Source organism: Telopea speciosissima, chromosome 11 (assembly GCF_018873765.1).
Source record: "Telopea speciosissima isolate NSW1024214 ecotype Mountain lineage chromosome 11, Tspe_v1, whole genome shotgun sequence".
Lineage (NCBI taxonomy): Eukaryota > Viridiplantae > Streptophyta > Magnoliopsida > Proteales > Proteaceae > Telopea > Telopea speciosissima.
The window spans coordinates 14,667,053-14,739,141 of NC_057926.1; the positions used below are offsets into that span (position 1 = coordinate 14,667,053).

General features: G+C 39.0%; 2 protein-coding genes and 1 pseudogene across 2 annotated transcripts; all 3 read left to right on the forward strand.

Annotated features, from left to right (window-relative positions):
- Window positions 1-29,002: 29,002 nt before the first annotated feature.
- Window positions 29,003-48,473, forward strand: LOC122644660 (N-alpha-acetyltransferase 50). The gene is made up of 3 exons (XM_043838050.1): window positions 29,003-29,205; window positions 44,628-44,750; window positions 47,981-48,473. The coding sequence occupies exons 1-3, from the start codon at window positions 29,052-29,054 to the stop codon at window positions 48,196-48,198; spliced, it is 495 nt and encodes a 164-aa protein (XP_043693985.1). The 5' UTR covers window positions 29,003-29,051; the 3' UTR covers window positions 48,199-48,473.
- Window positions 48,474-54,862: 6,389 nt separating this feature from the next.
- LOC122644802 (glycerophosphodiester phosphodiesterase GDPD2-like) lies at window positions 54,863-56,125 on the forward strand. Its single transcript, XM_043838187.1, has 2 exons — window positions 54,863-55,301; window positions 55,406-56,125. Exons 1-2 carry the CDS (start codon window positions 54,876-54,878, stop codon window positions 56,123-56,125), a joined length of 1,146 nt encoding a protein of 381 aa, XP_043694122.1. The 5' UTR covers window positions 54,863-54,875.
- A 13,809-nt stretch (window positions 56,126-69,934) lies between these two features.
- Window positions 69,935-70,801, forward strand: LOC122644803 (annotated as a pseudogene).
- The last annotated feature ends 1,288 nt before the right edge of the window (window positions 70,802-72,089 follow it).

A 72,089-nucleotide genomic window follows, 5' to 3' on the forward strand; every position in this document is an offset into this window, starting at 1 on the left:
GTACTGCCGAACCCCATTCCATAGTACATGTCCATATAAGAGTGTGCATCTGATCGGGTCCCGCAAAACTCGATAAAACACTTTGTTCAAATAATCATATATAATCTATTATTTTATGTAAAATAGATTTTTGCAAAACCATTTCCAAAACGGCACTGGATCCAGATTCCGATCCGACCATACACAAATAGTCTCAATCTTGGTGTTCCCCAATCGGGTAGTGGTGACCATGTTGAGTAACTCCTTCACTCACAAGTGTTCTCGCATTCCCAGAACATCGGCTTTGACTCGCTTGAGTCTCAGTCATTGATGAACCAAAGAATGCGATCACACTTTGCAGTGACAGGGTTCCCTTAAACAAAGGGTGTCGGTGACACATGTTTATCCCTTCCTATGGTAGTAATACATGAGGGAATCGACAAAGTAGATTCTTCGCCAATACACACATCAAACATGTGAGTACTCGCATTCGTACCCTGACATCATATGTCTAGGCATACCCAATGCGACGACCATATGACAAGGGTGCCTAGCCCAAACCCTAGTCATGACTACCATTTTAAGTAAAACTTACGGACACAATGCTCAAAAAGTTTATATCGTATATGATTATATTAAACTAAAATGTATAAAAGTTCAATACAAAGTAGAACCGGGTTAAACCGGACCGAACCGGGTTTGATGGACACACAAGTCCAACAATCTCCCACTTGTACATCAAAGTCAATTCCTCATACATTTTAAACTCATGCCCTCTATGTGTTTCTCAAACACTCCAAGAGACAAACCCTTTGTCATGGCATCAGACACATTTTCAGTTGTGTCCACTTTGGAGATACTCACATCGCCCTGTTGGATAATCTCTCTGATGAGATGATACTTCCGCTGCACGTGCTTGTTCCTCTGATGAGCCCTAGGCTCCTTAGTTTGTGCAATGGCCCCTCTGTTGTCACATAACAGGGGAATAGAGCCCTTGACAAGATCAGGGACAACCTGCAAATCTAGTAGGAATTTCCTCAGCCAAACACCTTCTTTTGCTGCATCGCAAGCTGTAAGGTATTCTACTTCGGTAGTGGAATCGGCTGTAGACTTTTGTTTTACACTCCGCCACACAATGGCACCTCCACCCATTAGATATACCATCCCGAACGTGGATTTCTGTCATCCTTGTAAGTTTGGAATCTGAGTCTGTGTATCCCGAGACTGAGAACTGATCAGATAAAAAAACCAAAAAATATTCCTTAGTCCTCAAGTACTTAAGGATATTCTTGACAGCACTCCAATGCTCCCGTCCAGGGTTAAATTGGTAACGACTTACCATACCTACTGCATAGCAAATGTCCGGCCTCGTACACAACATAGCGTAAATAAGACTCCCTTCTGCTGAGGCATAGGGAATCCTCTTCATCTCTTCAATGTCTGTGAGGCTGAGGACATTGAGATCTGGAAAGACTGACTCCATGTCGGAAAGGAACACTTCCCCGTTTAGAGTTCTCCATGCTAAATCTGGGCAGGACTTTGTCTATATAGGTAGCCTGTGACAAGCCTAGCATCCTTTTCTGGCGATCTCTCACGAGTTTGATCCCAAGGATATAACTAGCTTTACCAAGGGCTTTCATCGAAAACATTGTGGATAACCACTGTTTTACTAATGAAAGAAATCCTACATCATTACCAATCAGCAATATGTCATCTACGTATAAAACAAGAGAACATACTGCCCTCTCACTGATCTTCTTGTAAACGCATGGTTCATCCATGTTTTGATCAAAACCAAACGATTTGATTGATTGACCAAACTTGATGTTCCAGCTCCTCAAAGCCTGCTTCAGTCCATAAATGCACCTCTGCAATTTGTATACTTTTCTTTCTTCCTCCAAGGAAGAGAACCCCTCTAGCTGTTCCATGTAGATTTCCTCTTGAAGAAACCCATTCAGAAATGCAGTTTGTACATCCATCTGTTAGATCTCATAATCAAAGTGTGCAACGATAGCCAATAAAATCCTGATGGATTTCATCATCGCCACTGGTGAAAAGGTTTCCTCATAGTCTATACCCTCTTTTTGGGTATACCCACCAGTCTCGCTTTGAATCTTTCGACCTTTCCATCTGCGTCTTTCTTCCTCTTGAAGATCCACTAACATCCAATTGGCTTAACGTCAAGTGGTGGGTCGACTAGAGTCCAGACCTTGTTGCAATGCATCGAATCGATTTCAGAGCGCATTGCCTCCAGCCATCTAGTGGCATCAACATCCTTAAGAGCCTCAGAGTATATCATAGGATCATCATCCGATACCATGTGGAACTCTTCCATTGTTTCCTCTTCAGTTAGAAAAGTAAGCCTGGTGGGTGGTCTAATAGTCCTCTCACTGCGTCGAGGTTCTTCAGGTGTTGGTATTTTAGCGGGTATACCAATTGGTCTCACTTCTGGAAGTGAAGTTTCTGAGCTATCCAATAGCTCTTTAATGACTATTGGTTCGGACCTCTTGGTCAACTTTTCTTCCTCCAGAAATGAGACGTGTTTACTTACAATGATCTTTTGGTCAACCGGGTCAGAGAAATAATAGCTTATCGTTCCTTTTGGGTAGCCTAAGAAATAGCATCTTGAAGTCCTGGATTCTAACTTGTCTGTCTGTTGCTTTCGCACATGTGCTAGGCAACCCCATACCCTAAGGTGTTGAATACTGGGCTTTTGCCCTTTCCACAACTCAAAGGGTGTCTTGGCTACAGACTTGGATGGAATCCTATTCAAGATATAAATCGCCTTTTCTAAAGCGTACCCCCAGAAAGAGAGAGGCAGTTCACTATAAGTGAGTACCGTCCGGACCATATCCAATAGGGTCCAATTGCGTCGTTTGAATACACCATTTTGTTGTGGTGTGCCTGGATTAGTTAGCTGACTAACTATTCCTTGCGATATGAAGTATTCTTTAAATTCATCTGATATATACTCCCCCTCTACGATCTGATCGTAAGGACTTGACGCGTTTATTCCATTTCAGTTGGAAAATGCAGTCGGATGTTTGGGGTAGCATAAGTGATCAAGGGGTGGTAACTCATCTCACGGGAGGAAACTTTGCGCAGAGTTCCATTACTATTAATGGGTGGCTCCGTGATTTTTTATGGGCACAGGCATCCCAGGTAATTCAGTCTTATGGTTCTTCATTATCTGCATATGGCCTTTTTTTCCTAGATGCTCATTTTGTCTTTAGACCTTGGCGTGGAATTCGTTGAATTTATCAAAGGCTTCCGATTTCCTACGCATCAAGTATATATAGTCATATCTAAAGTAATCATCGGTGAATGTTATAAAATCCTCATACCCATACCTTGCTTGTTTGTTTATGGGTCCACACACGTCAGTATGTATCAACTCTAACAGATCTGTGGCTGTAGTACCTTTATTGCCAAAGGGTTTCTTGGTCATTTTACCCTGAAGGCATGACTCACAAGTGGGAATGGTTCTACCCTCAGACACTCTAAGGGCCCATCCGTCACCAATCTACTGATTTGGTCCAAATTAATGTGACCTAATCTTAGATGCCACAAAAGAATTATTAAAACGAATAATTAATTTAGAATTAAAGGAGAAACTATACCCGTCCAAAACAAGTTTTGAAACTGAAATAATCTTCCTCTTAAAAGAGGGTACATAATAGCAATCCTTTAAAACTAAACAAGCAGAACTAAAATTCAAAGTAAAAGTCCCCACAGCCATTGCCATGGTCTTAGCTCCAGTGCCCATCCGAAGACCCACCTCATTTCTTTCCAAGTTCCTTGTCTCCTTGAACCCCTGCAAATCATTGCAAATGTGAACAGTGGAACCACTATCCACCAACCAAGAATTAGTCGGTTCAAAAGATAAATTAGACTCATAAAGAACGTGAACGTCACATGTACCTTCTTTAGCAGCCTTTGTTTCATCTGCCTTCTTGTCTTTCAAAGTTGCCAGGCATGCACGACAGCTCCTTTTCCAGTGACCCTCCTTCTTGCAATAGAAGCACTTGCCTTTGGCTTTGTTGCCAGACTTCCCACCCTTGGGTTTCAAGGTCTTACCCTTCCTTACTTCCCTTTTTCTTCTTCTTCCCATTTGAAGAAGGCTTCACATCAGCTGCATTGACCTCAGCCTTGTCCTTTTTCAGGGAAGCTTCCGCCTCTACCAATGCGTTAGCAAGCTTGGTGAGCTCCATCTCCTTATTTGACATCTTGTAGGACATCTTAAAGGGTGCATAGGCAGAAGTGAGTGACGCCATGATCACATTGGTCTTGTATCGCAGGCTGAAATCAGTCCCCATAGATTCCAGTTTTTCAAACAGATTGATCATTTTCATTACATGATCCATCACTAAGGTCCCTTGGGACATCTTGGAGTTATGGATTTGACTCACCACATCAGAATAGGCGTGTGTCAACTGTCTGTTGAACAATTCAGCAAGCTTATCCATTTTACCCCCAGCTGTGTGTATATCCTTGACCGAGTCCAGAACTGACTTTTCCAACGATCCTAGGATATAAAGTGATGCCTTGGAATCCCTCATGAGGAAATCCTTCATCTCTTCATTTGCCTCAAAATCATTTGGGTCGGGTTGAGGAGGAACTTGTTTATCTAGAACCATGTATAGTCCTTCAACAGTCAGGAGCAACTTAATGCTCCGGTACCAATCAACATAGTTTGTATCATTAAGTTTGTATTCGTTAATGAGTGTTAACAAGTTGGAATTAAAGGCAGCCATTGAATAATAATCTACACATGTACAAGTAAAAACACATGCATATTAACAACCATTGAAAGAAAAATTGAGCACACACATATCAGTGGTTTTTCATGATTTGGGTCTCCCGCATGACCCAAAAGATGAATTGGATACCTACAACCCTTGCATGCATAACTTACCTAGTCGGGAGTCATTATACACACCGTGGTAGTGTGGACTAAGCTGTCCGCCTCATGGGCTTCCAATATTTGCGGTCACCTGGGTGTCATGTCTAGATCCTGTCGGTTGACATACACTCAAGTCATGTATTTACCTATTGCATTAGTTCCATCAAATACCAGTTCTGTGGTAGAAGTTACACTAAGAGTTTCACCTGATGCCATCTCTAAATCAACTGGATCACTTGAAGCTGTTAAGATATTTGCAGAACCCTCGCTCTGATACCAATTATTGGACTGAGGTGGCCACTAAGAGGAGGAGGGTGAACCATTGGTGACCGAAACATTGAACTCAACCCATTCGTTCTTCAACTCACTCGCTGGCGTTATTGGCTCTTAAGCACAAGACACATTCACACATTCACATACACACCTCCAACCACATGCACTCACACAACCAAGTGGCCAGGTCCACCATGTGTACACAACCAAACACACATATACAACTATCACCAGTCGTGGCTACTAAGAGGGGGAGGATGAATCAGTGGTGACCAAAACATTGAACTCAACCCGTTTGTTCTTCAACTCACTCGTAGGCATCACTAGCTCTCAAGCACAAGACACACAATCACACATTCACATACACACCACTGGCTCTCAAGCACAAGACACACAATCATACATTAACATACACACCTCCAACCACATGCACTCACACAACCATGTGGCTAGGTCTACCATGTGTACACAACCAAACACACATATACAACTATCACTAGCCGGGGCTATCACTAGTCACACATTACATAACCCAACCTCCACAAACCATCTGCATAGCACACATCCACAGTATTCACAAAGCAAAGCTACTCACAACACAAGAGGATGCGTGGTTCGGCAGTGTGCCTACATCCACGGTGCAAATGATCATTGAGCTACAACCCAAATCTAGCCTCCATACAATACACGGTGCAATGTTTAGTGGCACCCACCACAAGGACCTACAACCTTTAGTATATGCAGCTATAACTGCAAAGAAGCCCCACCCCCAATTTAGGTAGCACCCACTACCAAGGAGTTCCAACCCCTACTACCAAGCACCCATTCTGTAGCCAAATGAATACAAACAATTTGGACTATTACAGTGTCCCGAATTAAAGCTCCGACAAGGGTAGGATTTTCATCTAACCCATTGCTTATGCTCTAGTACATATGAATGAGAATACAAACAAAATGGTTACCTCAAACCAATGTTTTCTCCCTTTGTGCGGCTCACATTCATCGATGCTTCTTTGCCACCAACACCAAGTCATCAATTGGGTTTTCTTGAAGCTTTACACAAACCCTAGGTATGTTCTCTTCTTCTCTATCTCTTCTCTCAACCCAAACCCTTGATGAAGCTTGATGCTCTGGAAGAATCCTTCCACTGGTGCTTGAGCAATAATCGGTTTGAAGGTAATCTTCTAGGGTTCTCCTTGGAGGTTCTCTCTCTTTTCCTCTCCTTTCCTTGGGTTTTTCCTTTACAAATCTCAAAATGGCCAAGTGTCCCTTTTATAGGCAACCATGACTTAACCCCAAGAAGTCACGTGTTCGCGCATTAGCATTTAAATGGCACGTGTCAATGTTAACAAAGTGTTGCTTGCCATTACTTCATTGTCTAGAATCTTCATTTAAATGTCGATGCCCTTAGACATATCTTTTCCATTTGAAGCACTTCATTTGCCATCGAAAATGGTCAATTCGTTGTCCAAACTGGCAAGTTGCACACTTCTACGAAAACGATCATAACTCTCTCGTCTGTTCTCCGATTGACTTGATTATTTTTCCATTACCCTCTTGTCTGTACTCCGATTGACTTGATTCCTTTTTCCACATGAAAGATGCTCAATGCGCTACAACTTTCATGTTTACACCTTCAACTCAGGTTCAGTGCACAAGTTCCAAAACTGAGCTTGAATCTGATGCATATGCAGAAACAGCTTCCTGAATCACAAGCGCCATGATTGATGATTAAGCCATAACTTCCAACTCCGACATCGGATTGATATGATTCTTAAACTGTTTGAAAGGTAACTCAGAGATCTACATTTCTCATGTTTTGAGCTTCCACAAATTCTCAATGAAGGACATCTCAAAAGTCAAAACACTCACAACTTCCCTTGTAGTCTGCAGCTTTTCACATTTCCCTTGCAACTTGTGTTCTTCTTCACATTGGCCTCTCTTGCTCTTCTACTTTTGCACTGTCTTCCTTCTCATGTATGTGTGTTGACCTACAGACTGTGTTGACAACGATGACAACACCAACAGCTCTACATGCAACAGGCACAACATTGGGGGTATGCGAATACATACTCTTTCAAGCACGGTGGCAAAGAAATGAAGCTTCTTCTCGCCAAGGACCTCCTAGAGATTCAGCTCTAAAAGGTAGCGGGATCTTTCCTCCTCCAACTAGTTGACTCAGTTGGCATCTTTGGTCCTTATCAAAACTCTACGTAGCTGAGTTCTTTTCAGAGGAGGAGAACTGATGCAGTAGCGCTAATGTGGCTGGACCGATTCGACCGGCTTTGGCAATCCAAACCAAGGCAGAACTGACCCAACCTGAGTTTTTGGACCAACAAGGGTTTGTAGAGTTAATTAGTTATATGGGGATATTCTTGTAATTACCTTTTATTTTGGTAGGAGTTAGCTAGTAGGATGGTAGTAATAGATTGGGTCCAACTTACTTTTTAATTCTAATTACTTACTATTGTGGGAGTTTGTTTTCTTTTATATATGTAAGCAACCATTACGGAAGATGAATAGAAGAAGAGTTTGTTTACTGTGGGTGTAGTGTGCCTACTGGCCGTGACTCTCTCTCTCTCTCTCTCTCTCTCTCTCATTCAATTCAGTCCTTTACCTCCTTCGGTGATTCCTCTCCTATGTTCTTTCTTCTTCTGTTTCTCTTGTTCTTTCACTGTTATCTTTATTCTTCTATTCTCTATTTCTCCTTTGTTGTTATTGCTGCTACTTGTTCCCTGCAATTGGCTGTATATCTGAGATGGGAAGAGATCACTAAAACTCACTCAAATCATTGCAGATCAGACTGATATTCTGGCGTTTGAATCACCACATTAGGGCCCCAAACCCTAGTTTTTCTACTCCAAAATCCATCCCTTTCATGAGATATATAATTTTATCTATACCACGATAGGGATCATCCTTCTATCATGGGTTGATTTCTTCTCGTTTTATTTTTCTTAGTTGGTTTAGGCTTCTATGTTTACTTAGTTTATTATTTTCCTAGTTAGAGTAGATTATTGAATTCCTACTAATAGGAAACTATCTTTGTAATCGGCTTTGCTATAAATAGAATTGATAGATTGGGAGGCTGGCTTTCGGTTGTTAGACTCTCTAGCAACCTCCCCACTTGACTTTCTTCTTCTTCCTCATTGCTGGTTCTATTCTCTGATATTTTTTCATGGTATCAGAGCAATACAACTAGTAATTTCTCTTTTTCAAATCTCTCTACAACTAAATCTGTTCTCTCCTCTACAGCCAGAACCTGTCAACTGATGGTTCAAGTGATTAGGGACTGGAATTATGGGACCTCAGGATTAGGAACTTAATTCCAAAATTTCAGCATGGTTGGAAAGGTATTGAGTGGGTTATTGCTTCTTGAACATAGCTGGGTTTCCACTAGATGTTCTTTATCGTGAAGGAAAGACTTGTGTTGTTTTTTTAAACCCATATGTTTGATATTAAGATGTTACCCTTCTTCTTATTTTATTTCATTCTTTACCTATCTAATCTTTAGTTCCAGACTTACCCCCCACTTATATGTTCATTTGACTCCACAACTGGTTCCTCTTCTTTTGGTAGTCTTGAGTTCAAGATAATCACAAAATCTACACTGCCCCTTTGTAATTGGATCTTTATAGTTTGGGTGGGCCCATAAACGGTCCAAACCAGGGTTTTCGACCGCCGGATTGCATCAGATCCCCACCCCCGAACTTGCTTTCCCCTCTACTTCATTTCAACATTTGCAGCGTGACTTAAAGTTTAACTTAACCTGTTTCCTTTTATTTATTCTCTGATGCTAGTGACCATGATAACAGAATAAGCTCTTTTAGCTTCTTCATTTTACTATAAAAATGCGGTGGGTGCAGGTGCCTAGATGTCCCCTCGAAGAGGAAGAAATTCTCAGCCTCCACAAAGGACTGGAGTTTGCCTTGTATTTGTGCATGAGGAGACTAGAAAGTGTTGCCCAATTGTAAAGGCCTAGTGGAGGATCTCACATAAAGAAAACCACACTCGTGGGACTGGGTTTCTGCTTCTATCTTCCAAAATATTGAACTCTGTTGAGCTTTATGAGACTATTAAACTCTCTTATAGCTAGATAAAGAAATGTGGTACCTCAAAATGTATCCTCTTATGATGCATCTGTTTCTGAATCTTTTTGAAGACCCAACAATCCTTTGTGGACTTAAGACACTATTGTCCCTCTCTAGCTTCTTAATGAAATCCTAGACCATATAGCCTCTCTTTAGTTTCTCAAAATAATCCCAAAGATCCACCCATCATGTCAATATCATATCATATCCTTGCTTTGCAGGTGATTTATGCAAATGTTTGATGGTTCCTCCATTTACAAGTATGCTCAAGTGACTGGAATCTGGCTGATCCAGTGCTATACATATTCATGAACTTAGCATATCTCTGGTTGAACAAATGGATTATAATGATGTGAAAATGCTGGCTTCTCTGTATTGTAGCCTGCGTTAAATCTGCACAGGCATGAAAGCGCATTCTTGCATGTGAAGAGAATTGTGCCTTTGCTATTTTTCATCTAAAAAGCTGCTTTGCCAGTCTTGTACTCCCTGTTAAGAAGATGGTGAAAGTGCTTGTTAGCTAGACAGGATCAACCATGACCGCTATAATCTGTAATTTTAGGCGGTTCGAAGGTATTATGTTCTCTGAAGCTTGCACTCTGGAGTTTTCTGCTACTTGGAAGGGTGAATGTGGAGATGCATATAGTCCAGTTTATAGACAAGCCCTTAAATTAGCCACTTGTGTTGTTTCCTCATCTATGGGAGCTTTAAGCCCATCTTGTATAGCAAGTTTGCTTTACAGCTAATAGGCTTAAGATGATCCTTACTACATCTTTTTCCAGGTAAAAACTGAGTAAAAGGAAAATTCTCAAGAAAGACCCAAGCATTTTGTATTAATTTTACTTTTAAATTTTCCTTTTACATGCTTTTAATGATCCCAAGTTACAAGACCCTAAGAAAGGTTGCTTTTGTTGTCATATAACAAAGACTATGGGGCTGAAAGTTGCCACAAAAGAGAATTGCGCATTGTTTTTTTTTTTGATAAAAAAAAGTGCATTAAGAAATAAAAATAAAGTTCCCATTTTTTTTTATGGGAGCAGAAAATATATATAATTAAATTAAAGATAACAAAGAGCCCACTTGATAACCTTAAGAGAAACTGTTCTTGGTATTTTTCCGTTCTGAGAAATTGAAAAACACCTAAAAATCGTTTGATAACAAAGTGTTTTTTCTGATTGTTGTTTAAAACATAAATCAAAATTTATGTTCCCTGGAAGACATTTGACAGAACATGTCGTTTCTTGGCTGAAAATTGGAAAAGTGTGCCTGATAAAAACTCTTATATTCGTTCATTATGTTCTATTGTAAAATTGGAAAAGTGTGTCAAACATATCCTTTTGTTAATTTTTATTTTATAAAAAAAAAAGGGTTTTGTTTGTTTCCAAGAACAGGTTTATCAAGCGGATCAAAAATAATTTCTCAGCATAGAAAATGAAAAAATTGTTTTGCTGTTTCTCAGCACAAAACCAGAACAGAAACACCCGTAAGGATATCAAGCGGGCACAAAGTTTGTACAATATTGTTTGAGAGCGAAAGTTGCTCATACTTGATAGAAACATAAGACATAACAACATTAAGGAAGGTGAGAACCACAACATCTGTTGTATGAACAAGATGAACTGAATTTGAAGAACTATTGGCTTACAGTTCCCATTATTCATACAAATACTTTGCATCCCAACAAAAGTGCTTTTTATTCCTTTGCTGGAGTCTTCGTGCCTCGGTCTCTATTGCATTCCCTGCAAGACCGTTGTTTATAGATGCACCAATAAACTCTTGGTTGGCAATTACCACATCGCCCCATCCCCCCCCCCCCCTTAGTTATTAAAATGGTTTTGGTAACAACACAGATCTTCTATGGTGCGCTGCCCTATCCTGCCTGTGTTGCATAGACACAGGGCCGCGTGCAATGATCGTCTTACCCCCGTTCGAGTAGGGGTAAGGTGGTCAATGCACATCGCCTTGTGTCTGTGCAGCACGGTAGGACTGGCAGCCCGCGTCGTAGAAGATCTGGATCCTTTTGGTAATCGAATCAAGGTTGGTATAAAATGAAAGACTCAAAGGGCTTAATGAGGGCTGATATCTTTAATGGGAGAAGTAGGGCAAAATTGATGAAAATCATGTGAGAGATGAAAGTCGGCCTTCCATTGAGAAATGAGTTTGAGAATGGAGTTTGGATTGGTAACAGTTTGTTGAAAAATGACCTTATTTCTAGTAACTCAAATGAAATAGGCCGTGATGGCAGCAGAACATAAAATGTGTCTTTTTATCGAGGGGTTAAATAGTAGAGCAATTCCAGAGACAACGAACTAAATCCCAAGGATTCTGGCCAATGAGGAATTCTATGCAAATACCAAGAGATCCAGCTGCCCAGATACGTTTTGAAAAATCACATGAAAGAAATAGATTCCAAATTGATTCTTGTTTGAGTAAACAGAGTGCACAACGCACAACAATCATCAATATGGCAAAAATTTATAAGTCGATCTTTTGTAGGTAGATCTCTGGCTAAGATTTTTCATAGAAATAATTTGAATTTTGGGTGGAGTGGGAGCGCTTCCATATTGCCATTCAAATAGGTTTATCATCATTGTTAAGAGGAGCAAATGAAAGACTTTAAGAAAACTGCCACAGATTTGGTGGTAAGAAGACCAGATTTACTTAGAGGACAAAAAATCTGATCATAAAAAGAACTGTTTGAGAGTGGGATGGATATGATGGCCTTTGTCAATTCTGAAGAAAACAGACTGTGCATTAGACTTAATATTGTTCATTTGTTTCAAACCCAGGAACGAGATGGGGGAAAATTATCTCCTCTAGTTCCCTGCCTGATTCAGTTCCCCAGTTCCTCTAATAGGGGGTGGTAGATCCCACCTGGGGAGAGTGTTCTGGTAGGGGTAGGGTGGTCATTCCAACCCCCCTTATTAGAAGAATTGGGGAACTAGGCCGGGTAGGGAACTGGAGGAGATAAAGATCCGCGAGATGGGTGGAGTAGAAGTATCCAAGAGAGAGCCTTTCCTAAAGTATGTAGCGCGTAAGATTTGCGCCTACAATGGCTTTATTATGATTTAATGATTTATAAATGTCCAATCCACCCGCCCATTCAAGCCTGCAAATTGTGGACCATGCAATAGAATTGAACCTTGGTTTTTTGTGGTCATGGGTGCCTTTCTAGAATGATGAATCGATAGAATCTATGGTGGAGCAAATTGATTTTGGAAAGAGGAAGCAAGACATTTTGAAAGGTGGGAATAGAGTTGAGGACTGATTGGATCTGCACCCATCTAGCCTGCTTTTGTTAAAAAGTTGCTTTTCCAATCGGATAATTTACTTTTCACACGCATGACCGAGGAACTGAGGGTTTGTTTCTTCGGCCTAAGAGTAAACAACAGTATACCCAACTATTTCGAGGTATGACTCATCTCTTGGACCCCAAGTAGGGATTGAATGAATTTTTTTTTATCTATTGGTCTATTGGGACTAAAGAAGATCTCACTTTTGGACAGATTAATCTGTTGGCCTATTAGATCCTCAAAAAGGTTCGGGATCACAAGGAGACTCTGGACATCTTCCATAGTTACTTCTGCAAAAAAGGAATATATCATCTGCAAATAGGAAGCAAGTGATTTTTGGAGCAATGTGAGCCATTTTAATGCCTAAAAAAGGATTCAAATCCCTATAGGTGTTGAGTAATCAAGAAAGACATTCCATTGTGATGATGAAGAGATAAGGGCTGAGTGGGCAACATTGCCTAATGCCTCTAGCTGGTTCAAAGGATTCAAACTTCTACAACCAATTTAATAGAAAAGGAACAAGCAAAGAGTTTACAAAGCATATCACACCAATTCTGGTCGAATCCTAGAAACTCAAAAATTGCTCATATGAGCCGAAAAAATGGTTTCGACATTTCAATTTAAGCGCAAGGTAACCAGTTTTCCCTTTCTTCTTTTTGCGGAGGTAGTGGAAGATCTGAGCAATAATGATGTTGTTAGAAATCTGACGACCTTTGACAAAAGCATATTGGAAAGTGAAAATGAAATGGGAAAGATGAGGTTTTTAATGATTTGCAAGGATTTTTATGAGAATTTTATAAGAAACATGGCATAAGCTTATTGGCCTGAAATCCTCCAATAAACAAGCAAAGTCTTTTTGAGGGATCAAGGTTAGTAGAGTATGATTGATCCCAAAGGGCAAGGAAGTATTTTGGAAGAAATCTTGAACAAAGTGAACAACATGTGACAAAATCAAACGATCTTTTATCTTCGCCCTTCAGCTGATGGCACAGGACTCGACCAAAGAGGGGCAAACTGTAGACACTGAATTTTGTCACCCCCAGCACTGACAAAAATCGGATGCAGATGACTGGCAATGCCCTTGAAAACCCAACTTTTCAAATAACGCAAACATCCCCATTCACCGTGTAAGGCGTAAAGCGTACGCGTGGCAGCCCCGCAGAAAGAGGCATAGCCCAACATGCCCTGTGTAGCCTCGCAAGGCAGCACCGCGGCCGCAGCCCCTCCAGGAGCCCTGCCACGCGGCGCCGTGGCTTGCATGGCCCTGCCATGCAACCCATCGTGCGACATCACGGCCTGCGCGGCCCTACCGTGCGGCGTCGCATGAGCGTTGCGGCCCTACCATGTGGCCTCGCAGGCACCCAGATTCCATTTTTCCTTGTTTCCTTGTTTCGAGGCCCTGCCCCAGTCCGATTTCGAGCCTTTGAGCCTCGTTCCCCTGTCCGAAGTCCAAGCTATCTGATTCCAGCTTCTCCAACCCCTTTCACCCAAATTTAGGAAACCTCCTGTGGTGTAACCACTTTGCCTAACATTTAAGTCCCATGTTTCCAAAACCTTGGAATGTCGTTATTTTGTCCGAGATTCTAAGATTCGACACTTGCAAGTTATTACTCTGTCCGACGAAGGGACAAAGCCAGTCTTTTGCCTCCACCTGAGCTAGGGGACGCTGTTCGTCTTGCATAATTGCATTTATTTAAAGCGTACAAGTATACATTTCCTCTGTTAACTTTTAATTCCAGCACAATGTAGTCCTTTCAAATATTCTAGTGATAGAGTACAGTAGTTAGTGTAATATACTTTAATTTAATTAAATAGCTTGTGCATCATTATTTAGCCATACATGTGGGTGTAGGATATTCATAAAGAGAGAATATTCAAAAACCAGCATCTAGTAGAAAGATCGGTTTACCCGGGCGAGGTGGGTGCCTAACACCTTCCCACTCTTGTAACCTGACCACTTACCCCGAATCTCTTACCAAACCAACCGAAGTCTCGTAGCCCTTCTAAGGCTATACCAATGGGTCCTAGGCCCTAATCCTAGGTGGCGACTCCATTTCATAATTATTGTATGACCCTCATCCCCCTGATAATCATGACCTTTTGAAAAGAAGCATTCCTTCTCTCTCCAACCGAGGAGCACCAACCAACCCCTTTGTGCAGCTAAAACGCCTGCCAAGAAAAGAGGAAGAAAAATAAAACGGATCCTCACAATGACATAAACTATCTCATCTTTAGTCATCCTTAGACCTTAAACTGAGCCCTATAGTGCTGTAGATTTGCTTCTTTTATCCTTTCATCACCTTCATATATACTTTGCAAGTTGTCTCATATCTCCTTAGATGTTGCACAACCTACAACCTTTGCAAACTCATTTGTAGATAAGGAACTACAGAGAGCAATCAATGCCTTGGCATCATTTTCCCACTTTTTCATTTTAGACTCAACCACAATGTTTGTGGTAGGTGGAGTATAGCTATTTTTCACTGCTAGCCACACACCAAAACCAAGAGACTTTAGATATGCTTCCATCTTGATTTTTCAGAAGTTGTAACTAGTACCATCAGTGTACGAAATCCTACTGCCATGTCCATTGTGACTGTCATGAGAAGCCATACTTGCAATTTCTATGTCAAACACCAGAAGTCGTAAAGCTTAATTCCCTAGGGAACCTATGGCTCTAATACCACTTGATGTTTCCAAGCTGACATCGAGAGGGGGTGAATCAGTGCTCAATAAAATTTTTCCCAAAACTATCTTAGCAAACCACACTCAACTGTTCCTGTACATCTGTCACCAATAAAAACCACTGGTCAGAGCACTCTGTAATTATCGGCTACAGTTCGTATGCTCCCTCACCTTCAACCAAAAGAGGTAAGGTCTACCAAGGGATGCATACCCATCCTGCAAAACAAATTCACACTTTTATCCACTGGCTCTCAATACATAATACACGTTACGTGGTTTGGTAGTGTGCCTACATCTATGGAGTAATACCCTACCCAGGGTTTTGTATTTACTCAATTCGGACTGCAAATTCAACTGCAATTACAATCCAGATGATGCAACACCTACTTCCACCTAAGCATCCATTCAGGCTAGGGCAACTATCCCTCTTCCAGTCAAGCACCCACTTAACTAGTTACAATATATATGAATAAAAAATAAAATAAATGCAAGTTCCACCCCCTTACAACATATGCCATAGATTGATCAATAATATTCAATATATGCAAAAATACAAAGACTTGCAAGTTTTAAAGTTACCCCTTTTACAATCACTCTAAGTAGCTTCACAAATATCTCCAGGCATTATTAGAATCTTCAACTAACCTCAAGACATAAGAGACTTGAATCTTCCAACTACACTGGCATAATAATCTCCTTCTTGTCTTCACTTGGTCATTGAAAAGCTTTAAAACACCATCAATGCTCAACAACCAAAACTCATGAGCTCTTCTTCTTCAATGCACCACCACACATATTCTCACTTCAATGAGCCTTCAACAATGTTCATAATAGATGGAGTTATTTCAATGCATTTTTGGCAAGGGTTCACCTATTTTTCCTTCTTTCTCACAAACCAGAGCTCTTCCTCACCATTCTGTTGTTTCATTATTCTTCTCATTTTTTCTGATAATTTTGATAGGTTATGGAACTCAAATAAAGATTGGATGGCTGAGATATAGAGCTTCAAAGATTGGCCAATCAAAAAATTCTAAAAGGAATCTTTGTGCAAGTGTATTGAGCATTGGCGATGCACAGAAACTAGGGACATGAGGGGTGCACATGATCTCATCAATTAGAGTCCATTAGATGCACATCAAGTAGTGTGACACCATAAAGAGCATCGGATCAAAGTCAAGAGGGACAACTGACCGTGTCAGTCGTCAGATGACATTTCGAGCTCTGGTTGGTTTGTACAAGATTGTGCGAAACTGTCAATCTGGTCGGCCTGAGAGGGAGATGATGCAATCTGTTGGATTTGAATCAGGATCTAGCGACATAACAAAGTTACTTTCCAACAACAAACCAAACAATTGATTTTGGAATCTAAAGAAACCCTCGGTACACAGGCTAAGCATGGAGGCACCAACCACTTATTGAAACCTAATCAGATTCCATGTTTTGGAATCTTTAGATTTTCATGCCCCTTTCAAATTTTGGTCATTAACTCCTTAAGTCAGACAAGTCCCATGGACCTGACTTCAAAAGCTCTTTTTTGAACTCCAATGATATTCCATGTTCAGGAATCTTCACTTTTTCAAAAAACTTTCATAAATTCGTTGGTTGAAGGCTAAAAGATTTAACTTTTATTACTTATAACCAAGTCTCTGGCTTCATCTATTTATGCCCCCATAGACCAAACTATTGAAGAATTGCAATTAAAAGACATGTGCAGGAAATCACTCACAGAATGCTTGTTGAGAAAATGGGGTAAAAAAATGGCTAAGTATTGGGTTCTTTTTTTGCAACACTTTGGAAAAGTGTCACATAAAACAAACCAAACCTTGCTATGCCATATCACACCAAACACATTTGCAACCATGCCACTTGGCAGCCACCTCATCTATGCCATGAGGCATAGTGGGGTTCATAGATGGTGGGGCCGACTTCTATTTTCTCTGTCCACTTTCTCTCTCCTCTAATCAATAAAAGAAAGCTTCAAAAGACATTTCCAATACAATACCATCATCTTAATAAAAACTGCCACTTGCATATTCGATGCACCAAATTATCATACTATCCCTGAGTGATGTAACAGGACTAAAATGCCCTTGAACACTTTCAGAACCTTTCAAAACACGTATGAACTTGTTTGCACTTGGTTGCCAATAATGCAACACATTACCACTTTGCCAATGGACCAAGAAACATCAAAAAATTCAAGAGGTGAACAAGTGAGTTGTGAGTGGGTGAGAGCTAGTAGGTGAAATATTGGGTTTTTGATATTCTCGTCAAGGGTTTGGGAATTTGAGAGAGAGGTTGTACAAGAGGTATCCGGTTTTGGATAAAGGATTGGGTTTGAGTTCAAATCCAAAGTATTGTTAACTGTACTATTATTCTCTCTGTTCTCTCATAGTGAAGAAGACCCAATTTTGCCTACAAATGTAGGCATAGCCGAACCACGTAAATACGTAAGTCTATAAATTTGTTTTTACCATTTTGTGCGTTATCACTTTGTGCACACATGGGCACCACATAGTTAGGTTGCATTTGGTAATGCTTTTGTTTCTTGTTTTTGGTGTTTTTCTGTACTATTGGCACAAAAAAAATAATAAAATGGAATATTGCATTTGGGTTCACTGGTCAATTTTTATTTGTCAGTGAAACAAACAGGCAAAAAAAACACCAAAAACATAATTTTACGAAACAAGGAACCTTGTTTTTTCAGTTTTAAAATGTTTCAACTAAAGCAAAAGAGGGAGGAAAAAAAAAAGACTTGTGCCCGATGATTTTGAAGGCACCCTAACTCCAGCGATCAAAATACTTGTGACATCTGCTTCTCTAACGAGGAGACCTATGAGGGTCTTCTCCAACGAAACCCTTAGATCTGCTGGTTCCTTGCAACATCGTCTTCTCTAACAGGTGACCGTAATCACTTGTTGAGAGGCTATTTTTTGTGACCCATCATTCTTCTTCTTCTTCTGTTAAATTTATTGCTTGCAATTTACGCCTTGTATTCTGATTTTTACAGAAACCCTAAAAATCCAAGACATTGAGAGGCTTTTCCCCAATGATTGAAGGTTGACTCACAAATTCTGACCTCTTACACATCGATCCAAGCTCCATAGGTTAAACCCCTTTCTGCTACCTCAAATTCGTCTAAAAAAATCCACTTTTGTTTGAAACTCTCAGATTTAAGCTTTCCTAGTGCTCTTTCAATCAGCGAAATCACTTCTTATTTATATTTTTTATCAAGAAAAAAATGACTCCGTTAGAACATAGGTTCTCCTTAGTCTGTGGCTGGCCCGAGATCCGAGTATCTCCTTCCACGCTTCCTCTTTTTGGGTTTTGTGGTTCTCTTTATGCTTTGAGAGACGATGATTGTCACTGTATACATGCATAGATCCATTATATCTGTTTATTTATTTGTGGATTTGATATGTCTTGCTTTGCATAATTCAGAATGTTCATATTTGTGTGGATACATGCATATATCCTATTTATATTTGTGTGGAAGACTTCTGTTTAGTGGCTCATTGGGATGTAGTTGTGGATTCTCTCTTTCTCTCTCTTTTTCAGTCTGGAGCTTATCATGGACATCTCATTCTGGTGGTGACTTTATCCACCAATGGGATGGTCGAGCTAACTAAGAAGGGGAAGGGCGGGGGATGTATGACCTTATGTCTGTGTGGAATGTCTATTCCCTTGTAGCTTCTTGTTGTACTGTTCTTGCATTTATCCAATTGGTGGGATGGCCTTATTAAAGTTCCTATTTGTTTTTAAAGAGAGCTGGTCAATGAATACATAGATCCATTGTATGGCATACTTTTGAGTAAAAAATTGATGAGTTTGTGAGTGTGTGTAGGGGCAATAAGGGGTGGGTGAGTGAGTGAGTTTGTGAGACAATATAGGGGCAGCAAGGGGTAGGTGAGTGTGTGAGTTTGTGAGTGTGTGTAGGGGCAGCAAGGGGTGGGTGAATGAGTGAGTGAGTTTGTGAGACTGTGTAGGGGCAGCAAGGGGTGGGTGAGTGTGTGAGTTTGTGAGACTATGTAGGGGCAACAAGGGGTGGGTGAGTGTGTGAGTTTGTGAGTGTATGTGTGTGTAGGGGCAACGTGTGGGTGAGTGAGTGAGTTTGTGAGATTGTGTAGGGGTAGCAAGGGGTAGGGGTGAGTGTGAGTTTGTGAGTGTATGTAGGGGTGTGCTTTTCTAATCCCTTTATCTACTATGCAAATTTTTTTCATTCAATTTCATGTCTTCTTGCTTAATATAACTTAATCTGTTGGGATTTTTATGCATTTCTAGGTGTTTTAATTTCAATAGTTTCAATAAAGGGATTAGAAAAGCATGCTTAACTTGTGTCTTTCAACGATGGGCCTTGGCAGACTCTAACTCTCGTATTTTGAGTGCAAAATAGTTTGCTAATCACTACCTTTAAGCCATAGAGATTTCCTTGTTTAGTAAGATAATTAGTATTTCTTATATTATCAGCTTCCATGGCTACTATTAGCATTGGCAGTGTTAAGTGGACACAAAATGAATGGAAAATTTTCATTGAATTCATGATCGATAATGTGAAATGTGGGAATAAGACTGTTAGTACATTCGACAAAACTGGCTGGAATGACATTACCCGTATGAAGAATTATCTAGGACATCCCATTTTGAAAGACCAATTGCCGTAACAAGATTTACAAGTTGAGTATAGAATACAGTAACTTCAAAAGCTACTCGATACAATGGGTTTTGGTTAGAATTCTATGACAAGGACAACCACAGTTGATGGTGACTCAGTTTGGGATAGAGCAATACAGGTAAACATACATTTAACTAAATTAGATCAGTAAATATATTCTACATTATTAATTAAGTATAATTTGAAATATAATTAATCTTATGTATTGTTATTATATTTTTAGAAAAATCCAACATGATCTAAATTTAGGAAAAATGGATTATCCTACTGGCCAGAGTTGTGTACCATCTTTGGAGACTCATGTGCACGAGGGGGTCTGGGTTCCTCCAACAACGATCCTATTATTGACATGATAGAGGATAATGAAGATAATATAGATGTCTACACACCTCCTCATACTAACCTTGATAAGAGAGTCCTTGATGGTATAGAGGATGATGAGGAACAGGAAAACCACAACTCGGCCAAAAGAATCCTTGATAGAATACGCCAGCCCGTAGGAAAAGGAGTCCGACTGGAGATGTTTTAAATAACTAGAACAATCTTGATAAATATTTTTCTTGGAAAATGGAAAAGGTGCCCTGTACTTCTGCCACATCTCCACCTAGAGGTGCTCATGTTCCATTAAACTTTAGTGCAAGTGCTTGTCAAGCTGAACTAGACAGCATTGATGATGTTCGTAAGGACCAGTACTTGAAGGCTATTAATCGTACGTGTGTTGATCCAGCATGGAGGGAGATGTTTATTACAGCTAAACCTGAAAGAAGGGTTTGGATACTTGATGGTTTAAATTAGTGTTTATAGCTTTGCAGAGGATGTTTAATTTGTTACTATTTGTTCCCCTATTTTTTTATCTTTAATATGATATAGTTTGTTTTAACATGATACAATATATACAGATGACTTCTGAAGTGTCATCACATGCATTAGCAAAATGTGAAATATAGTGCTGATTATACAATGGAAGAATATAGGAAGGGACTTTTTCAAATGTCCAAGGCCCTGTGACTTTTTCATGTGGGTTGACCAACTAAGATTTTGTAAATGTGGAGTTGATCAATGTAAGGTTCGAATTGTGAAAATATTTTTGATTAATGGACGATGTTTTTTGTGCTGCCCTAAATAGGGTAATGTTTATTTCCCTTCTTAATAAGTAAACTTCATTACTCTTAATTTACATATATATTCAACTATGTTAATTATGTTTAATTTTCCAACAAGCTAACAACCGTGGTTGTGGTATGTTCGCATGGATAGATGAGGCGACACCTAGCTCCATACAGCATACTCCTCCTACGTCACTATATTCGGAAACATCAACATTTACGCTTCCTTCCCTTGCATCATATTATATGAAAAGATATCTTGAAGGTGCAATTAAAAGATCAGAGGATCATACGAAGAGCTTGAAAGACGTTCTCAGAGCAATGAAGAAGTTGGAGTTAAACGAAAAAGAAGATTGATGCAATTCACATGATTTTGTAATAAATTAGAATACTGTTTTAGGATTTGGAATATTGTAGTTTCAAAAATGCATGTTTTTTTTTTTATCCTTAGGCTTTAAATTTATGTGTGTAATGGTTTTCCAGATATTGTCATTAAATTTAGATAGTTATACATGATCATGTTGGATGTTTTCATCTTAATTTTAAATAAGTTTAGTCAAGTAATAACATTTCTGTAATAATCTATTAATTTGGTAAAAAGTGTTTCAATATAGGTTTTACCAAACAAAATTGTATTGTTTTTTTATTCTAAAAATATTTCTGAAACGAGTTTACCAAACACCATTTTATAGCACAAAAACTTGTTTTCAACATAAAAATAGAAAAAAATAATAAAGGTAAAAAACACTTGTTCTGGAACAGAAGTGTTACCAAACACAACCTTACTATTCATTGGACACTATTCATGTGTACTGTTCACAACACAATGTGTTGTCGTATTTCCTCTAGTGACCTACACAGGTGGAAAACCGGTTCGTCATTTTTCCCAACACAAATCGTAGTAGATCAGCTGAGCGACCATGGCTATGGCTATGGTAGCAGGGAGTGTAAGGGTATTTATGTAATATCCCTTCATATGTTCTAATATAATCCTACTTGTATTAATGCTTAGGCTGTGAGGGGCAATCTAGTAATTAGCCCATGACCTAAACCCTAGTTTTCCTATAAATACTAGCTAGAGGCAACAGTCTGGGTATTCAAAACTAGATACTCAAGGTGTAATGCTTTAAGCAACCTTGTGCTTAAACCCTAAACCCTAACAATCTTAAAGCATTAAGTTAATTTTGTTTCTCTCCTCAATCGGCTTTAGGGTTTGTGTTCGTCTCAATCGTCGTTACCCATTAAGGTCACGAAATCTCTTTTTCTGCCTTTGAAGATTGGATTCACGATTTTGGTTTTTGGTGCGTTCGTGGGTCACAGTTCTAATTTGAAAGAAAGCTTTGGAAAAGCATGCGATCAATTTGGATTTCAGATTCACGGTTATAGTTTATCGTGGAATCACTCTTCTTGCTTTCTAAATTTTATTTGGAGAAACAGATCTATAGGTCATAAAGTCTTTTGTCTTCTAGCCTTTGATCTGACAAAGCATATTTTTGCTTGTTTGCGTACAAACAAAAGGACACAACTTTGCAAAAATGCCCTCTTTGACCATAAGCATTAATCAAAGTTTGCAGGTTTTTGTCATTTGTCACAAAATTTGGCACAACTTTATTGATTTGAAAAAAAAAAAAAAAAAAGCAAAAAGGTGAAAGAGAAAAGAGTGAAGTTGCTTCTGATTGTGGTTGATTAAAGAAAAAAAAAAAAGGAAGATCTGCACGAATTTTCTCCTCTTGGATTCAGTTACTCATAACTGAATCGGCTCGACATTGCCAACGACTCTTTTGGCAGAAATTCTTTTTTGGGTTCGGCCACTACCTGTGAGCAGCCAACACCCGCGCCAGCAGCCAACACTAGTGTGCACGCCAAGAGTGTCGATGTCGCTGCACCGCCGCGATCTTTTCCTCCACCGCCTAAGTCCAGGGTTCTCCATCTCAAGTGTGATTGTTCCTTGGAGAATTTATTTTTATTTAAATCTTTCCTTGTACATATAAACTAATCACATAATAATGGAAAAACATGCTCTTCTAGTTGAGATGATCAAATTGGAAAGCTTTAGTGACTCTGAGTTCAGTTCTTGGAAAAGGAGGACTCAGTTTGGACTGAAGTACCTCAATATTTTTTACACTGTAGTAAATAAATTTTTTTATTGCACGGACCTACCTGAAGCCCAATGGATAAGTGATGAGGACTTTTACAAAGTCTACCTTTTAAACTGCCTGTCAGATAGACTGGCAGAGACCTATAGTAGATATGATACTGCAAAAGAGATTTGGAAAAACCTAGAAGCCCAATTCAAAAAAGAGGAGGAACTATGAAAGACCCACTTGGTTGATAAGTTCATGGATTTCAAGTTTCAAGAAGACAAGGAAGTACTTTCTTAAGTAACAGACTTCGAAAACTTGAGAACAAAATTGATCCAAAAAAATATCCTTGTTGTTGATGCATTCTTAGTGGGTGCAATTATTTTTAAGTTACCCTCTACCTGACATTCCTTTAAAACTGAGATGCATGGGAAGAAAACACAAGTGGGGCTGGATGATCTCAAACGGTTCATCAGAATCGAAGATGAGAAAGAGCCAGGAACAACTTCGAAATGGTGAAACAACAACAGGCATCTGTCAATTTAGTTTCACAACCCAAGAAAAATCCTAGGCAGTCCAAGCCACCTAAGAAAGAACCCCAACAGTTGAAGGCCAAAAAGACTAACTTTAAAAAGAAGGGCAAGTGCCACAACTGTGGAAAGTGGGACCACTATGCATCTGAGTATAGGGGTCCTAAGAAAGGAAACACTGACACAACATAGAAGGAAGTTCACATGATGGTGGACAAGACTGAGCTTACTAACTTTGTTGTCATGGTTGGCAAGGGTAAGGGGTTGGCAAATATATTTTCAGATTGGTGGTTAGACCTTGGAGTGACTTGTCATATTTATAATAGTAAGAACCTGCTAACCGATGTTGTTCAAGTAGCAGAGACTGTCACTGTTGTAAATGGATACGTCGTGAAAGTGATTCAACAAGGGACAACGAACTTGGTTCTATCATCAGGTAAAATACTAACTTTGAAAAATGTTAAAGTCTTTCCTAGTTTTCAAAAGAATTTAATTTCAATTGAAATTTTGCTTGATGCTGGCATGTCTATTACTTTTAGTAGTGGTAGAATAACACTGCCTGTTAACTTTTTTTATTTTGGTTGTGCTTACAATTTGAATGGTATGTTTAGGTTGAGTTTAGTTAATGAGACAATAAATCAGGTTAACCATATTTCACTTGATCCCAAAATACTACACTGTAGGTTAGGACATGTGAACTATAGAAAAATGCTCAAACTAGCTAAAACTCATAATTTACCATTACATACTTCAATTAGATTTAACAGATGTGAAGTGTGTGCTCAAACCAAAATAACTAGAAAACCTTTTAAACCAGTTTCTAGGAGTACTCAACTTCTTGAACTTATACATTCTAACATTTATGACTTTAAAAGCTACACAACTAGAGGAGGTTAAAAGTATTTGATAACATTTATAGATGATTTTTTTAGATATTGTCATTTATACTTGTTAAAATTTAAAGATGAAGCATTTTAAAATTTTCAAGAATAGGATAGAAAATCAGTTGATCTTGAAAATTAAAAGATTTAGAAGTGATAGGAGAGGAGAATACAAATTGACAGAGTTCAAGGAATTATGTGCCTCTGTGGGCATAATCCTTGAAACTACTGCTCCTTACTTACTTCAATCAATTGGCATAGCTAAAAGAAAGAACAGAACGTTAATAAAGATGTTAAACTCCATGTTATTGACAGTTGGCATACCCTCTTGCTATTAGGGAGAAACAGTGTTAACTGCAAATCACATTCTAAATAGACTACCACATTCAAAACTGACTTCTACACCTTATGAACTATGACATAACCATCCCTGTAGATATGGCAATCTTAAGGTTTGGGGCTGTATAGCTTATGTGAGGATACAAAACCCTAGGAGACCTAAGGTGGGAACTAGAACAAACACTTATGTGTATCTAGGTTGTGTAGAAGACAGTGCTGTAGACTGGTTTTTGGATCTATCAACTAATGTGGTGATAGAATCTAGGGATGGTATATTCTTTGAGGATAAATTCCTCAAAGATAAAGGCCTGACCTTGCCTGGTCTGACAGAAATGGTTACAGAATCACCTTTGGAGTCTGAACCAATTGTTTATGACACTACTCCCACAATGCTCCCTGAATCAGAATCTAGAAGAGTATCTACTAGAGATAGAATACCCAAGAATTTTGGTGAGGATTTTGTGACCTACCATCTACAGACTGATCCATCCACCTATAGGGAAGCGATGAGATCTAGGGACTCACTGCTATGGAAAGAAGCCATTGATGAGAAAATGAGCTCTTTAATACAGAATGAGACCTGGTACCTTGTTGATCTACCTAGAGGGGCCAAGACAATAGGGTGTAAGTGGGTACTGAAGAAGAAACTTAATCCGGATTGGTCTATAGCCAGGTATAAAGCACGGTTAGTAGCTAAGGGCTATACCCAGTGAGAGAGATAGATTATTTTGACATCTACTCCCTGGTCTGCCATTTGACAACGATAAGGATTCTTCTTGCCATAGCATCTATTGAGTACTATGTTGTGCATCAAATGGATGTAAAAATGGCTTTTCTTAATAGAGACCTAACAGAAGAAATCTATATAAATCAACCTTAAGGGTTTGTCATGGAAGGTTCTGGAAAAAAGAGTATGTAAATTAAACAAATCTCTCTATGGCCTTAAACACGCACCTAAATTGTGGCATGAGAAGTTTGACAAGACAGTAAAGAGCCTTGGTTTTCAAACCAGCAACTCGGATAAGTGCCTTTATTTTTTATTTGAGTCAAACAAAGTCATGATTATTTGATTGTATGTGGACGACATGTTGATTCTAGGTTCTGATCTCTTTGTAGTGAGTGACATTAAAGAAACCTTGTCCAAAGAATTCGACATGAAAGATCTTGGTGTGGTAGACACCATTCTTGGAATGAGAGTAAGCTTCAATAAGCAAGGGATCACCCATAGTCAGTCTCATTACATTGAGAGGTTACTTTCTAGTTGGGGATACAATGATTGTAAACCGATTAAGACACCCTATGACTATAACAAACGGTTGAAACCTAACACAGGCGACACCGTGAATCAATTAGAATATTCTAAATTGATTGGTAGTCTCATGTATACAATGAGTTGCACTAGGTCAGACATAGCCTTTACGATAGGCATGCTGAGTCGTTTCGGTAGTAATCCTAGAAAAGAGCATTGGGATGTCCTGACGAGGCTGATGAGATACCTTAAGGGTACTCTTGGTTATGCTCTATGTTATACTAGACATCCTCCAACTTTAGAAGGATATTCTAATGCATCTTGGTGCTCAGATTTAGGAGACAACAGATCTACCAGTGGTTATGTTTTTACACTAGGAGGAGCAGTTATAGCATGGAAATCCAAGAGACAGATTGGTATTGCTCTGTCATCTATGGAATCGAAACTTTATGCTCTAGCTTCTGTAGGAGATGAAGCAGAGTGGATAAATGATCTGATCATGGATATTCCATTGAGGAGTTTCAAGTTAAACTATATCTATATTCTGTGATAATCAAGCAACAAAGACGATAGTGAATAACTCAATCTTTAATGGTAAAAGGAGACACATCAGGCTGAAACAGGTCATGCTGAATTATTGAACAGAACAAGGGATTATTACTTTGATTGATGTGAGATCAAAGGATAATACAACAAATGCCTTTACAAAGGAATTGAACAAAGATCGAACATTCAAAACTACGGGGGAGATAGGGTTAAAGACCATTCAGTTAGGTCTTAACCTAACCCAGTATTATTTTTGAATTATTCGAATCTCATCTAGCCTTGGAAAGCATTCGGGACAGTTTACATGTTTCAGATAACTTAGTTAGGTTATTAAGTATGGGGCTTTGTGAAATCATTCCAAACTTGATGGTGTAACAAATTCTTCATGTGAAGTTTCCTTACTTCGTTATTCCACAAATGAATATGAAAAATGTCTGATATGTTTCAATGATATTGTGCTAGTCTTTATATCGTTCCAAATTTGATGACATGTCTTTCATAGTATGGTGTACCATTCCAAATTTGATGATACAACATAAATCTATGACTGATATGACGAACACAATATTCTAAATGAAAACATGGTATAGTCCTTGTGATAGAGACTATATAGGATCGAGTTCTTGTAAAGAAACTTGATGATGATTATTATTATTTATTTACCTTCAACCATATATGGAATGTACTAAGTTCTTATTGTTGAACTAGATACTATTGTGCAAATGATTGAATTCATATTATCTTATGAAATTCATATTTGACAAATTATAGAGAATGACGAAGATGGAGGAGAACGGTTGAACCTGGATCTCGATGAGGATGACTTACTTGATGAGTAAAGTCACATGGATTGCAATGACTTTTCTTTATCTTTTGGTTTAGTCACTTGCATGTGGAACTTCGAATTTAGTATTGAGTTTAGTTTTGACTTAAAACCCTAGTTTTATTTCTTGAAGTTTACTTACTTGATTCATTGGATTATTGACTTTCAACTTATTCAATTTATATTGATTCAATTACTGATTGAATAAGGGTTTTCTATACATGTGTGGTGGATATATATAGAACATAGGCGGAGATTGTAAGGGTATTTATGTAATATCCCTTCATATGGTCTAATATAATCCTACTTGTATTAATGTTCAGGCTGTGAGGAGCAATCTAGTAATTAGTCCATTTGACCTAAACCCTAGTTTTCCTATAAATACTAGCTGTAGGCAGCAGTATGGGTATTCCAAACTAGATACTCAAGGTGTAATGCTTTAAGCAACCTTGTGCTTAAACCCTAAATCCTAACAGAGAGAAGTGTTACAATATATCGAAAGGGCAGGAACACCAATAATGGTGAAATCGTTGAACCAAACCCTAGAACCATCAATAAGAGCTTCCAACAGGCAATACAAAAAATCAAAACTCAAAAATCATCAAGAATGAGAAGTAGTGAACCAAAAGAACAAAAAACAAATCACAATAAAAAGAGTAGGTAGATGGACACACCCACACAATAGAGACAAAGGGGGGATTTTTTAGAAATGTAGGTGCAACACAAAGAAAAAGAGAATTTTCAAAAAGAAGAGTGGAACAAAGACAACAAAAAGAGATAAAATTATGCACAAATCAAAGACAGAAGATGATGAATGAATCTACGACAGGGAAACCCAACTAGACAAAATGCTGAACAAATCTGACAAAAAAAAAACCCTAAAACAAGCTAGCAAAAGCAGGTTTACAGGTTCCTATTTTATCGCAAGAGAAATTTAAGAGGGAAAACCAGAGAAATGAGAGTAGAGGGGGGGGGGGTTGGGGTGGCAACATACCCAACTAAGCGGGATGGAGACATTTTATCTCAATTCTGAAGCGAAAGGGGAGGGGGAGAGCTGGGTGAGGAGGCGGAGAGGGAAGATGCAAAGTATGCTAGCGTTGGCTACTGAAGGGGACTGTAGGAGGGGAGGAGTGGGAATTAGGGTTAATCCAGAGATTTTGAATTTTGAGAGGAGAAAGAGATGTGAAAGGTTGCTTTTGGGGGAATCAGAAAAGAAGTTTGTGATAGAGGAGGTTGAGTAATCATAGGACAAGTATAGCAACCAAACACACCCGCAAGCCACCGAAGAAATAACCAAGCAACTTTTCATCCTTATTGTTTAGGAAGGACGAAAGGACGAAAATATGTTGGTTTAAAGACTAGAAGGATGAAATTCCATCCTCCTGTGGGTCATGCTGCCGCAACCAAATAACAATTAACATAAAACAGTCTCCCCCTTTCCCTTCCCTGCTCGAGTCGCCTTTTTCTGGAGCAGAAGAGAAGTTCGTAAGGCCTTTGCGTAAGAAAATCCCCTCTAATTTAAATTCCTACCTTTTTCATTTCTTTGTTCTTACGGCAATAGTATCTTCTCCCCCATTTTAACGCAGAACAGAGGGGGTGTAAAATGGGAGCTGGTCGTGAAGTTCAAATCTCATTGGATGCAGTGAGAGACAAGAACTTGATGCAGTTGAAGAAGCTCAACGTAGCTCTATTCCCTGTTCGCTATAATGAAAAATATTACGCTGATGCCCTCGCTTCTGGCGACTTTACAAAGCTAGGTCTGGATCTTCTGCGTTTTGCTCCCTTTTTGTTGTTGCTTACCTTTCATTAGTTGCCATTTTACTGAGATTTTAGTGTTAATATTTTTATTCTAGGTTTATGGGTTGCGTTATTGGCGTTGGATGATGTAGCCTGAGGCTTGAGGGTCTTTTCTTTTTTGGATGTTTTTTTGTTGATCCAATAATGATTCTCTCCCATTTTTGGTGAAATACTGATGGGTTTTTAGGTTTTGATATTTTTAGGCTCTGGATTTGGGGTTCGCTTTTGATGCTTTTGGGAGATTGAGCGTTTTTATGAGCCTTGTTCGTTCTTTTTTTTTTTTTTTTGTTTTTTTTTGTTGTACTGCCCTAACTTTTCATTCTTTTTACCTTCCTTGATGATATTTTCGTTGAAATTAAATCAGCTCTGCACTTTGTATGAAACTACATTTTTCAGAGAATTCTTATGCTTTTGTTATTGCTTCTTCTGTGGCTTTTAATGGGTATCAGATGGTTTTGTATTGCCAATTGACCAATCCCTACCTTCTGTTCATTTTGCTTCTTCTTCTGTGGCTTTTAGTATGACATAATGCCGTTTCTTCTTTCCTGTTTAAATTTTCCCTATCAGAGTTAAGTTCATCATATATACTCCGTAAGAATGTTTAGATAACTTTGTACCATATAGCTAATTAAATGAACGATTTAGAACTTTTAATTTCACAGTTATTTGCAAGAATTGATGCAGATTATATTGTTGTTATGTTTGATGCCAAGTGACTTTGTAGAATTCAAAATTTTAATTTCATCCCAGAAGTAAGCCGTAACAATATATTATGTAAGGGAGAGGAGGATTCAGATTCCAGAGGATATTGAAAGATACTCATGCTATCTTAGAAGACGCTGGCTATGAACCTCTACGATACAAAATGGAAAATTACAGAGTCTTAGTATGTTACCTTGCCCAATAATCTGCAAACTCCTGATATTCACCAATTGTAAGCTGCTGAATTCCTTATAATAAAAGGACTGAAATCTATTGCTTCTGAAGCGTGTCTCAGTTATGCTGATTTGGTATATCCTTAAAAAGTTGGATGGTTCCTTTTCTGACCAAACTGACTTGGTTATAGCTGCTTGACCAATCCTCTTAATGCAAGCATTTGTGAAGGTATTCTGAAAGACCCAATACATGTGACAAGACCTTCCAAGCTTAAGGGCATTGGGAAAAAAAAATGCTCAACTGTTTAGCATTCTAAATGTAAAGAAGGATAATTTTAGGTAGGTTTTCTGTTAAAATGCACTGCAGAGAAGATTCTAACTGATCTCCTTTGCTGGTCTAATTCTAGAATGTGACAAAGAGAAGTATTTTCAGGCTATTGAATTTTCCAAGACTGTGGAAGTAATTCACAAGGTTTTTAATGGTGTGCCAAACATTGAGATAACTTATAACTGTTGCGTGTAGGAATTGGGTCTAAGGCTCTAAGCCATTGTCACCTTTCTTCTTGGGAGCTAGAGTATTAGAACTCTATTCAGGTGGCTATTATCACAGACATCTTGAAACACTTTCATTTGATCCCCTTTATAATGTTTCATCATTGATTGTAGGGTTTTGAAACAAACTACTAGAGAATGAATCTAATTCTGGCTCCCTTAATCTGTTTTGCTTCCATGAGGGTGGCATAACTACTAGAGTTATGGTGACTAGAAGTGGTAGGGGATGAAGGTGCAAGAAAATACCATCATTTGGTTCTACATTATTCTTGGGGTAGGTGAAAATTGAGTTTCCTAGTGGGATTTTCTTTTATGCATATCGATAGAGGGTTTGCTTTTCCCCCCCTCCCCCCTGGATTTTTTGTTTTTGTTTAGAAGGGTGGTGATGCAATCCCGGGTCTCAATACCCTGCTTTGGGATTGTTATGAGCCCACAAGAATAGTGAATAATTCAATTTAAAGATGTAGTGGCAATTCTGTAAATTTTGTAAACTATTAGGATCCTGTTGGGAGAAAAAACAGAGGCAGGACTAGGCTGGAAACAATTTTTAAGTGGTATTTTTGGAAACTAATAAGAGAGGTAATGAATGAAATAAAATAAGCACTAGAGGGTCTTAATCGTTAATATTGATAGATTCTAGGTTCTTCAACCTACAATAGAACTACCATACTAGCGATAACCTAAGTGTGTTCCAGGTGAGAGAACTCTCATGCGAAGTCTGATTGAACTGAGATTTCAGGGTATGATTCCCAGTTCATAACCCTGATTCCTAGTTCATAACCCTCTTAAGTGCAACTAATGGTCACCCTAAATAGCAAGTGAAGAAAAAGTTGTTAAAGCCTGAGATCTCTACTGGCGGTAGAAGTATACGACCAGACCTGATCTTCACTTCGAATCTCACGACAGAGGAGGACCTGGGAGCTGGAACCTGAGGGCTTCGATCAGCTATACCAGAGCCCCGAGGTACTTGTACCCCAAACCTTAGGAGAAAAAGGGAGGGGATGAGGGAGATGGAAATTGATATAGAGTGGCTATTGGTACCGCTGGAACAGGTTACTGAGGATATGGGGTTAGGAAACTCAAAGCAGAAGCTGGAAGAGTAAAGAGAGAATATAGAAAGAGGGAAAAAGCAGAAACAGAAGGAAAGAAAGAAAGAAGAAGAAGAGTAGAATGGATTGTAAGAGACAAAGAAATGAAGAGAAAGAAAGTTGTACCTGAAGAAGGGAGAAAAGATATGGAAACAAGAGCAGAAGAGGATGAAGAAGGAACATTCGACCAACCTGTTCACACATGTACAATTCCACTGCTGTGAAGAATCAACTCAAATTTCATTCAATTCAATTATGGCTAAGTCGTTGGATTACAATTTACAAGCATATAACTAAAATAAATTTTACTGAAACAAGGAATCTAAACAAATTAGAAAACTTGAAACAACTCCTACGTAGCTCTCTCTCCAATATAAAATTAAACACAATTTCAAAAAAATCCCCAAATAACTAGATAAATCCCTACCAACCCTTATTGGGCCAAAAGCCTGGTTGTGTTCGGTTTCGCCTTGGTCTGGGTTTCCCGATTGGGTCATGCCGGTCCAGCCACGATAGTGCTACTGTAGCAATTCTCTCCCTCTAAAAAGAGCTCAACTCCGTCAAGTTTGAATGAGGGCTCAGGTTGCCCTTTGAGTCAACTTGCTGGAGGAGAAACGATCCCACTGTCTGCTTGAGCTTTATTGCTGGAGAGTCCTTAGAGGGAAGGAGCTTCATCTCAAGGTCACCGTTCTTGAAAGAGTAAGAATTTCATTACTACAATGTTGTATCTTCTCATCAAATAACCATGGTTGCTTAAGGAGGATGTGTTAGACCTTTAGAGGTAGAATGTCACATTGCACTATATCATTAAACCCATCGATAGAATATGTGAACAAACGTATATCATAGATTTTGAGATTAGTATTGTTCACCAAAGCAATACTACTGTTGTGGTCCTGTCTTCAACCTGAGCTTACAAACTGTTGCATCAAGAAATAGAAATCGCCGGTGGGTCCTTCGGGTGCCGCAACCTGCAAAAGGACGTCAGGGACAAGGGGGAACCGGTGTGGCTCCGGCCTAGGACTCTCCGATACCTAAGTTAGATCTCTAAGAGCAACAGATGAATTGTTGGAATTCAAAATCTCCCTAATGGGGTAGATTACCTAGGTATTTATAGCTGTGTATGGCGGTGGAGAGTTTAGGTGGTTGGTGATAGTCTCCTTGGTAGTAGAGTCCATCACGTAGTAGATCACCTCCTCTTGGGAGGTAGAGTCCGGGTAGGGAAGGTGTTCCTTAGCAGATGGACATGCACTTCCCTCCGTGTTGGATAGGATCCTTGAGGGTTGAGTACGGATAAGATACATCTTCTTTGGGATAAGATCCCTTTGCCGATAGGATGATGTAGATCATTGTGGTGACTTCATGCTGACCTGTGTAGTGATTTTGGTCCTTGAGTGACCTACTAGGTCTCTTCCTCTTGGGCCCAGGATGAGTCTCAATGTAGCTGGGCCTGGGTCATTCTCTTCTTCCTGCTGCGCCACGTGGCAGATCGGGATTGGTCCGTATATTTATGGCTTATCACAAACGACGTTGGTACAACTACCGAACATCACATTGCACTGTATCATTCAACCCACCGATAGAATATGTGAACAAACGCGTATCATAGATTTTGAGATTAGTATTGTTCACCAAAGCAATACTATTGTTGTGGCCCTGTCTTTAACCCGAGCTTACGAACGACATCTTTGGAAACGACATTGGTACAACTACCGCTGTCAAATTCCATAGTACACAGGTTGTTTATATCTCACTTTGGTTTGGAAAATACTGTTGCAGCGTCAATCATCATCATTAGAGACCTTATGTGTAGCCAAAAGTGGATGAAGAATGTAGAAAGGCTGCTACTACGGTAGTTCTCATGATGTCTAGGTGACCCAAGGGGGTTGGAGGGAGCCTGGGTGCAAGGCAACACCAAAAAGGTGCCTAGGTGCCCCCGCCTAGGTTACAAGGAGACCAAGGCGCCTAGACGCCTTGCTAAGGATCTAAATCTCGGTTTCGAGGCTGGTTTAGACCCTGGACAAAACTGAGATATACCAGGTTTCGACCGAAACCTGGTATTTTTTTAGGCCAAACTTGAAACCTAGGTTTCAAGGTCCAGATTCCAGAAAATGTTTTTTTGACCTGAATTTTTTGTACTGCCTATTTTAGCATTTTACACTTATTCCAAGAATTAGTTTCATAACAAAACCACCCAAAATGGTACTTGTGGTGTGGGGACCCAAGTTTGCTAGTGTACGCTGAATGTTGCTGTACACTAACCATGTTATAAACATTGAGTCTTCATATAATTTAGCTTTTGAAAATGTAAATATGCAATTAAAACAATCAAATATACATAAAGTTATTTTATCAAAAAAAAATATATATATATACATTAAGTAAGGGATATACAAGCATAGGACAATCACTACTCAATTCCACATGGAGTTTCTTGGCGAGTCCATTCCACGAGTTGTGTATGATTGAATAAATCGTAGCCACTCCTTAGATTGCAACACATATGTATCCCATGACATGTTTTGGGCCCAAATGCTCTGATAGTCCATTATTTCCCACCTTTAAGCCCCATTATCAACATATCGTATGTATCCCAACCTAGGGAATGGCTCACTGAGACTGAAACTGGGTGGAGCTGACATAAATGGTTGGGTCGGACACTAGAAGATGTTGTCGACGAAAGATGACCCAATACCTATAATCCGACTCCATGAAGTAGATTGGGCCATTCTATCTAACATATAACAAATTGAAACAAAACTACCATGTCTATATACTAATAATTCCAAAAATTGGATTTGGGAAAAAAAAATGTTACGTTCAAGCTCCAATGATGCAAAGGCACACTGTGGAACAGTGGAAGTGTTGAATGCGTATGAAAATGCAAAAGAGTAGCGATCAGTGAAATGATTTGGGCAAGAAATCGAAGTTCTTGGCAAAATCCACCTCCCTTGTGTTGAAACTGTCAAAATCTCCCCCTCTCCTCGAAACCTGTCAAATAAGTCAGGTTTCGATGGAAAGATGGGATTTTAAGTGGCTGGTTGGACCAAAATTCGATTGAAACTGGTCGAACCATGTTGAAACTACCGAAACATGTGAAACTTGGTCAAAACCTGGTACAAATTAGTATCGACCCTTGGTTTCGTCTTGGTACTTGTCGAAACTGCATGTTTTGAGATTAAGAACCATGGCCTTGACAACTATGGCTGCTGCTCTCCATCACTATCACTGCCATTGACCTCATGCTCACACTCATGCGTTGCTTCCTAATATACGATCTCGTTCTTCCGTTGCTCTTCCGAAGCAATAGTCATGAGATCTTCCTTAACAACAAAGCATAGACAATTAGGACACCGAGTAGATAAATGTCCGTACCCCTTGCATGTAAAGCATTGTATTTCAGCCCTTGGCTTTGGAGAAGGTCTATCAGAATCACGATCACGAGGTGGAGAATAAAGGCAGTTTGGCTGTAAAGATGCCATAGAAGAGTCACTCATTTGTGGCTTGCTGAACGAATGCTCCAGTTGAGAAGGAGGTTTGTTCGAACTATCATCTTTAGATTAGGTGTCTAGCCCCCTTCGGTTATAAGGCTTATTCAGACTGTCCTCTACTTAATACATTACTTGTTTATGACGTCCTCCATTGTAGGCAGTCGTTTGGAAGCCAATGCAATATTGATCTGAGGGTGCAAACCGTTCCGAAACTACACCACTAACACCTTTTCATCCCACTCAAAATCAGACCGAGTGGCTAAGTAATAGAATTTTGCTACATATTCCTCAACCATCATATTGTCTTGTCTCAGTTGTGCAAATTTGAGGTCCATGCGCTACTTATAGTTGGTAGGCAAAAATTGTCAGCTCATGGCCTCTCTCATTTCAACCTAAGTGTTTACCAATCCGATGCCTCAAGTATGATTCTGTTGCTTGTTCTTGATCCACCAGACTCGAGCCATATCCTTCAGTTTAGCTTCAAAAAGTAAAATCTTCCTGGCCTCAGTCAATCCGTACCATCAGAAGAATGTCCTCGGTCTATGAATCCAATGAAGGTGTTTCTCCAGATTATTATTCCTGTAGAAATCGAGGACATCCTACTTGGCTCCTCTTTCAGCTCCATAAGGAGCAACTCGAAAGGTCGGCCAGCCCCATATGGTGGTGGTCTAAAATGTGGTGGCGGTGGTGGTGGTGGTGCAACATGAGACGGGTCTTATGGGATGGAATTAGAAGAATCCCCAAATTGAATGTGACTCTTTCCTTTATCCAAGGCGCCAATTTGTCAATGAAAGCTTGCAGGGATGCCATTATGGTCTGAAGGGAAGTAATAGTGGTGTTGAGGGTATCAACACTATCCCACCATGAGTTATTAGACGTCTTTAAGATGGTTACCCTATTTGTGAGATGAGCTAGGTTGGCTCGGTTTTCCTCTGTGTGAGTTGGGCAACTGCATCATTATTGGCCACCATGGTTTAGGGTATGGAAGATGATTTTCGGCTCTGATACCAATTGGTGCTATCCCGGGTCTCAAAACCGTGCTTTGGGATAGCTATGAGCTCACAAGAATACTAAGTAATTCAATTTAAAGATATAGTGGCAATTCTGTAAGTATTGTGAACAATTAATTTAGGATCCTGTTGGGAGAAAAAACAGAATCACAATTGTTTGAGGGGTATTTTTGGAAACTAACAGTAAGAGAGGTAATGAATGAAATAAAATAGAGACTAGAGGGGCTTAATCCTAAATATGGAAAGATTCTATCTTTATCCTACGACAGAACTACCAAACCAGCGCTAACCTAAGTCTAATCTAGATAAGAGTTCTCTCTCATGGGAAGTCCGATTGAACTGAGATTTCAGGGTATGATTTGCAGTTCGTAACTCTATTAAGTGCAACTAATAGTCACCTATAACAGCAGGTGAAGAAAAAGTTCTTAAAGTCTCAAGTCCGTACTGGAGGTAGGAGTATGACCAGACCTGAACTCACTTTGAATTTTCGACGGAGGATGACTTGGGAGCTGGAACTTGAGGGCTTGGGTTGCCTATACCAGAGCCCAGCGGTACTCCCACCCAAACCTTAGGAAGAAAGAAGAGAGGATGGGGAGATCTAACTTGATATAGAAGGGGCTGTTGGTACCGCTGGAACAGGGTTCCGAGGATATGGGGTTAGGAAACTCAAAGGGGAAACAAGAAGGGTAAAGAGATAATATGGAAAGAAAGGAAACAACAGAAACCGAAGAGGAAAAGAAAGAAGAAGAGTAGAAGGGATTGTACGAGCAAAGAAAAGAAAAGAAAAGAAAGAAGGTCATACCTGAAGAAGGGAGAAGAGAGATGGAAACAGGAGCAGAAGAGGATGAAGAAGGAACTCTTGACCAACCAGGTCACACATGTACGGCTTCATCACTGTGAAGAATCAACTCAAATTTCATTCAATTTAATTCTAAGTTGGATTATAAGCATATAAAACTAAAACAAGGAAACATGAAGTAAACTTAGACAAGGAAACTAAACAAGCTAGGAAACTTAAAACAACCCCTATGTAGCTATCTCTCCAATATAAAATAAGGCCAAATGTTTTCTGTGCCGGGGGTGCAGGCTGTGCCCATACACATGGGGGTGGGTGAAATGACCACCCAGCCCCCCTGAATGGCAGGCCCATGTGTCTGGGCGTAGGCTATGCTGCGGCACAGAGAACATCAGCCCATAAAATAAAATGCAATTACAAAAATATCTTCAAATAACTAAAATAAACCCCTACCAACCCTTACCAAAAACCTGGTTGGGTTCAGTTTCGCCTCGGTCTGTTTTTCCAGATCGAGTCATGCTAGTCCAGCCACGACAGTGCTACTCATTGGGTTTGCTTGTTTGGTTGTTTCATCAGGTAATGCCACTGGGCTTGGTTAGAAGGGCTATCCTCAACCCTGCTCCAGTGCCATTGTTCTTCTTTTGCGGGGAAATATTACTTCTTCAATATCTGTTCATTCTTAGGGGCGGCTTGTCTTGCCGTGACCTTTCTTGGATTCTCAAAACTTCTGTCGCTGACAAATCAAATGATATTTCTGTTCCATTCCCTTTGTGATACTGAACGGGCAAAGGACATGACTTTTATATGACTGCATAAGTTGGATGATGGTTTTCTCTTGGATTTCCATTTTGGATGATATATCAGTCACATGTTTAACTCTGCGTTATCAGAAGAAAACCTTTCCGCTGTCATTCCTCTCATCCTCACTTTCTAACCTTTGGACCTATGTTCTTATATAACCCACTGACTATTTAATTTGGTTTTATGCAGTTGTTTTCATGAATCTTTGCATGCAACTTACGAGCATTATGCTTCATTTTTTGCACTCAAATAGCAAAAGACACTTTTGACCAAGATTTCTATGGTTGACAGATCCTGATCTGGGTCTGATGCCGGAAAATCACAAAAATAGACTTATTTGAGTGGAAATAATATGCAGAAAACAGTGGATAAGTTAGAGCTAAATCAGAAATTCAGAATGACAGTCTTATGGGAGATATCTGATATCTTAAAAAAGACTGATCTGATCAAAGCCTAATGTCCGGGTCGTGTGTTACTTTTGAAGAGGCCTACTACTGGAAAAATTAGGAGGAATTCTGATAACAGAATAGGACTTGGCTGAGAAGTCCTAGTAATGCTAGGATTCTGGTTCAGAAAACTAGAACTATATTGATGAAGACACTTGAACCAGAGATTAGGAATAAAGAATAAGGGTAACAGGAATCACACCAGTGGCAGCACCTTGGAATCCACCAAGTAACCCACTGAGAATCCACTAGCAACACTGTGAATCTCTCATAGCTGAACAGTTATAGAATTAGTATTTATAAAATTCATGGGTGAGGCCATAGGCCATTACATCTATATATAGATTTAACAACCCGACTCTGAAAAGCGTACAATGACCTGGATTTCAAACTATTACTTAGAAAAGCTAAAACAGACTAGTATTTGACAGTCATTCTAACTAATCTCTACAAAACAGAACATAGACTTGGAATGAAATCTGGATTCAAGTTCTTAAAGATTCTAGGACTTGACTTAGCTAACCCTTGACATAAAAGAGGACTCAAATAACCCCACAAATTTAGACTAAACTAATCTTACTTGACTAACATTGTTTCCTAGCTTCTACCCATGATCTAGGCCTATTAATGTCGCCAATTACAATGTAAATCCCTTGGACCAAAGGCCCAACACATATATAACCCAACCCTGGGCTTATTTCCACTAAAATAACCCATTGATGTGATTTTCCTGCATCAGGGTCAATATTGGCGGAGCTGATCATGATATTATGTCACTGGATCTTCTATCCATTTGCTAACTCATCTGATCTACAATGAACATGATACTGTCTACGGATCTTCCTTCATGGATTGGATCAGGATTGATTGAAACTATCTGAACACTGATCCTTAGCATCCTATGATCCTTGTTTTTGACAAAGAAAAATTTATTTATCCTTTATTGAGACATTTGGTAAAAATTGTCTCCCTAGTGTGCAAAGATAAACTAATCAGATTAATCAAGTTGTGGTGCCTGAACACCCACAGATACCTCTACTGTAATCTTTTGAAAGTATCTGATTTATATAATTTGTCTCCAATGTGCATCTCAAATAACTTCGCCAGTGTTTTATGCTGCCGGTCCCAAGCCCGGATAAAGGAGGAGGGTTCGTACGTCAGGTCGACAGCCGGCATTGTAAACTTTAGCCAAACCTTTAGCATGGATCCTTACATTTTGGACCTTATGCTAGGGCATCCCCAGAAGTGACCCGCTGCACTACAACCTAGGTGTAGTGGAGTTGAGTTTAATGTGCATCTCTAATGATCAAAGGAATGTCATGCATAAAATCCCAATCAGAGACAAGCAGGTTGTTTTTGTGGAGTCCTTCTCTTTAAGGAACCAAGCACGTGTTGAAGGCGTGACGTGTGAAGCGTCGCCAAATGTCTCACTGAAGTCCAGTTCTGAAATAGACCCTTCTTTAAAAGCTACATGGCTCATTGGATGGTTTTAGTTTATCATTCGTGATATTCCCAGGCTAACCCTTGGGGGAGGGGAGGGTGAATCAGGGTGTTCAAAATTCTTCCCAACTGACCACTGAAGGTTGCAACACTCTCCTGACACTACTGACTGGCTGGGGCTATCCCAAGTTTTCCAATTCTGCACTCAGAACCACCATCTCAAACACACAGTCGTGTCCTCACCCATCTCGCAACCACTATGTGATCAGGTATACCAGGTTGTACACACCCATCCTGCAAGCACACATAACACTCCAAGTCACAGAAACAATCATACAACACAGTATACGTGGTTTGGCAAGTTGCCTACATCCACGGATTAATACCCTACTAGGGTTTCATATATTTCCCAATACACTTCACAATTCAACTGCTACAAATAGTCTAGGATCTACTACTCTTACTTCGGACTAGGCTCTTACACACTCTAGGGCTACAACCCCAATCCTATCGAGCCCCAACTTGATAAGTCTTACAGTGATTGAAATAAAATTCAAATCCCCCATTACAAACACTTGCTAGGTATTCAACAAATTACAACCTAGAAATTTAAATAGGGATTTGCAAACCTCGATTAGCTCTCCCCGGGTACTCCCAAACTCTGGTAGCTCCTTGAACCGCAAAAATCAACTCTGGCAAGCTCCAAGCTCCAAAGCAATCATCATCAACACCCAAATTAGGTCTCCAGCAATAAAAGTCCCTTTTCACTCCAAAACTGGGTTTGTGCTGTAGCTGCATGAATTCCAAGAATTCTGCCCAAAAAAAAAGAGAGACCTAAAAAGGCCTTAGAATGAACTCACATTTGCACTTTGAAGTTCTGCCATCGGAACGGTACAGGGGGAGTGGCTAATGAGCTTAAAATGACTTTAAGATTCTTGTGACAATTAGTCATGTAACAGCTGGGCGGCTCAATTCTGGGTCGTCCGATCATCTCTCAAAAACAAGGGTGGCCTGCGGATCGTCGAATCGTCTCAAATCCGTCAACCTGAAGCGGGAGTAACCAGGGCCAATCATATGGAATCTTGGAACCGCGCATGGTACTCGTTTGTAACACTGTAGCAGGTTCAAACTTTAGCTAAAACGAGGACCTTAGGATTGACCTCAAGACCGTGGCTTGAACGATCACATTGATCATGTTTCACGAGTTGCGGGATGACCTCGAGCCTTTGGATCGAAATGATGAAATGGCGGGGGTATCAAAAAGATCATGGTAAATGGAATCCGTTGTGTATGTGTGATACACAGGATTGGTGTACTGATCGCATGAAATATGTGGCATCGAAGCTACCCTGGCTGACCAACCACAAGAAGCGCAATGGAATCTTCTCCGTCGGCCAACATGTGCCAAAGTCCGCCTTTTTCTCGACCACTCTATTTGAATCGGATTATGCGGCACTTTCGGGACCGTCGGATTGAAGAATCTTCTCCGCTTGGGGCTCCGACTCGTGCACGTTTGTTGCATCACGAGCCCCATATGCAGTCTCAGGAAATGGTTCCCAAGAGCATGGGTTTTGGGGCCATCATTGAGGCAATTCGTCAAACACTTTAAATGCAGCTCAACACTTGGACAGATTTTTGAAAAAAATTTTGCCAGCTTGCGGCCCTTGCGCGCACGGGGCCTTGGCTCTGTGTGCCCCTGGTGCTTGCTGCTCGTTGTGGCTAGCCCCATGTGAGGCCCCTGTGGCTTCTGTGCACGGCACGCAAGCAGCCACTGCCTACTGCTGCTGCTGTCTTGCACTTATCCAGCCATGTTGCTATGAGGCCTGGGCTGTGGCCTATGGCCTGTCCACTTGTACTGCTACCTAACACACTATGATGCCACATCATCAAGCTGCCATATCAACATGCCATCAAAACACACTAACATGTCCCCACTGCTTGCCACATCATCAAGTGGGACCTACACCTTATCTGCCATGCCAAGATGCATTGCTGCTAAACTCTCTGATACACTGCCATATCAGTCTGGAAACACTGCCAAACTGATTATCACTGCCATTGCACTGCCTGATCTGCCCAGTCACTATCTGACACTTCCAGCACTGCCCAGTCATCTGAACACACTGCCCCATCATTTGTGCACCCTGAACAATTGGCAACAAGGACAACACTGCTCCAGTTGCCCAGCAATTCGTTTTAGTTAATCATTCTTCATGAAGGAGATGAAATAATATTATCTTTTATTGAATCAGATTTGACAATGTCCTCTGGAGTCTACCAAACATACATAGCTTTTCCTTTTGGGATCCTTTCCCAGAACTTAAAGGAGTAGAATTACCCTTTCAGCATGTTACAAGTTCCCACTCAACAAGCAGGACCGCAGGGTTAGTCAGATCAAAATCTGGTTTTCAGATTTAGTAAAAATATGGCCGTGTAGGTCTGAAACAACAGTATTAATTCCCAAAAGTTGGAAGAATCCGACGGTTGGATGAGGTTCCACAGGTACTCCCTCAAAATATAAACTTGGAGTTTTCACTTGTCAGATTTAGTTACAACTCAACTCTAGATCTGTAAGTCAGATCAGCACCATAGTTTAAAATCTCGTTTCAGTAGGCTGTTTCGGTCAGACTGAGACGATCGAAATACCGAAAAAAAGGGCAAAATTTCGTTGAAATGGTGTATTTTTTGGCAAGATGTTTCAATTGGCAGTTTCGGTGGGCAAACTGCCATTGTAGGCTCCGGTACTTCAGGGAAACCTTGTTTTAGCCTATATAAACATAGGGAAGTAGATTTCTGTCCAGGAGTGTGTGTTCTACGCCAGCACTCCCATGTGTCTATTTCTCTCCTCCTCAAAATAAGGGGGCAGAGGTGTCTTTTCATATGAGGTGGAGAGAGATAGACTAATGGGAGTGCTGGTGTAGGCCACACTCCCGAACAGAGTTCTTTTTCCCATAAACCTATGCAAACTTTCATATTGAAAGAAAAGTCGCACAAAGTGGTGTTTTGGATTTGCACCCTCGGTTGGCGGTAAACATCGAACCCTATTGTATACCTTATGTAATATTGCCTAATCTACAGGCTACACATTGTTTTAGTACTAGAAGACAATAGGCAAGTAAAACAAGTAAATTATGCAACCATCGATGAAGAAATATGATATTGATTAATTATTTACAAATAGTACTAATACAAACTACAAAGTTCAGTTCACATAGTCTCCCAAGTCCCAACAATACAATATTATGACTGTCTATTACTAGGAACTATGACGTGCTGAATCGAATCCAGCCTTCGATAAGCAAGTAAAATAATAAAAAATTATATATAAACAGGAAAAAAATTTCGATACCGTGAGGTTGTTGATCAGCCTCCAATGTCTGACATAAAAATATCATCACCAACCAACAGATATTTATCATAGTTTTTGCAAAAAAAAAGTTTTTTACTTGAATCTGTTTTATGTGGCCTAATCTTTGCTAGTAAGAAGCAACCAATCTCTTTGAAGTGCTGTGGCAAACCCCAACAGTGTATTCCAGCAGCTTGAGATGGTGATGTGGCATAAATCCAAGCAAAAGAGGTGATTTCTCCTTCTCCATGCCAAAACAGGCAAAATAGGCGAGTTCTGGTCGAAAACCATAACTCGTGAAATGAGGTATTTATAAGCTTAGAATGTATCATTTTGGTGAAACGATACAAAAGGTACTGGAATTTTGGCAGTTCTTATTTTGCATTGCATTTCGTTTCGGTAGCATCGAAACCTGCGAAATTAGTGAATCTTTCGCCTGGATTTTGAACTATGATCAGCACCCAAACCTGGTCAAATTATCCCCTTAGAATTGAAAGGAACATACCAAAATATCAGCCGAAGATGATGTCTAGATGTTGCAGATCAGAGAGGCCAAACAGAATAGAAATATAAGGGAAGACAGGGCATTGCAGGTACTGTTTGGTCTTCAGGATCTTCAGGAGAATATTCTTAAACCAAGTTCTGTTATGCCCCTTTTAAACAGTGATAATATGCCACATAAACAGCAGTGAACAAGTCTAAACAGAACTGTTACCCTTGAAATTTCAGTAACAGGAAAAAGGATTGGGATAGAAGAAAGAAAGAGATATGACTTCTGTCAGCGCAGCTTCTCTCTAGGTACTTTACTGCATCTCACTTAACATCACAGCAAAGCAAAGCTTCATATGGGGTTCAAATTGTTGGGGAGAAATCTGTCCCTTCTTATTTGTAATTAAAGGAATAACATAGTAGAAACCTTCCATGTGTAGGGACGAGTTTCTCACAACTCAAGCAAGTCTTCAAAATAGAAACTAACTATAACTTAACTAAGAAGCTAGAATGAAAAAAAAACACTTATCCAGCCTTCGATAAGCAAGTAAAATAATAAATAAAAAAAAGAACTTAATGAGACTCCTTCCATGATATGATAAGATTCCTAGTTCTCAGGATTCTAGAAGATATAACAACCGTAAGCTTTATGATCTCCACAACTGGGCCCCACCCTGTGCTTAATTCATGGAAAAGATTCTCTCCATACGCAGGCAGCTGTTGACTAAAGACTGGATTCCCGAAATTTAGGAAACTAACAACTGTGAGCCTCAAACTTCTCTCCCACGATCAGGATTGATAAGCTGTACCAAAAAGACCCATATGATCTAGTTTGGGTCTCAATTGGGCCAAAAGTGGTCCAAGAATAACCGTAGGCAGTTCTTCTCTTCTTCTTCCTTCTTCGATCTGCTCTAACGGCATTTTTTTTTCATGGAAAGGAAGAGAAACAGAAGAGAAGGAAGGATTTCTTTAGTAATTGTTTTAAAACTGCATGCATGCAGTATGCAATAATGAAGTTCTTCAAAGATGTTGTTTTCCTTTTGTGCAGCATACTACAGTGACATTTGTGTTGGTGCAATAGCGTGCCGCCTTGAGAAGAAGGAATTTGGTGCCGTCTGTGTTTATATAATGACCCTGGGTGTTTTGGCCCCATATCGTGGGTTGGGGATAGGTAAACATGCATCTTTTACTTCTATTGTGTTTTATTTGATAGGTTCTGTTACCTTTTGAGCATCGACTGATCAAATTTTAGTTTTGTTTTGTTTCATGTTCATGAATGTTAGTTGTGGATAATTTTCAAATGTGTACTAAGTCTACTATATGCCCTGTTGAGTTTTTTTTTTTTTTTTGTTCCTCCTTGTGATGATATGTTAGAAGGGTATGGAGATGGGATTCGACCCCAGGTATGAGGTACAATAACTCAGGCTTTACCTGTGAACTCTACTGACTGAGTTCTCATGCAGTTCCACCATTTTACTGCTGCCCCCTCCCTTCTTCACCCCCCCACCCCAAAAAAAGGACAAGAAAGAGCAAATGGTTATGATAAACTCATTTGATCCAACTTTCATTAATTAGATAAATCTTCTTAGGTGGGACTCGTGTAGTGCTGGATCCCAATCATCTGTTCATGAAGCAAGTGAAAATATTGTCAGACACACACACACACTTGGATGCAGATAAATCACCTAAATGGGCTTATTTTATTAAAAAAATGATATTAAAAGCTTTGGGTGGGTTATGTATATGTTGGCCTTTGATCCCATGTGTTTTCATTGTAATGGGTATGGGCTAGGCATACGGGATTAATTAAGTTAGTGCCTTTATTTCTTTATTTTACTTGTTATTAAGTTTTTAGTTGGGCCGGATTAGGATTCTATAAATCCAGTCATGTTTTGAGTGAGTTTTATTTATTATTTCAGTTTCCTAGTCAGTTTAGGTGTTATCTAATTAGTTAAGGATTGGGTTCTGCCTTTCCTTTTTAGTGTTGGGAGTCTGTTTTTGAGTTTTCTATTTAAGTTTGTAAGGGGGTCCAGCATTGTACAAGAATTTTGATTAATGAAAAGCTATTGTTGCTCCTTCCATGCGTGAAGAACCCTTTGTGTTTAATTAAGGATGCTTGTGTGTGATCAAGGAATTGACTGGTGTTTGATCCAATCAAACCACCTTGCGGTGTGAAGCCCAGGTGTTTATGTAATCTTTGTTCTTCTTCCTCTATCTTCCTTTCCATTATTCAAGCAAGTACAGTTCTGAATTTTCTGCAAGTCGTCTTGTAGTTCTGCATCTCAAGATCTGAATCTGGGATTCATATGTTAGAGTTTTTGACACGGATTAAAATTAAGAAGATCCAGCCATTAGAATCTTCTCAAAATTTTAGGAGTTGTTCTAGACCCTAAAATAGGAACTCGACCAGAATTCCTCCATGATCTGACCTGGTTTTATTTTTGATTTCCAATTCTGCCCTTATATTAAAATTACTGTTCTGTGCATCTGAATATTGAATCGATTTGCTGGTTTTAAAAATATGTTCTTGCTGATTTTTGTGCGTCCGAATTGATTGTTCCTATTATTCTTATGGCCAAATGTTCTGTGCCGGGGGTGCAGGATGTGCCCAGAAACATGGGGATGGGCGAAATGACCAGCCCCCGCCCCCCATGAATAGTGGTAATACCGCCCCTGTCCCGCCCCATGTGTCTGGGCACGCTCCCAGACAGAGAACAGCGCCCCTATTCTTATACTCTGAATACTATTTTGGATAGTGATTTACTGGTTTGTCTGGTCAGTTTCAGATCTGGGATTTTCAGCAAGTATTCTGTCCTATGTTTACTGAACTCGATTTGATTATTAGCCCCATCTATCATCTGATATTATTCTGTGTGTTTTCTCCCTAAACCGCATTTATTCTCTGAAAAAAATGCTGGAAGAGAAATCCTTAAGAGCATCTATTTCATTTGCGAATCTCCACTAACTTATGGAGTTTTTGTCCTTTAGATTTCAAAATGGAAAATACTCATCAAAATTCCATTTTGGATTTTGTCTCCTATTTCTCTAACCTTAACGGAGTTGGTAAAAAAATGGAGGGTGTCTGCTCCTGCCTCCTGGTATTATTTCAGTGTTCATGTGGATAAAATGGAAAATAAGAAAGCTGTAGTATACTAGTATACAAAACTCAGACTGTAGAATCATCCAGCTAAATGGTTGGGTATTTTAGTGAGTTCATTTTGCTCTTCTTTCTTCTTCCTGTGTCCCTGTTTCTTCCCACTTTAGTGGCATCAGCAAAATTCTTGTTTTTATTCTTTCTCCAAACATAGTTAAGAATTTAGAAACCTTAATTTCTTTGTTTTCAGGCCCATGATTGAACTACCAGACCAAAATAAAACATGGCTGAGAAACTGAACCCAAGATTAGAATGCTGTCTTGCATTAAAACCATCCCCATTCATCTACATCTAGACTTATAAATCAGCAAAATGTTATCTGGGTTACACTATTAGAGGTACATCCTAGATAGCGCAACATAGAGAAAATTGAACGGAATCTCTTGCTGTTACCTTTATTCATGGAGATTTTGAGGGTGCTGCTGGTATTCATCAGCTTTTAATTTTGGTGAGATGATTGCCATGTCTGGTTGCAGAGCACAGAGATTCATAGAATCAGTCTCCTAAGGTGATTTGAGGGTTTTTGGTCTGGTATCCAAGAGAAAGAGGGGCCCGTTCACTGGGCAACTAGTAGGGCTGCTTATGAGAAATTTTGGCACTTGTTCTTTAGATGACTCTCTGAGTGACAATTTCTGATTGTTGCTGGGTAGTTTTAAGCAATCCGATGATGGTACAAGTAATGGAATGTTAGCTCATCTAATTAGGCTATCTTCTAATGAATTGATATGATCAGTGTGCTACAAGTGGGAAAGCATTTGCTGTATTTTAAGGAATTATTTATTCAATTTATATGATCAGCAGGCATCATGACTCTTTGGGAGACAATCTTTATATTATTTGAAATTTTTGGCCATCCAAACGCTGATGTAAATAATAGAATCTTATCTGATTAGGGCTTATATTTCATGAACTAATTTTCCAATTGATATGATTATGAGCCAGTTGCAAAATATGCATATATTATTTCTTTTTATTTCCTTTTATTTCTATAGATTATTTGGTTAAGCCTCTTAAGTCTTGGGTCCAGTTTTCAGGTTTATGTAGATTAATTACACCGAGTAGAAAATTAAGAAACAAAAAGCACTGAAGACATTCTGAATTTCTGGTGAAGTTCACCCCATTTAAAAAAAAATGACAAAATTACTTGAAGTAGCAGCTTATCAATTCCTGAGCGAGAGGTAAAACTTGGTGAATCTCTATTTTCCTAGCAGGTTTAACTTAATTGTATGGTCTTGGGTTTGCTGCAGGTACAAAGCTGCTGAATAATGTTACAGATCTATGCTCCAAACAAAACATTTCGGAGATTTACTTGCATGTGCAGACAAATAATGAGGATGCCATCAACTTCTACAAGAAATTTGGGTTTGAAATCACGGACACCATCAAAAACTACTACACAAACATTACACCACCAGACTGTTATGTTCTTACTAAGGTCATCGATCAACCTCAAACAAAGAAATGACATTTGTATTTAAACCATATTAGTTATTCCTGCTTCGATGAAAGCTTACCTTAACATCAGTTAAACGTGAAGTTCAGGCTGGTTTTCAAAAGTTGTAAAGATGGTAAGAGATGGAAATTTTGGTTCAAAGTGTTGGATTGGATTACTAACCATTATTTCCTATATATTTTGTTCTTGATCCAAGTTGTTTCTCACCTGAAATTGGGATCTCATGTGCCCTAAAATGTTGAAATTTTAGTAGTTTGGATTTGATTTGAGAAATGGTTCTTTGTAAACATTGTCCAACAAGGAATTAAGTGCAAGGCAAAAGCTTTATAGACTGGCAAGATAGACTAGAGAGTATATCTAGATTGACACCTTGTTTTGCCACGCAGAAGGATGACCATTGACCATATCAATATCTAGAAAGTGGTTTAGATTAACCAGATGTCAAGCTTCACACTGATTCAACCATATACCATCTCATGTATTGCCGTATTTTCTCGTATTTTTAGTTCTATCCAATCCGCCACATAGTTGATATTTGTTCAAGTGTAGAGAATTTCTAACTTGAAGGATAAGAATAATTTTGGCCAACAATTTAGGCTCCTTTTGGCTGATGGGTTTTCTAAGAGAAATTGATCCTGGCTTTGTTTTAACTTTAAAGCTTTACTTGATTAATGCAATTATTGATAATTTTTTTAAGAAAATTAATTTGTGATAGCTTGATAATTTTTATCATTCAAAGAAAATTATGGAGTTCATTGAATTTTTATCAACGACAAAGGAAAGTGGGGTTAAGTGAATGTCAAGGTCTGTACTAGCGCGCCATTCTTCCAAGTAACAACAAACATGATTCTAAGTATTACATTCTTGGGGAAGCACACGTGGTCGGATCTGGATCCTCTATTTCCAAGCTGCCCCTACTTCCGTGCGACCCACACAAAGCAAGGCAGAAAAGACTGCCTTACCCCCGCTAGGGCAAGGCGCTCGGGCAGGGGTAAGGCGGTCTTTTCGCTCCCTTGCTGTGTCTAGGATGCACACGACAGTAGGGGCAGCTTGGCAGTAGAGGACCTCGACGCCACGTGGTCCAATGGTAGGCCGCTAGCCAGTGTAAGTTCGCGTATTAATACATATTTGAGTATTTTAATTTAATTAAACAAAATAAAAACCCAAAAATCGGTGATAAAAGTATAAAACCCCCCAACACCCGAAGATTCTTGTTCTATTGCACAAAAAGAAAAGAAGACTCTCATTCTAGGCTTCTAGCAAACCATCTACTCTCAAGCACTCTGGTTCTAGTTCATATCCATCAATTCCGGGTATCTTTAATCTCTCTCTCTGTGTGTGTGTGTGTGTGTGTGTGTGTGTGTTGATAAGATTTATATAGATCTGCAATTCAAACTAGGTTTTTTTCTTTTTATTTGTGTTAATTGTTTTCAATTCATGGTGCAGGGTAATTCCTTTATTCTTTTTTTTTATTATTCTTTTGCTTCGTTGCTTGTGACCTTATTAGTTTGAAATTTGCACGGACCCCATATGTCTTCAACCGCTTCCGCTGCTCTACTTTCTCCCATTTGTCTTCAACCTCTTCCGCTGCTCAACTTTTTCAGAGAGTTCTTTGTGTTTTGCATGTAGCTGTTCTAAATAAAACCCTAGGTTCTCTCTATATATTTTTGAACCAGTTACAAATAGTCAAAGTCCAGAAAGATGTGAGTTCATTTTTTAATTTATATTGTGATAAAGCAATGTCTTGGTATATATATTTTCTTGTTATAGATAATGTTTTGTGGATTTTTCTCTTTGATGAGATAACTTCAATGATGATATTTTGATTTGTTAAATGGTTGTCTATTTATTATTATTATTTGGGTAAATTACACGTCACCCCTGATTTTCAAACGAAACTCAAATCACCCCCTGGTTTTTGAAAATACTCAAATCATCCCATGTTTTAGACCTCAATATGACAAATTAGTCTCTACCGTTAGTTTTATGCTGTTAAGTGATGATGTCAACCAATTAAATAAATTTAAATCTCTAAATTACCCTTAACATTCAAACATAGATTTTTGAAGGGTAGTATTGTAAATTTAATTCTAATGTTCTAGTACAAGGGTAAAATAGTCCTTTCATACTAATAACTAACAGCGGACTAACACCGTTACTGTAGAGGGGGACGGATGAGTAATTTCAAAAACCAAGGGAGTGATTTGAGTTTCGTTTGAAAACAGGGGGTGACGTGTAATTTATCCTTATTATTTTTTTGATTGATACATGCAATTATTTGATATGATAGAATGTGGTTGATGGATTACCTATCAACATTTGTTTTGATAGACATGGTTAAACTTAATTAATAGGGAAAAATATCTTTGTCTGGGAGCATGGCCTACACCATCACTCCCATGAATCTATCTCTCTCCTCCCCATGTAAAAAGACACCTCTGCCCCCTTGTTTTAAGGAGGAGAGAGATAGATATATGGGAGTGCTGGCGTAGGCCACACTCCCGGACAGAAAACTACTTCCCTAATTAATATTTGATGTAGAGAATGAAAAGAATAAGAAATGATTTCAAATTGGAAACCCATATTGGTTTTAAGTGTTCATGAATGCATGAGAAGATTACAATTTAGTTGCAAAAACATCAGGTTGCTCATTGATTTTTACTAGGATAAATTTGTATTTTTGCTCTCGAACTATTTTAGAGCAACCGTATTAAAACATGTATTGAACACAAATCGTATCATTACCATACGTGTTTTATTGTGTCGGATTTTTTAAAACGAACTATTTCCGTATGGGCCGATTAATTGTTGTACGCATCCATGCCCGTAGTATTGTCGTACCCGAACTTACTAACTATGGTCTAGCCTAAGTCCAAGGAAGGTTGTGTGTTCGACCCTCCTACCCCCCACTCTAACTAATAATAGTAGTAGTAATGTAATAATGAGTGTGACTCATTGGGCCCATGGGTCCTATCTTTAGGTACAAATACGATATTTGTTTGATATAATACTTATTAATTTACAAAAAATCTGTATCGTACTGTATTGGTTGATACAACTTAATACAGGTTGATACAGCTCACTACTAATTGATACGGTTCGACAAGTACAAATATTTACATTAGGTAGGGCTATACGGATTAGAACCATAGACCTTCTCAGTAAAATAGATCAAACTGATTATTTTCAAAATGATTCAACTATTTCAAAGGCCCAACATGTATTCTTTTTTTTCTCCATATTTTTCTTGACAGAAAAATAACGAGATGGCTCCATGTGTTCTGATTCATTATTTTCCTCCTGATTTAGAAACAAACTAAAGTGTTTCAAAGAAAGGAAAGGTTACCTTGATGTAGGTCTGCCTCAGGCCTAGATTACCCTAAATTAAATGGAGTCTCTATCACTTTGCTCAAAGAGTCAAATATGATATTTCATACGCCTAAGGATGAAAATAATTTTTTTGAGGTCCCTATACTCATTATGCCTAACATTGAATGGGTTGAGTATTCACCTTATCAATTATAAGATCAATGTCGATTTTATTTGGCGTAGAAATTGACACCTGAATCGGTCCGAATCAAATATTTGTCCGGCTATTGTACTCCTATTCTCTCGAATTCATAGAGTAAGGTATCGATTTCTCAATAAGATCAATTTTATTGATTGTATGATGGATTCCCTTGAAAAACATTGGCGTGCGTGTAAATGAGGTGCTCTACCTAACTGAGCTATAGGCCTTGCGTTTGTGATAGATATTTTTATCATGTAGAAACTATCTTGTCAAGATAAGTATTTCATGATAAGATATGATAGCTTCCGATGTACTTCCTGCTAACGATTTGTATTGCTTAAAAATAATATTTGAATCTATAATCGATCGAACCACAAAGGAAATGTTCCAAAAGTTTGAAAAGTTTGAAACACTTATTTTTTTTTTTTGAAAAAAAAGTTTGAAATGCTACTAGAGAAATAAAAATGGATTTTCTATTTATTAATCTCCATTAAAAAATTATGTCTTGTATCAATGCTTCCAATTCCTGGATTGCCAAGAAAGCAGACATAAAATGTGGAGGGGAAAAACCTTGAACATGGTAGAACATACAATGAGATAGGTTTTTAAATTTATCTATTAGGTCATTTTCTGTCAATCTTGGAGTCAAAATGTTTGAATTAGGCTATGTGGCAAAACAAGTCATATTTGGTGAAATGTCTTCCAACAGAGCTTCAATTTACTACATTGTCCCTTTAATTTGTGTTTTTCTTTATGAGAATCATTGCAGAAAAACAGAGTTGTGGTAGAGAATAAAATTGATACTGTCTGACCAACGTTTTTTGCTTCACTTTCTTGGGGATTCCATTCCTACATAAAAAAATTAAAAAAAATTGATTCTAACCAGGAAATTGCCCATTTTTTTTATTGTTAGGATTGAGCTGTTTAAGTTGGATGAGCTGTTTACCAAAAAAAAAAAAAGAAAATTTGCATGAGTGAGGTAAGTTCGAAAATTAAACCTTTTTGTTCAAATCTTGACATTTTTTGTTTTGCTATGAATCGATAGATTAAGGCCAAACAACATAATTCATTGCATCAAACTTGTTTATTTGCATGAATCTAAGGAGCAATTTGTTAATTTTTTTTAAAAACTGAAAATAGATTTTTTTGGGGGAAATTTTCATGTACCTTCTGAGGTATCACGTAATTATAAAAACACCCCTAAGTTTTGGGAATTTTTGCATGCCCCTCTGAGGTTCTTAAAAGTTAATACATGCCTCCATTCCGTTAATTTAGGACTAACAATATTAAAATCAAGGGGTAAAGTGATAAAAATGCACTTTCAAGGAAAAAAAACAAAACCTGCATTAGGGTTTGAAAAAAGGGAAGATGAGTTGTAGGTATCCTTTCAATAAGTTGTTGGTGAGATATTATCCTTAATTCATTATGTGAAAGTACTCAGAACAGAGATGTAGGTGAGTTGTAAATTGAAAGAAAACTATAGAAAAGAAAAAATGAAGGGGAAGAAAGTATCCACCGTAATTTGGATTTGCATTGAATTGAATTTGGCTATGTTTACAAATGGCCTGTACTGAAAGGTAAGGATCTATTGGTAAATTGACAGAAAACTATAGAAAAACAAAAAAGAAGGGGAAGAAAGTATCCACCGAAATTTGGATTTGCATTGAATTGAATTTGGCTTCATTTTTTTTCTTCAAAATCACAGAACTATTGAACTAGCCTATATTACCTCTTGTTTTGCATTAATTATTATGTAGGAACACCACTAGAGGTGCAAGTTTGGCCCTGCCGGCCCGAACGTGCCCTGAGCCCGAACAGGGCCTGGGTTGAGATACTTTGGCCTTGAGGGCGGGTCAGGGTTGAGAATTTCTGACTCTGAGTAAGGATCGGGCCGGGTCGTTGAGGCCTCGGGTTAAACCTGCCCGGCCCAATCCGACCCTGTGTTCTTCTTGTTGTTATTTCTTCTTTTTTTTTTTTTGTTTTTGCTTTTGCATCTCCTTTTGCTTGGCAGCCATGCATATCTCCCCCCCCCGGCTAGCCCATGCATCTCCCTTTCCCCATGCATATCTCCCTCCCTCCCCCCCCCCCCCATTATCAAGGTCAACCAATTAGGGTCAGCCCAACCTGACCCTAAAGGCGGGTCTGGGTTGGATTTTACTGGCCTTGAGTCAGGGTCGGGTAGGGCCTGGGCCCAGCTAAGGAGACTCAGGGTTGAGTTGGGGTTTTAAAAGGCCCGGCCCAACCCGACTCTGTTGCAGCCCTAAACAGTACCACCCTCATAAGTTAGGATTATTTTAAGGTATGTACTTAAGTTAGCATTCCCAAATAGACCTTTAAAATTTACAGCCAAATCTTTGGTAAAATAGTATATGAGAGTATGAGACAAGTGGTACTAACCAAAATTGAAAGACTGAAAAAATAAAGGGTTTGACCTTAGTTCTCATGACCTTGAGTCTTCATAATTATATAATGGGAAGCAGTTTTCTGCACGGGAGTGTGGCCTACGCTAGCACTCCCATGTGTCTATCTTTTTCCTCCTTAAAACAAATGGGCAGATGTGTCTTTTCACATGGGGAGGAGAGAGATAGACTCATGGGAGTGCTGGCATAGGCCACACTCCCGGACAGAGAACTTTTTCCCTTATATAATATATAGGGTTAGGATGTGAACTTGTTCCAATCTCTCCAGTTCCAACTATTCCTATTTGATAGATCTGGAACTAGACCAATAAACTATTGGGTGAGACGATTCCAATTCCTTACAGGTCGGTTCTGAAGCAAAATTGACACCCTATCTCAACATTTCGATCAGAAATGTACTTTCTTTTCTGTTTTTTTTTTTTTTTTTTTTTTTTTTTCTCTCATAAAATAAAAGAGATTTGCTACTGAGTTATTTATTAGATACTAAGAGAAATAAAAAGTCCGCATCATCTTTTATTTTTTTGGACAGCAGCCCACATCATCGATGCATACATTGTAATTAACTACTTAGACTCTTTAACTGTCGTAGGAATCTATAATCAGAATATCCTCTGCATAATCCAAAATCCGAATATTCTTCATTTAATATCCTTTTTCTTTGCTGTTAATTAATTCTCCTCCTCCCCCTTAAAAAGTCTCCTCCATTCTCTCCTCCTTCGTTGTCCAAACCCTTTTTGTACTCTTTCTTTCTTTCTGCAATGGCTCTCAAAGCTGTTCATTTCTCCCATTTACGCACTCTCAATCAAGTGCGAGTGCAAGCCACCATGGTAGCAATTTATTCCAGCAGGTTTTCTAAAGTTAATGATGGAGGTCAAACTTCCTTGAATTGGTCAAAGTTTCTTGTCATTGGCCACAGAGGGAGTGGTATGAACGTGTTGGAGTCATCAGATCGGAGGATGAAAGAAATCAAAGAGAATTCAATTCTATCCTTCAACACTGCCGGAGAATTCGCTGTCGATTTCATTGAATTCGATGTTCAGGTTACCAAAGATGATTATCCAGTCATCTTCCACGACAACTTCATCCTTACAGAAGAAGAAAATGGTGAGATTTCTGAGAGAAGACTTACAGAGCTAACTTTAGATGAATTCGTCTGCTGTGTACCTCAAACAGAGCCTGCAAATGTAATTGATTTTGCCTTTTAATTCACTTCTGCTTTCTGGGTTTTTCTCAAAATTATCCAATAGACTGATGTTGATATCTGATTCTTACATTATTGAAAATTCAGGTTGGAAAAACTCTGTTAAGAAGGACTGAAGATCAGAGGATTTTGAGCTGGAAGGTTGAACAAGATGATGCCTTGTGTACATTGCAAGAGGCATTCCAGAAGGTGAATCCTTCACTGGGTTTCAATATTGAGCTTAAATTTGATGATGACATTGTTTATCAAGATGAAGAACTCATCCATGTCATTCAAGCAATCTTAAGAGTAGTTTTTGAATATGCCAAAGAGAGAGCTATTATCTTCTCAACATTCCAACCTGATGCAGCAAGGTTGATCAGAGTGTTGCAGAGCACCTACCCTGTGTTCTTCCTGACTGATGGAGGATCTGAAATTTACACTGATGTGAGAAGGAATTCATTGGAGGAGGCCTTAAAGCTCTGCTTGGCATGTGGGTTGCAAGGGATTGTTTCAGAAGTTAAAGCAATCTTAAGGAATCAAAGAGCCATAAACAACATTAGAGAAGCAAATCTTTCACTCCTAACTTATGGCCAATTGAACAATGTGCCACAGGCAGTTTACTTTCAACATCTAGCAGGAGTAGATGGGGTGATTGTAGATATGGTTCCAGAGATTACAGCTTCAATTTCTGATTACATGGAACAGCTTAATGAGAGCAAGGAAGATAGCCTCTCTGTCTCTGAAGGGGATGGGCAGATCAAAACACTAGCTAGGCACAATTTCTTGCCGAATCAACTCTCATTGCTGCTAAAGTTAGATTCCTGATTTTTACTGAGGTTTACTTTAAGGCCAAGAAACATACTTGTATAATTCATCCCCTTTCCTCAATAGAATTTAAAAAGGAGGATAACCCTTTCCCATGGGAATCATTGTATAGTGATTTGATCTTTTTGCATTCTGTCAAGGACCAATGTATACTGCCTTGTATGGGGCTACCAGTTCTGTTTTTGTGCTAAAAGCCGTAAATATCTGAAATGCAAAATACCCAATGCACTTGCTTAGGTTGGTATATGTTACCGACCGAAACTATCGTCCTCCTCACTAGCGATCCAAGGTACAATGAAAGACAGAGAGTAAGGAGCCGGAGTTGATCTCTGGGGTGGAGTCTCCGACAATCAAATCAGTAATACCGGTAAAGTGAATAGAGGGAAACAAAAGAATTGTTCAAGATCCCTTACCTCTTTCCCTGACTGAAGTATATATAGGATGGATTGTGTAGATCTCTTGATGATGCAGTGATTTAGAAACAGCAAGAGTCGTGATTGGGATGGAACCTCTGATTTGAGAGGCTTTCCCCTCTCTTGCCATATTTAGCATATATGCCTGAGGTATAGTCGGAATGCGATAAGATGCCAACTGTTGTGGTGTTTATCTAGTTGATTTGTTTTCGTTTATGGAGAGTCCTTATTGATCACGTGGTTGATTGTTGCGTCCTTATTTGGAGATGCCACATGTTGCATATTCATTGGCCATGGATAATTGTATACATCATTTGCCCCCACTCCTTTAGGCCAGGCCTGGGCTGAGGAAGGACTATTTTTACGCTCGAGCACAACATCAACCGTGCTCAATACTCATGCACCAAGCTCTAATCTCGGTCATCTGAGCATTGCTCCATCCATGGTAACTGTTAGCCGCGCAGAACAATGGATTTTCTGTTCTTCACAATTGTAATGGTAGCTTTTGCTCGGTTGTCCATGCGCCACTTAACACTCGATTTTGTTCCTTTGGAGTACTTGTCGCTTCATTGCCCACCGTCACATATATCTCGAGTTTCCAAACACAAGTCTCTTGGGAAGTTGTGCCCAATGATGGGACGCTCGGAGAGTTCTCATGCCTTAATGTTAGAAATTTGACAGAAGCTTCGCAGATGATGCTGACACATGGGTCTTACCCACGCTAAATGAAGAGGTGTTCCAACCCGAACCGTTGCTTGTACTTAAACTCCTCTGTAGCTCCTTTTTGCGCTTGTTTATGTTTCCAAGGCTTGGGACATAAATTACCTTTTTATCTCCTGTTACCTGCTTCTCCAAAAGTTCATCAGTTTTCTGCAACTTCAGCTTTCAGGCTTCTGTAGCGATGTTTTCACAAAATTCTCCGTTTCTCGCTTTTGTGCTCTCTCTATTGGAGTTCCTGCATCTGGAGTTAACCTTTCGTTGATCAATCAGAAAGTTCTTCTTTTCTTTCTACCATGTCTTCACATAGTTGTTCTTCTAGTTCGAGTGTTCCTACAAATTACCTAGAGAGGACCTCCATAGGCTGTCGTCAGGCCAGGGTAGATTCTACTTCAGGGAAGGGGGTTACAGAAGTGAAGTCTACCTTAGATAAACACATCCCTCATTTCCATAGGAAATGATACTAGGTACTTGAGTTTGTCTACCCTTAGGATCCCCCAAGAGAACGAAAATCTCTATGATGCCCGGGATTGGGAGATTTGTATATATGAGGATGCTTTTAAGGCTAGGTTTCATTTTTCCATTGGTGACTTCGTTAGCCACCTCCTCCGCCATTATTGAATCATTCCCGCACAGTTGGTACCTAATGTCTGGAGGTGGGTGTATGGCTTCTTCCTCTTTGTGCTAGGTTGGAGCATCGACCATCAGTGGCCTTGTTTATACACTTGCTTACCAGTCATGAAACACACCGCGACTAGCACTATTTTCGCCATAGGTCTGAGGCCATCTCTATTTTGTATGCAATGCCCTCCTCCACCCATGTGTGGAAGGGAAAATATATCTGGACAAAGGATGAGCGACTATAGGTACCGCAACCTCCGAATGCAGGTTTCTCCTACTGGCGGGCGAGATCCATTGGTTCCCGTCCCTTGGCGATGATGGTTACGGATGGCATTGAGTTTCGATGTATCAAAATAGGGGGTTGGGATCATGCTTCATAAATTAAAATAAATGGAGTCGCCACCTAGGATTTGGGCCTAGGACCCAATGGATGTAGCCCCATCCAAGGTGAGCAGAAAGGATTACATGATTCCATATGGTCTGGTCAGAGACTCTGGGTAAGTGGTCAAGTTAGGAGCGTGGGAAGATATTAGCACCCCATCTCGCTCGTTTAAACCGGTCTTTCTACTAGATGCTAGGTTCTAAAAATTCTCCCATAGTAACACATCCTATATAAACTTGCAAGGCTATACCTCCCACATGGTAGGGTTTGGAAAAAGAGTAAATTTCTAGTACACCCCCTGAGCTTTTTTCACCTATCTTGTAGCCCCCCCTTGTTTGAAAACCTTACTTACGGCCCATATGGCAGACGGAATACTTGTTCTGTTATAGTCAATAGCTTAAGTGATGATGTCAGCAGGATATGTAATGAGTAAATATCAAATATACCCCTATACACTCCTCCTTAATCCATCCTCTTTCCTCTTTACTCTTCTTTCTCTTCTTCATCCTCTGTTAGGTTTGAAATCAAACAACCCTCTGCCGCCATCATTTTCTTCATCTCTTCTTCTTTCTCGCAAGTGTTGTGCACTGTCGTTATTGCCATTATCGTGAGGAAGGACGAGGATGTCGCCATTTCCTCTTATTTCCTTCTATCTCTTCTTTATCCTCTGCTAGGGTAGCCATATCATTGTGAAGGACCACCTCCATCCTCTTCTTCACCTCTCCTTCGTTCACACAAGTGTTGTGCACCGCCATTGTCGCCATTGCCATGAGGAAGGACCACGAAATCGTATTCCATAATCGAAGGTACACTTTGCCCTACCTAAATCTCTCCTTAATTTTGCCTTAAATCCTTTTATGTTTTACCTTAATGACTTTCCCTCTCAATTGAAGGTACCCATTCAAGGTTGGAGACAATTGAAGGTAGCCATTGACGTCGCCATTGCCACTTGCCCTAAATTACTATCCAGCTTCAATCAATAGTAGCCATTGCAGGTATATTATATGCCCGTTTGATAACCTTACCAGAAATAGTTTCTGGTGTTTTTCCATTCTGAAAAACGAAAAACACCCAAAAATCGCTTGATAACGAAGTGTTTTTTGTGACTGTTTTTTGAAACATAAATCAAAATTTATGTTGTGACGGAAAAACACTCAACATATTTTGTCGTTTCTCAGCGCAAATTTTTGTAAACTTGTTCCCGATAAAAGTCTCAAAATCCAAACCTAAACACTTACGCAATTCTCACAATAAGGTCGTCCTCTTCACTCCTCTTCACATGGTTTGAGAAGAAAACCATAACGGCGGCAAGCTTGGTTGATCGACCGACAACCTCAGGTACCCTCAATCTCTCCTGACTTTCTCTCTCGCTCTCTCGCTCCCTCGCTGTCTCTGGTTTTCTCTCTCACTCTCTTGCTCTCTCACTCTCTCTGTCTTTCTCTCTCGCTCTCAATCAAACAAAAGAGGTGAGTTGACCTCAAGGTCGATCATTACAAAATAACTGAGAGAGAGAGAGAGAGAGAGAGAGATGGTGTTTAGATTTTTCGGACCTTTTATTTGTCACCAATTTCTTACTTTCTTCTCCTCTGGTCTTTCTTGCCTCCCTTTCATTTTGACTTGTATTTCTCACACTTTTTCGACGAGTTTTTGAACAGAGACGACCGTGGAGATTGAAGAAAGAAATAATTTTCGAGAATTTGGTCTATTCGATCAAGAGAAGGAGCGATGAGAGGTGTAAATAACAGTATGGAGACTATAAATGCTGTCGCCAATGCGATCGCCACCGCAGAGAGTCGAGTTCAGCAGACCACGGTTCAGGTAAATCGCTTCTTTCATTCATTTGATCTAATTTTTTTTTTTGTTTTCTAGCTTTTTATGCTATATGCTGCCATATCTGTTCTATGGATCACCATGGAAGATGGATCTAAATCAAATTAACCAACCATATCAAGACTATTACTTGCAACAGTATGTCCTTGGTGTTTCCTCTTGAATAAGTTTGATTTTTTTTCTGCAGATTATTACTGATCACACAAACTGGCGGTAACCTGTTTTTTGGGTTTTCTGGGCAGAATCGAATCTGCAATTACTGAAGATCTATCCATTAGCTTTTCCTGATATTGTGGGGCACTGAAGGCCCTCTGGTCAGGTCCTTTGACCTAGGTTTGAGGCTGATCTTAACCTCTGATTTGTTGTGATTAAAATTCTCCCAAAAACTGGGTTTATGTTTTCGGATTCTGGTTTTTTGTTCCTGATTTCTCATCTTGCTGTTGGACCATTATTAGATTGTGGGGTTTGGGTATTCTATTGCCCTACAATCTCCAAGCAGAATTGTAGCCCAATCCAAGGAGTTATCTGTTTGTTCAATTGAGATTCTATATCTGATCCGAGTTGAAGTGATTAATGTTGGAACTGCTCCTAATCATTCATCCTTATATATTTATCGACCTTTGGGCTGCTGTGACTGTTGATGTGTTAAATTAGTCTATGTCATGGCATCATAGCTGGCATAGTGGAGGCTGCAATCAGTGATTGCTATCCACTCCTCCATGAAATAATAGCCTCACTTCCTAGCAAAAAAATATATCCTGAATTAGATTTTTAGTATGGAAGCATGAGCTGGTGAATCCATAATGACTGGAATATGATGGAAGCTACTTTTGTAATTGGCATTTTCATTTTCCTTATCATGTCATCTTCTTATGTTCTGTAGTCTTTTTTTTTTTGGGTAAAGTACACGTACCCCCTATAATGCACCCAATATTCCTCGTACCCCCTAAGCGTCTCAAAAGTCCACGTATCACCCCTCAATATTCCACGTACCACCCCTGTTTTACACCCCTAATGCCAGATAGGTCCAAACCGTTAAGTACCACCGTTAAATGCTAAAAATTTGACCATTTTACCCTTTGTTCCATTTTTATAAATTTAAAAAGACTTAATTACCCTCACTTATTTGTTTGCCCTAAACTAATTAAAAATGACCATTTTACCCATTGTTTTATTTTTATAAATATGAAAAGACCTAATTGCCCTCACTTATGTATTGCCCTAACCTAATTGGGAAAGACCATTTTACCCCTAAATATTTGTTCTTTAAAACCAACCCAACCTAATATTACCGTTGCATACCCAGTGGAGAAAGAATTCAAGAAACGAAAAGCTTGGGAGGACTTGCTGCTCCGGCAAGGCATCTAGCTCCCTGCTCCGGCCACTTCCTTCCTTCTCTGGCGACGATCTAAGCCTGCAGGTAACTCTTCTCAGCTTCTCCTTCTTCTACTTCTTCTATGCTCTTTCTCTGCTCCTCTGTCTTTCCTTCTGCTTTGACTTTTTCTGCTTTCCTTCTTCTTCTCCTTCTTCTGATTTCGTTGTTTAACCTAAAACAAGTGAGCGACTCTATCGAATTAAAACAATTTATGTTGCAGCCTAAATTTAATCGAACCCTAATCAAAAGGGTTTTCGAACCCTAAAACGAGTTGGACCTGGAGCCAGGTTGTGCAATTACGTTAGTTTAAATTGGCAGATATTAGTTTAAATTTACTTGATTGGCATTCATACTTCTATATCTCTCTTCCTTTCCCTCCCCATCCCCCCTACCCCCAAGTTTCTCATACTTGATAATTTACTATTCGTTAAGTTAGAAACTGAATTTTATTAAAAGCTGTAAATGAGGATACTGCAGAGAGGGCCAAGGCTTGAAAACAGAACAAAGAGCAGCAAATGTAGATTGTGGAAAGCAGGAACATGGTGATTGTCCATCATAGGGCCTAGATGGGAGCTTTGAGATCTCATTGACACTTCCAATAGCTGTCTAGAGTTGCCTTTAAGCCAAATATGATGGGATCTAGTTTCTTGGACAAAATGGTTCCCTCTCTGGAAAAAATACATTTTCCCATTGTCACCAAGCATGCCACTTAGTCTTTGCCTTTAGAGGTTTGCTGCTGGAGTATCAAACTCATCCAACTGCTGCTTCACCATCCCATTGAGTGGCATCAAAGTTGATGATACTTGAGATTTTTCTTTCGAATTCGAAAGAAAAATCTCACGTGCATTAAATATCCCCCAAAAAGAAAAAAGTTAATGAATATGATGTACATCTACATGTAAAATTTAGCTTATCACAAAAAAAAGCATGCTTAATTGTTCCAGATAGCACTTGTATATATGTTCCAACAAAACATGAATTACTTGATACAATTTGATCAATTAATGTAGAAAACAGAGGTCACGTAGATGAGTCAACTCTGAGGACACTAAATGTGATAGTTGAAAGCTCTGCGAGCTTAAAGCCTGATCAAGTGACTGACACTTGGTTGATGTAGGGGACATAATCAAGAAGGGCTGAATGTCTTTTGGTCGGAATTTGGATCAATCTATGATCTAGTTCATTGCCTTAATTAGATTTTGGTTTTAAAATAGTACTTTGTAATTTAAATCTTAGGAATATGTTGGCAGTTTTGAGTCAATCCTCCTTGGGTCCACTTGGTCAAAAGCCTTGAGTTTCTTCAAGGAGATGTAGATTGTCTAGTAAGAGGATCTGTGATTCTACTGTTATTTCCCACATTCCTTAAATTTTGTCATGCCCTTTGTTTTTGGATCCCTGCATTTAAATCTCCTTCCACTAACCCTTGAAGTGATTTCTTTTGAACTTTACCATCCTTTTGAGCTTTTAAAGAGATGGATACTCTCTCCAAAAAATCCTTTCCTTCGAAACGTTCTGTCTTTATCATTTGCTTAATTTAATATGGAAGAAGCAACTTACTTTGATGCCTATTTCTTGCAGGGAAAATGTCTGGTAGTACTGGTAGTGTGAATGATCGGAACCATGATGGCTACCTCAAGTATGTTAGCAAGAATTGTCATAACTGTGGTAGAAAAGCTATAATTAAGGTGTCTGGATCTGAAAAGAACTCAAACAGGCTCTATTACAATTGCCCAGAGATGATCAGGGAAAATAAATGCAAGGAATTCTTGGAGTGGTGTGAACCCATCACTGAATTCAGAAATACTTGTGTTTCCACAGCTACACCAATGGTCAATCAAATTTCTCATGAGTTACGACAATCGGAGGAGATGTTCAGTTTGAAAACTAGAGTGAAACAGTTGGAGAAGTTCAATGCATCACTAATGTATATTGGTCAAGTTGTATTTGTGACTATTGTTGTAGTCTTTATAGGGATGATGGCTTACAAAATGATGGTGTAGGGTTAAATGTGGTTGTAATGGTAATTCTACTGTAATGAGAGAACAATGCAATTGAAATTAATTAGGTTTCTTTCTGTTATGGGTATCTATTGATCTTAATCAAAGTGTTTGGAGTTCAAACATACAGCATTTCCCCTAAAATAGGACAATTGTACACTTGTAAATATCACACCATTCAATTCACTGATTTAAAAGTAGTGTAAATAAGACCTCAACTACTTAACCTTGGATACCAAATAAGACAATCATTCAATATGACAACCATTCATGTTCAAATATCATTCAAATACCTCAACTAAAACATCAAACCTATTGTTTCATCTTCATCAGATCATACAAACCAACTGTTTCAAAATTACAAACCCAAATTTCTCATCATCCTAAATAATCCAGCTATGTCAGTCCTATACTAGATGGAAACCCATGTTGAACCAGCAGCAACTCATCTCCTTAGCATCAAGCACACAAGAAAGCCATCATTTTTATCTTTTGCTCCTCAACTAGCTCCCCAAACTCATCTCCAACACCTGATACATATAAACAGAAATGCGTTAGGTATAAGAAACTAATGTAATTAACAAAATCACTTATGTTGGCCTACAACTCACCAAATAGCAGTTCACCTGTGTGGCTATGCTTGTTCTTGAGCTTGTGATTGGAGTTTTTTGGCAGCTCTTTTGGCTCTCATTGTGGCAGCCTTTTTGACCATTTGTGTCATCAAATGATCTTGATCTTTTGTACAAAGGTCAGTTGTACTTGAATGCTGTGAGGATCTGGTTACTCTCTGGGAGGAGCTGATATCATCAATTGTTTCACTCCTTTCCTTTTTCTACAAATATACCAACAAAACAACACATATTTAACTAGTTGTTATTAAATAAGAAAGTTTAGAAGAAAATTAGCAGAATTATAATGTCTTACCTTCATACCAACCCCATGTGAAGATGAGTTGCCCTTAACTGGACCACCTTTGCAAGTCCTTATATTAAGGCCAACCCCTTTGCATGCAAGACAAATATTGGATTTGGACTTCCTTGACTTTTTGGGTGCCTCATCAGGTTCCCTCCTATCTTTTTTTGGTCTCCCAGATTTCCTCTTCATTTTTGGAGCAAGCAATGGAATATCCTCTAAACTATTGATATCAGGACATGGTTCAATCATCTTCTCATTTGCGAGAATATAAGTGGATAAATAGAAGTATGAATCACATTAGTCCTCCAATTCTCTCCTAATATCATGTATATATGCTCCTGCATGCCTACAAGGCAACCCAGTCGCTACCCATACACCACAATCACAGGTACGATCTGTAAGGTTCACAACAAATCTCACACCAATACCATCCAACACTTCAAACTTATTTCCACCTGCAACTGTGATTCTACAATATCTGACATTCTTCTGTAGTGCATCCAGCTTCTTCTTCATTCTGGGAGTGAGTCTACTATCAGATTGTTCCTTGCATGCACTCACATATCTATTATGCAATCTCTTCATCATCTTATGCCTGATTTGGTCCATTAAGGTCACAATAGGCTTGCCCCTTAGTGGTCCAATCCACTGGTTGAATGACTATGATATGTTGTTACTTATTTGATCACACTTGCCTCTATGATCAAATGCATGCCTCGCCCACATTGATGGTGGATTCTTCATCAACCAATCATGTGCCTCTTTGTTCACAGTTTTCATCTCATTCATTGCCATGTCAAACTGTAACTTGGTGTAAGCTTTGCTGGCAGCCCAAAAGTAAGACCTCAATCCATCTCCACCACCCCATTTGGACTTGAAATTGTTATATAAGTGACGAGCACAATGCCTATGGTTGGCCTCTTGGAAAATTATACCCATTGCATCAATAAGTCCTTATAAGAATATAAAAATACACATTCAAATCAACCCAGATGTAGTTTATAGAACATATAAAAAATAAAATAAAAAAAAACATAATAGTTATAATACCTTCTATTTGTCTATCATAAAGGTGAATGAGAATCCTCTGGCTGTAGCTATGGTTAAGTTTGTCTGAATACATTGTCGTAATTCATATAAGAAGAAGAATCAGCTATCTTTTCCCTTAGACTCAACAACAGCATAGGCAAGGGGGAAAATGCCATTGTTCCCATCAATTGAAATGGCAGATAATAAAACTCCACCATATGGGCCTTTCAAATGGCAACCATCTAGGCCTATGAATGGCCTGCATCCCCTTAAAAATCCCTCCTTATATGCATCAAAGCATGCAAACACTCTCTTAAACTGTGGCTGCACTATCACATCTCCATAAGCATCCATTTGTCCATACACATTCCCATTCTCAAATTGAATCCCAAACGAAGTCCCAGGATTTTTTTCTACCATCATATCCCTATATTTACATAATTTAAGAAAAGACTTGGAATGGGTGCCTTCATTTTCTTCTCTAGCAATCCATCTTGCTCTATAAAGTTGTTTTGGGTGAGCCTGAAATCCATACTACTCCTCAAGCATCTGATTCATAGCCTCATTATTCAAACCTGGATCTACTCTAAGTTTGGGGCCAAGTTTTTTGGCTATCCAAGGTGAAGTGAAGTTCTTCTTATTCATCCCCCCCCCCTTGCAAATGTGATTTGGAATAAGGGACTTGATCACAAATGTGATCCCATCAGGAATTACTAAGGCATGGATCCTCCATGGACACCCTCTTTGTTCACATATTGTTGTCACCCTTCTCTTCTCATTTTTTTGTTTCAAACTATGAAACCCCTCTTGGATCTCATAATCTTTTAATACCTGTTTGAAATGGTTGACATTTCTAAATGATTGACCAACAAATAACATGATCTTTTTGTCAACTGGGCCTTCATCATTATCTCCATCTCCCTCTAATCTACATTCTGAATCTTCATCAGAGGTATTAACCCTTCTTACATCCTCATCTTCCTCCTCTATATTTTCTTCATCTTCACTGTCTTCAACACTGCTTGAACTGTCACTGACTTCATCTGATTCTTTAGCCACATATTCACTATTAGAATCATCTTCCTCACTAGCTTCATTTAGTTCATTTGTTGGAACAGCTATTGCATGCATAGTAGTAGGAGTTGGAGTTGTAGTTGCCTCCTCTATGCGTATAGCAATTGTAATAGTAGCACTAATAAAACCAACATCTCCACTAGGAACTGCTCTACTAGACATCCTCACATCACCAAATGACTTTCCAGTCGCATTCAATTTTGCCTTAGTCTTATTATAGAATGTCAACTCACCAAAAGCTCCTGTACTCTGATTAAGAACAACACTGTGCTCATATGTACTCCTCACAGTAGTAGGATTCCTCACAGTAGGCTGACTCATGTTAGTAGTGGGACTCCTCAAAGTAGGCAAACTTCTCACATTTTGGCTACTTTGGCTGCCACTACCCATCCTGACACTATCAATTTGAACTTGTCTAGGATGTAGTAATGGCTCTGATCTACTTGGTCTTGTAACAACAGTATCACCACCCAACACAGCCAATGGATGACCATTGATGGTAACATTGTCAGTGGGTTCACTTACAAGAACATTATAGATGTGTAAGCGTATGCAACCCACCTCCTTAAAGATAGTAAACAATTTAAAGACATCAACATCATTCATCACTTCCACATCTATATTATCTTTAGGAGTCTTGTATCTGACATTGAATCCAACAGACCTTCCTTTAGGTATATGAGACAACACTATATTGTAGATGTCAGCTATCATGTCTAGATACCCAAACCTATCCACATCTATGATTTTACTATAAATTTCTGCATTGTGGTGATAATATATTGTGCAAACTTCCATCCTGGAAAAAAGTAGATAACAAAAGATCATGGAATCAGAACACAATGAAATTAAATTCAAAGTACAATATCATGGTGATGCTGTCCATAGAAACAACACTTGAGAAAACAACAGTGTTTCTATATTTTTAGTCCATTACGGTAGTAATGCTAACATCACATTCATATAACAGTCCATTACAGCAGTATGACTCTTGACACACTCCAACTAATGACACACCTTCAACAAACTAATGCTATCTATGATGCACATGGAACATATCTACTCTTGAACACAACCATCATAACTTTTTAAGGCTATTGGAGGACAACAAGACCTGTACCACAGACTCATAGATTCCAATAAGTTTCAAAACTATGTACCAAACTAATTTATTAAAAAATATCTAACAAGACTTAACTGCTATGAATTTTTGTGTTTTACAACCAACAAACTTAAAATTTTGGTGAGTAAGGCTCATCCAATGTTTCATTGCCAATGGCTCCTGGTTCACCTGCCAATGTCCTTTTTCATTTAAGTATTGTCTTGCCCCTATTTAATGCATACAATTTCCTCCCTCTTTATTCAGGCATTTTATTCCTTTGGCACCTTTTTGGGCACCTACCTTCAGGCAAGAAGCAACCCACGCAAGCACCTAATGCAAGATATTATAATATATTTACTTTTAAATGTTCGCACTTCAGGGAAGGTCTGTTGAAAATGATAACAGCAAAAACTAGCAGTTGTTCTGTTTGATTGAAGAAAGACTTAAGCTACATAGAGAAGCCCGAATGATTGTTCCATTTAGTTGAACAAATTGCATAGAAGCCTCTAGGCGCTATTCCAGTGAATAGGAACAATCTGTTATTCGACAATTTAAAAGGAAAGAAGGTGTGGGTTTTTTCATCCACTCAAAAAATATATTGGCAACCTGGACCTTTTGGGCGTCTCAGGAAACCAGCTACTATGGGGTCCATATGATGCCATTTTTATTGTATCCAACAAAATCACAAAATTTTAGTAATCTGTTAAGATAAGTGATGCCACTGGCTACATCATAGGCAAGCATAATTTACATCCTAACAGAAAACATGGGCTCACTACTAACTAATGATTCTAGACCTTTATCAGTTGGACATCACTTACAAAGTGCAGGGCAGTGCACAATCCAAATGCTAATTCAAAACTCCAACTACCCGATTGACACTGAAAAGAAGCCACCAAAGCAAAGGGGAAAACCAAATTCTCCTCAAATTGAAACTTTAACAGTACAAATGCAAAAGAACTACACAATAATTGTAATGTTAATTCGAATTCTAAAATTTAGATCAGCATTCAGGCTGCAACATAAATATTTTTAATTCGATAGTCTCTCACTTGTTTTAGGTTCAACAAGGAAATCAAAAGGAGAAGAAGAAGGAAAGCAGAAGAAGAGACAGAAAAGGAGCAGAGAAGCAAGAGCATAGAAGAAGTAGAAGAAGGAGAAGTTGAGAAGAGTTACCTGCAGGCTTAGATCGTCACCGGAGAAGGGAGCTGGACGCCTTGCCAGAGCAGCAGGTCCTCCCAAGCTTTCCATTTCTTGGGTTGGTTTTTAAGAAAGAGGTGAATGGGTTGCCGTTGGTTGTCAGGGACTTCGATCGTGAAAGAGGTGCCGTTGGTTAAGGACTTCTATCGTGAAAGTGCAATGGAGATTAGGGCTGAAGGAGGTCGTTCAAGATATGAGAGAAAGGGTAAAATTGTATTTTCAAATTAGGTTAGGATAAAAAGGTCCAACAAATAAGTAAGGGTAATTAAGTCTTTTCATATTTATCTAAATGGAACAAAGGGTAAAATGGTCAAATTTTTAGCTTTTAACTGTGGTACTTAACGGTTTGGACCTATCTGGCATTAGGGGTGTAAAGCAGGGGTGGTACGTGGAATATTGAGGGGTGGTATGTGGACTTTTGAGATGCTTAGGGGGGTACAAGGAATATTGGGTGCATTATAGGGGGGTACGTGTACTTTACCCATTTTTTTTGGACAAGTTCTCGATGGTACAGCAATGTATGAGCCACATGAGGAATCCACATTTTTCTTTCTTGTTGTGATCCTATTATATTATAAATTCAGCCCATCTTTTGGGGTTTAGGAGAGTAACTTAGGAGAAGAACTCGACCCCAGTTTGTGTCCATTCTAAGATCTGATTGTGTTGCTACTTAAAAATCTCTTTTGTAAATATATAGCCTTTAATAGGCTACTTGTGCTTTGGATTATGTTTTTTTTTTTTTTTTTGTTTTAATGAATCTCATTACTTGTCAATTTCTTTTTCATATAAAGATTCAATGAGAATGTGGCTGCACTTGTGTGTTAGTTATAAATGATGTAACCTGTATACAATGTTTATTTTAGCTTTTATTATCTAAAGTACATTATTCAAGACAAATATTATTAAAATTAGTCACATTATATCTTCTCAGAAACAGATTTTATCAAGCACCAATGGTGTTCCAATTGTCTTTTGGAAACGTTTCCAGAACAGGTTTACCAAGCGGGTCAAAAACGGTTTCTCAGCACAGAAAATGTAAAAACTATTTTGTTGTTTCTCAGCACATAACAGAACAGAACATAAACACCCGTAAAGGCAGACACCTTCAATTTCTTTCATCTTGGTTTTCATTTTTTCCCTATTTTGCATCTGTTGCAAGGTTTGAAGAAAGATTAGATGGAGGGAGGTGGTTGGGATGAACTAGTCCCAAATGCGCTTGGGTTAATCTTCAGCAAATTATCTCTTAAGGAGAAATTGACTGTGATTCCAAGGATTTGCAAATCATGGAGAAAAGCAGCGGTGGGGCCTTACAGTTGGCAAGAGATCAACATTGAGGTGTGGAGCTGCCGCCGCATTCGCCAGTAGGAGCTGCTGGATCGAATGCTTCAAATGCTGATCAGAATCTCTGGTTCTCCTCGTAAGCTCTGTGTTGTTGGTCTACCCAACGATGCCATATTCTCCTTCATTGTAGACCAGTAAGTAGAAACGACCTTAATAGCTACTTTTTCATTCTTAACAGGTTTAGTTTGAACCTATTTACTCAATTTTAGTCTTTTTTGTATCTTTAATTGTAAGTCATGGTGCAAACTAAACCTGTTTGTTTTGCTAGTGCGGCTTCCCTTCAGACCTTGCAAATACAGAGAAGCAAAATAAGTGATTCAATAGTGGAAGAGATTGTAGGGAGAATGTGTACCATCACTTTCTTAGACCTAAGCTATTGTTATGGCATTGGTGCCTGTGCTATGGAAGCATTTGACCGTAACTGTAAATTGCTTACGGGCTTGAGAAGGAATATTCGTTCAACATTTAGTGTCTACCAGGATGACGAAGCCCACGCCATTGCAACCACAATGCCTGAGCTCAAGCACCTGAATATAGCTTACATGGCCATCACAACCAAAGGGTATCTTGACATTGTCTCTAGCTACCAGAAACTCGAATTGTTTCATGTTAGAGGTTGCTTCCATCTGGAACTCAATGATAAGTTACTCAATAAGAAATGCTCTAGGCTGATTATGTAGGGTTTTAACTTCTATTATGATGTCCAGCCTGTCATACCGGATTCCAACTACTATGACTGGCTTACCCAAATGAGTGCTAAGGACATGGGCGTGGGCATGGACGGAACAGATGAAGATTAAATGGACATGGGGTCATCTTCATGGGTTTTGGCAGCTTTGTAAGAGATAGTGATCTTAATGAATCAAGAGAGTTCAACTTAAATATCTTTACTGTTGTTGTTAATTACTACTATCATATATCAACTTTCCTATAATCTTGATTTCATCTTCCTATGTGATTCTAGACGTGCTATTTATAAAGTTTCATCTTCTTGTTCATAAATTCAAGTACTATAAACCTATTTTTGTAGTTGCTGCACCGGGACAATTCGTTGTTCTCTATCTGCTCCATCTAAGTCTATTTCTGCAAGCATACTACTCACTTATGATAGGTTTATTCTATTAAATACTTATGATCATTGTTTCTATTTTGAATGGACTTTGGTGTTACTTTTTATTAATAATGTTAATAAAACCCTCTTTGACTTTGAAAATTTTGAGGGTTACAAACTAATTCTTCAACTTCTGTTTCTAATTTGAGTTTTTTACTTGAAAACCTTTGTTCTCTAAAATTCATTCACCATGACCTTTGTTTACTTGATCAAATAAGAAAAGTACTCCAAATCTAATTAAATAACATCTTGAAAAGTGGTTTGTGTCTTTGCTCTATTACTCTTCATCTTTCATTAATGTTTTATCATGTATTGGTTCAGATCATTATCTAATCTTGTTAGATCCATTACTTATTATTTCTTCTAAAAATAAAATTTTCAACTTTCAAGCAGCTTGGTTTTCTAAGCCTGAATTTTACTATCTTCTCTGATAAAATTGGGCATCATTTTTTGGCAGAGAATATTTCTTAAAAAATTTCTAGCTTTTGTCGATGCACTTGGTAAGTTTTTCTATTATGAAGGATCTATGGTTCAATAGACTTTGCGAGCTTCAAAGTTTTGACCCATCCCCAGACATATTTGGCCCAGGTTAGAGATATTGACTCCCTTGATAACCCCAAGGGTGTAAGGTAGCGTACCAAAATCAACATGCGTCCTTAGTTTTTTTTTTTTCCGGTAAGCTACATGCTTCCTTAGTTCGATTCCCCTTACCCCCTTGGTATCACCAACCCCATTGCTTCTATGGTTCTCATAAGATCTAGTGATGACCCCATGTGCGTGTGTAGGGGCATATGCATATGCACAAGGTAGTGAGTACTAGTCAGTCAAAAGGTCTGGACACTCTCATTAGGTGTGTG

What these genes read in the sequence shown, in the direction of transcription:
- LOC122644660 (XM_043838050.1), top strand. Translation starts at nt 29,052, where the DNA reads ATGGGAGCTGGTCGTGAAGTTCAAATCTCATTGGATGCAGTGAGAGAC. An exon ending in TGGCGACTTTACAAAGCTAG is followed by an intron (nt 29,206 to 44,627) that starts GTCTGGATCTTC and finishes CCTTTTGTGCAG; the next exon opens with CATACTACAGTGACATTTGT. An exon ending in ATATCGTGGGTTGGGGATAG is followed by an intron (nt 44,751 to 47,980) that starts GTAAACATGCAT and finishes GGTTTGCTGCAG; the next exon opens with GTACAAAGCTGCTGAATAAT.
- LOC122644802 (XM_043838187.1), top strand. Translation starts at nt 54,876, where the DNA reads ATGGCTCTCAAAGCTGTTCATTTCTCCCATTTACGCACTCTCAATCAA. An exon ending in CTCAAACAGAGCCTGCAAAT is followed by an intron (nt 55,302 to 55,405) that starts GTAATTGATTTT and finishes TTGAAAATTCAG; the next exon opens with GTTGGAAAAACTCTGTTAAG.